The sequence below is a fragment of the Entelurus aequoreus genome, linkage group LG19 (genome assembly GCF_033978785.1).
Source record: "Entelurus aequoreus isolate RoL-2023_Sb linkage group LG19, RoL_Eaeq_v1.1, whole genome shotgun sequence".
Taxonomy (NCBI): Eukaryota; Metazoa; Chordata; class Actinopteri; order Syngnathiformes; family Syngnathidae; genus Entelurus; species Entelurus aequoreus.
This window is the reverse complement of record NC_084749.1, coordinates 47109730-47181818: the sequence shown is the minus strand read 5'-3', so window position 1 is coordinate 47181818 and position 72089 is coordinate 47109730. Positions and strand designations below refer to the sequence as shown.

Genomic DNA, 72089 nt, shown 5'->3' with positions numbered 1-72089 from the left:
ATAACTCAGATATGGTAACACTAGCGAGCAGTAGAGAGTCTGGTGTGAATTTTTTGTCCAAAACATCCATCAATCCATCCATTTTCTACCGTTTGTCCCTTTCGGGATCACGGTGGGGTACACCCTGGACAAGTCGCCACCTCATCACAGTGCCAACACAGATAGACAGACAACATTCACACTCACATTCACACACTAGGGACCATTTTAGTGTTGCCAATCAACCTATTTTTGCTCTATTCATTGTTGAAGTCTTTCTTGTCACCTCGTGTTATACACTTTGATATGAGACATCGAGTTCATTGTATCAGCTATCGTACGAAGAAATTTGATTTTTTTTTTTTACCCTGTCAATGTTTAAGTCAGGGGTGTGGAACTCATTTTAGATGGTTGGGGCCAACATGGAGAAAAATCTACTCCCAAATGGGCCGGACTGGTAAAATCACGGCACGATAACTTAAGAATAAAGACGACTTCAGATTGTTTTATTTGCTTAAAAATAGAACAAGCATATTCTGAAAATGTACAAATCATAATGTTGTTGTTTTGTTTTTTTTACACTTACATGTTGCGGTTAATAGTATTCTATCTTTGATTGTCGTTATTTATACTTTCTGAATAAATGATGTGATAATGTTCATCATTAATTTTCAATCTATCAAGATACAAAAAATAATATAAAAATCAAATTACAGGATGTTACTAACATCATGTGGTTTATTTTTTTGTTATTTTTACATATGTAGCATTATCTACAAAGATACAAATAATTGCTATTGCGACATCTAGTGGACACATTTAGAACAGCCGTTTCTTTCAGTCAAAAACTTCGGCTCATTTTTATACTTAGCAAACTAATCCCGCCTGATCCGGCCCGCGGGTCTTACGTTTGACAAGCCTGTTTCGCAGGTTTCCCTGCGAAACAGGCTTGTAGGGATGATATAGCCTCTGTGTTTTTTTCCTGACCTAATGTATATATGCATATATATATATATATATATATATATATATATATATATATATATATATATATATATATATATATATATATATATATATATACATATATATATATACACTACCGTTCAAAAGTTTGGGGTCACCCAAACAATTTTGTAGAATAGCCTTCATTTCTAAGAACAGGAATAGACTGTCGAGTTTCAGATGAAAGTTCTCTTTTTCTGGCCGTTTTGAGCGTTTAATTGACCCCACAAATGTGATGCTCCAGAAACTCAATCGGCTCAAAGGAAGGTCAGTTTTGTAGCTTCTGTAACGAGCTAAACTGTTTTCAGATGTGTGAACATGATTGCATCAATTAGCCTTCTGAGCCAATGAGCAAACACATTGCACCATTAGAACACTGGAGTGATAGTTGCTGGAAATGGGCCTCTATACACCTATGTAGATATTGCACCAAAAACCAGACATTTGCAGCTAGAATAGTCATTTACCACATTAGCAATGTATAGAGTGTACTTCTTTAAAGTTACGACTAGTTTAAAGTTATCTTTATTGAAAAGTACAGTGCTTTTCCTTCAAAAATAAGGACATTTCAATGTGACCCCAAACTTTTGAACGGTAGTGTGTGTATACATATATATATATATATATATATATATATATATATATATATATATATATATACACATTTATAAAATGTTCTGGTTCATTATTCTGATATGTAAAGTAGTTCTAGCATAAACACACCATAGAGCAGTATAATTTTGTATTCACATGTCCTCATTTTTATTTGAGTTTTATGTATACTTTTTAGATTTATAAATAATTGGTATTAATACTCATTATGTGTGTATTTTTTTCTGTTTGTTGAAATGCTCGTTTTTGAGGTGAGGGGAAATTCTAAATAATGTCAGTCAAAGCATGGAGAGACGGCACAAGCCAATGGAAAATACAAATATTGTCAGTATTTCTGAATAATTTTTACCAATAGTATAGAGTGAATTAGTCTAAATGGTAATAATTCTGATCCACATCTTTATTGTATACCTATAATTAGAGGTGTCCGATAATATCGGCCTGCCGATATTATCGGCCGATATATGCGTTAAAATGTAATATCGGAAATTATCGGTATGGTTTTTTTTATTATCGGTATCGGTTTTTTTTAATTTTTATTTTTTATTAAATCAACATAAAAAACACAAGATACACTTACAATTAGTGCACCAACCCAAAAAACCTCCCTCCCTCATTTACACTCATTCACACAAAAGGGTTGTTTCTTTCTGTTATTAATATTCTGGTTCCTACATTATATATCAATATATATATCAATACAGTCTGCAAGGGATACAGTCCGTAAGCCCACATGATTGTGCGTGCTGCTGCTCCACTAATAGTACTAACCTTTAACAGTTAATTTGACTAATTTTCATTCATTATTAGTTTCTATGTAACTGTTTTTATATTGTTGTACTTTCTTTTTTATTCAAGAAAATGTTTTTAATTTATTTATCTTATTTTACTAATTTTTTTTAAAAAGTACCTTATCTTCACCATACCTGGTTGTCCAAATTAGGCATAATAATGTGTTAATTCCACGACTGCATATATCGGTTGATATCGGTATCGGTAATTAAAGAGTTGGACAATATCGGAATATCGGATATCGGCAAAAAGCCATTATCGGACATCCCTACCTATAATTGCTTCCTTGATAATAATAAAAAAAATACAAATTTCAGTAAAACCACCCAGGCTCATGAAGATTTGGCTCCCTTCAAATAGCTACACATCCCATCTCTAATAGGCTCCAGCAATGAGGAAGCGGTATAGAAAATGAATTCATTTTTGTATCATGAATTGACTAATTTATAGTCATCATATTATTGATTTCATGATATTTTGTTATGTGCAACTATAATAGATCAGAGCAAAAACGGCTCTGCATTGAAATATGGTATAAATAATATTGAATACAAATATGCATATTTAAAAAAAAATCCCAGAGAGCTTGTTTTACATCTTTGAGTATGTTTTTTTTTATCATTACAATTCATTTTTCACACATAAGTTTGGAGAGTGGACCCCGACTTAAACAAGTTGAAAAACTTATTGGGGTGTTACCATTTAGTGGTCAATTGTACGGAATATGTACTTTACTGTGCAACCTACTAATAAAAGTCTCAAGAGTGAGAGACAACGCTGAAGTCCTGCAATGGTATCAGGTAGTGTTGCACTGCCCTCCAGTGGACAATTGTAGAAATACATACTGCTGTGTACTGTGCAGTATATTAAGTGTTATTAGCTCTATAATTGCTTTTTGTTGTGTTCATTTTCCATGACTTATCCTGTTGCTGCATCTTGTGCTGGAGCCTATCCTAGCTGAGTTTGGCAAAGGGTGCCGTATATCTAAATCAGTGGTGTCCAAAGTATGGCCATTTGCGGCCCGCAGCTAATGTCTTACCGGCCCGCAGCACATCATTCTAAAAATACTAAAACATTTTTTAAATAAAAGAGCAAATAGGTTAAATGCAATCAGAAAAAGTTGCATTGTTGAATCTAATAACACTTTTTTTTAAAAATAATTTATCAAAAAATAATAATGAATCAAAATCAATATTGCTATGAATTATTGACTGATTTTAGGACAAAAAGGACATAAATACAAATAAAAAAACATGAAAAATATGAAAATTATTTCAAAAAAATACATACTAATTATATACTAATACTAATTATTATATTGATTGTTATTATGAATATACTGAACTAATTACATTATATTTGATCTGAAGCTGATATAGAGATTTAAGTGTTGATTGTAAAAAAAAAAAAAAAAAAAAAGCAAAAAAAAAAAAAGCATGACCTTTTTGAGTGGGGCACTTTTGGATCCCCAAGAATTTTATTGGAATTAAAAAATACATTTTGCTATTAATTATTGACCTATTTAGGGATCCAATTACTTCACATCAAATATTCCACTTTGAAAATATTTTTGGGAAAAATACTGTATATTTTATATTTTTTACACAAAAAATAGGATTTTGACAAAAAGCTCATAAAATGTAATTAAAAAAAATAAAAATAAATAAATAAATAAATATATATATATATATATATATGAAGTCGATCGAACTTCAAATATGAAGTTGAATTAGAGATTCAAGTGTTTAATAAAAAATAAATAATATATGACTTATTTTTAACCTTTTTTAAGACTGAAACCCTTCTGGGTCCCTAGGACCTAACTTGAGGGAGGCCCAAGGGTTAAAAAAAAAAAAGTGTATATTGTATAGGTTTTGAAAATGAAATTATATCAAAATGGCCCCCGCGTGCTTTGATTTTTCAGTGTGCGGCCCTCAGTGGTAAAAGTTTGGACACCCCTTATCTAAATGAATAAAATAAACACCTGTGTATGTTTTCTTTCTACAAAATAAGTTGACCAGTATTAACCAGAGTCACAGTCTAACCCAACAGTGACTTCAGGATCTGTAAACTTATATAGAAAGAAAGTTACAGAAGTAACCATATAATTAGACATGATGTTTAGTATGTGTTAGTTTATTAGTACATACAAGATGGATTAGAACAGACGAAGAATGGAGCAAAGAAGAAATAACTAAGCCTGACTTTAAAACAGGCACAAATAGGCATACATACAGTCGTGGTCAAAAGTTTACATACACTTGTAAAGAACATCATGTCATGGCTGTCTTGAGTTTCCAATCATTTCTACAACTCTTATTTTTTTGTGATAGAGTGATTGGAGCACATACTTGTTGGTCACGAAAAACATTCATGAAGTTTGCTTCTTTTATGAATTTATTATGGGTCTACTGAAAATGTGAGCAAATGTGCTGGGTCAAAAGTATACATACAGCAATGTTAATATTTGCTTACATGTCCCTTGGCAAGTTTACCTGCAATAAGGCACTTTTGGTAGCCATCTACAAGCTTCTGCTTGAATTTTTGACCACTCCTCTTGACACAATTGGTGCAGTTCAGCTAAATGTGTTGTTTTTCTGACATGGACTTGTTTCTTCAGCATTGTCCACATGTTTTAAGTCAGGACTTTGGAAAGTCCATTCTAAAACTTTAATTCTATCCTGATTTAGCCATTCCTTTACCACTTTTTGTCATGTTTTGTTTTTGGACTTTTTGTGCACTTTTGTTTGTCACCATAGCAACCATTAGTTTCACCTGGTTCACATCGTCATGTCACACAACTGTTTCACGTTTTGAGTCACGCACCTGTTTTCACTAATCATGTCACTATTATTTAAACCGATTGTTGCCAGGAAGTCTCCCAGGCGACATCACACTCCTGCCACTCTGTTTCATGCTCAGTTCACGCTGCTTGTTTCATAGCTTCCATGCCAAGTAAGTTTTTGTTTATTAATGCCACAGTTAATGTTTTTGTTTCATTGTTCATAGTTTCTGCCTTTGTGCAAGTTTTGTGTTCATAGCCAAGTTTTGTACTTCCGCCCTTGTGCGCGCCTTTTGTTTATTCCTTTTTATTGTCATTATATTAAATCATGTACCCACCTCCAAGCCATGTCCGGTCCAAATCATTTGCACCTCGGGAGAACAAACCACGCCATAGTCCGAGTCTTGACACTTTTGACATGTGTTTGAGGTCATTGTCCTGTTGGAACACCCAACTGCGCCCAAGACCCAACCTCCGGGCTGATGATTTTAGCTTGTCCTGAAGAATTTGGAGGTAATCCTCCTTTTTCATTGTCCCATTTACTCTCTGTGCCTTATTTGTAGTTTGTTAGTGTTTTTTTTATGTTTAATGTTGAGTTCCTGTACTCCGCACTTATTTTGTAGTTCCACTTCTTTTTTGAGTGTCCTGCAGCAGCTTTATTTTGTCTCAGAGCGCACACCAGCTTTGGAGTTTAGTTTTCACTATTTCAGTCCAGCTGGTGCTGCGGTCCTTGTCGGGAGATTGTTATGCGTAAGTATGCTGTTCCCTTGTTTGAGGCTTCCAAGGAAGTTTCTTTCCATGTAGTTCTAGGTGTTTTTGTGCATTCCCAAATGCATTAGTGTTTGTTTGGCGTGCACCTCGCTGCACATGGGCCGTAGTGTTTTTGTCTTTGTTTGCATTAAATACGTCATACCTGCACGGTGTCTCCTGCTACCTTCTGAATCACAATACTAATATATATATATATATATATATATATATATATATATATATATATATATATATATATATATATATATATATATATATATATATATATATATATATATACACTTTTATTGCTCATTATATGATAACAACCGACCAATTAAAGTTAGAAATAGCGTCGGAGTGTGTGTGACTTACTTCTTCTGGAGGCTAACATACAATATATTACCTCAATTTGTTTGCACATCCATCCATCCATCTTCTTCCGCTTATCCGAGGTTGGGTCGCGGGGGCAGCAGCCTAAGCAGGGAAGCCCAGATTTTCCTCTCCCCAGCCACTTCGTCCAGCTCTTCCCGGGGGATCCCGAGGCATTCCCAGGCCAGCCAACGTGTCCTGGGGTTTCCCAGTGGCCTCCTACCGGTCAGGCGTGCCCTAAACACCTCCCTAGGGAGGCGTTCAGGTGGCATCCTGACCAGATGTCCGAACCACCTCATCTGGCTCCTCCCGATGTGGAGGAGCAGCGGCTTTACTTTGAGTTCCTCCTGGATGACAGAGCTTCTCACCCTATCTCTGAGGGAGAGACCCGCCACCCGGCAGAAGACACTCATTTCGGCCGCTTGTACCCATGATCTTGTCCTTTCGGTCATAACCCAAAGCTCATGACCATAGGTGAGGATGGGATCGACCGGTAAATTGAGAGCTTTGCCTTCCGGCTCAGCTCCTTCTTCACCACAACGGATCGATACAGAGCCCGCATTACTGAAGACGCCGCACCGATCCGCCTGTCGATCTCACGGTCCACTCTTCCCTCACTCGTGAACGAGACTCCGAAGTACTTCAACTCCTCCACTTGGGGCAAGATCTCCTCCCCAACCCGGAGATGGCACTCCACCCTTTTCCGGGCGAGAACCATGGACTCGGACTTGGAGGTGCTGATTCCCATTCCAGTCGCTTCACACTCGGCTGCGAACCGATCCAGTGAGAGCTGAAGATCTTGGCCAGATGAAGCCATCAGGACCACATCTTCTGCAAAAAGCAGAGACCTAATCCTGCAGCCACCAAACCAGATCCCCTCAACGCCTTGACTGCGCCTAGAAATTCTGTCCATAAAAGTTATGAACCGAATCGGTGACAAAGGGCAGCCTTGGCGGAGTCTAACCCTCACTGGAAACGTGTCCGACTTACTGCCAGCAATGCGGACCAAGCTCTGACACTGATCATACAGGGAGCGGACCGCCACAATCAGACAGTCCGATACCCCATACTCTCTGAGCACTCCCCACAGGACTTCCCGAGGGACACGGTCGAATGCCTTCTCCAAGTCCACAAAGCACATGTAGACCGGTTGGGCAAACTCCCATGCACCCTCAAGGACTCTGTCGAGAGTATAGAGCTGGTCCACAGTTCCACGACCAGGACGAAAACCACACTGTTCCTCCTGAATCCGAGGTTCGACTATCCGGCGTAGCCTCCTCTCCAGTACACCTGAATAGACCTTACCGGGAAGGCTGAGGAGTGTGATCCCATGATAGTTGGAACCCACCTTCCGGAGAGGAACCACCACCCCGGTCTGCCAATCCAGAGGTACCGCCCCCGATGTCCACGCGATGCTGCAGAGTCTTGTCAACCAAGACAGCCCCACAGCATCCAGAGCCTTGAGGAACTCCGGGCAAATCTCATCCACCCCTGGGGCCTTGCCACAGAGGAGCTTTTTAACTACCTCAGCAACCTCAGCCCCAGAAATAGGAGAGCCCACCACAGATTCCCCAGGCCCTGCTTCCTCATAGGAAGACGTGTTGGTAGGATTGAGGAGGTCTTCGAAGTATTCCCTCCACCGGTCCACAACATCCGCAGTCAATGCCAGCAGAACACCATCATCACCATACACGGTGTTGACAGTGTACTGCTTACCCTTCCTGAGGCGGCGGATGGTGGTCCAGAATTGCTTCGAAGCTGTCCGGAAGTCGTTTTCCATGGCTTCCCCGAACTCCCCCCATGTCCGAGTTTTTGCCTCGGAGACCACTGAAGCCGCACACCGCTTGGCCTGTCGGTACCTGTCCGCTGCCTCCGGAGTCCTATGAGCCAAAAGAACTCGATAGGACTCTTTCTTCAGCTTGACGGCATCCCTCACCGCCGGTGGCCACCAACGGGTTCTAGGATTACCGCCACGACAGGCACCAACTACCTTGCGGCCACAGCTCCAATTAGCCACTTCGACAATAGAGGTGCGGAACATGGTCCACTCGGACTCAATGTCCAGTTGTTTGCACATAAAAACCCTTATTTCAAGGTTCTGTACATGATTTTGCATGTACAGAATATGCACGTATATATGCAAATCTGGTCAATGAGCTAAATAGTAAACAATAAACAAGAAAACAACATTTCTCTACTTGGTGTGTAAGATCAGAATGATCCAACAATTTTCTTAGTTCCATTTAGGTTGATGATGGCAACAAATACAGATGTCAAACGCGGCACGCCATTTCTCCGATAGAGCTGAAAGAAACGCTTTCCGACTAACACAGTTTGAAGCTTCACAGTTCAATGACAAAGCTGTATCGATCACAATTTTTTTTTCTTAAAAGTTATACATACAGTACATTGAGGCATCAAAGGACGCTGTATCACTCCTTGTGTTTATCGATTGGCTCGTTTGTTTGGTTGCGTCTAACTTTGGGAACACATCATTTTGTACACCTCATCAGGACAAATTATGACCCATCAACATATGCATGAATTGAACATTGCGCCATAATTTAAGTGTAACAACCAGGCATTACAACATCCCTTGCAGTGAGGGGTCATTTAACAGTGTCTACCTCCATAACTGCTCTAATTAAAAGGGTCGTAACTAAAATGCTTGCACATCTGCAGGTTTATTAATCCACATTATTAGAATAGGCACAGTGATTGAAAGTGAGAAAAGGAATTTCCCCATCACACCTCCCCGTAAGTGCTCCTCATTTCTCACAACACACCTCTTATTGTCATCTAATAGCTGTAATTATGTCCACGGACGATAACGAGGGAAGGTGTGTGAGAATGCAGTTGTCCTACATTTCATCCGAGGTACAATCAGGTAAAACTAATCCTACAGTACGTTCATCCTCAAAATTCTACACACAATACCTCCATAATGACAATGTGAAAATGAATAAAATATAAGTACATACGTATTCACAGCCTTTGCCATAAAGCTCAAAAGTAAGCTCGGGGGTCATCCTGTTTTAACTGATCGTCTTTGAGATGTTCCTATTGAAGTCCAACTTTGGTAAATACAGTTGGTTGGAGATAATTTGGAAAGGCACACACCTGCCGTCTAAGGAATTGTCTGTCGAGATCCAGGACAGGATTGTCTCAAGGCACAAATTTGGAAAAGGGCACAGAGTAGGCCTGGGCGATATATCGATTTAAAAGTAAGGTTAAGTACCAATGACGAAATTATTCTCTGCATTTGAACCATCACCCTTGATCACCCCCTGGGAGTTGAGGGGAGCAGTGAGCAGCAGCGGTGGCTACGCCCGGGAATCATTTTTGGTGATTTAACTCCCAATTCCAACCCTTGATGCTGAGTGCCAATCAGGGAGGTAATGGGTCCCATTTTTACAGTGTTTGGTATGACTCGGCCGGGGTTTGAACTCACAACATACCGATCTCAGGGCGGACACTCTAACAACTAGGCCACTGATAATGGTCTATATATATATATATATATATTGGAGTTTTTTGTTGCAGACGATTTAAAAAGTAAAAAAATCCTTAGCGCCTCACATGGCTAATGCTAACGCTAACGAGAGCAAGACCTTTGTTTCAAAGAAAAGTGTTGTCAGTACTTTAACGGTTTAATGGCAACAAGTAACTGCATGGTGCAAAGTTTGCTTCAAAACGTCAACAGCCCAACAAAATTGTTCCAGCATCTGAAACCAAAGCCTCCAGCCGAGAGCGGGAAATACAATTCTTTCCGAGGTGAACAAGACGCAACAACAAGCAAACTACGGGCTAAAAATCATTCACACAAGGTATGGATGAAAAAGTATGATGAGAAAGAAGCACAATGAGTAGAGTGATCACCAAAGCAGATTCTCTGCACACCACTAAGATGTGTGATTGAAAAAGGCTGAGTTTACTTATCTACTTACTGAAAAAAACTTTTGTCTCTCAATGTTTTACTTTATTTATTTGGATACAATGTATAATGCTACATTTTTATTCACATAATGTTTTATTAAAGACAGAAGTTTGCAATTTATTGATCTCAATGTTGACGATTGTTTATTTGCATGCAATGTGCAATGCTACATTGTTAACAAAAGTATTCCATTCCAGCAGAAGTATTGGTTCCAAAGGGAAGCTCTTAATTTAATTATTTGAAAATCATTCCATAAAAAGTAGAATGTATATCTAAAAAGAACATTATACAAATTAGAATGAACTAAGAGTACGATGCAGTGTCATTTCAAACGGCTAGTTTTTGATTAAATAAAATACAAACTTGTTTGGAATTATCTGTCGTTTGTATTCAATAGTTTCTTTAAAAAGTAAGGAAAAATATTAGTAAAATTAAGAATTTTTTGAGAAAAAGTCTGGGATTTTATTTTTAGACCATAGTACAGAAATATATCTGCTGCCATGAAGGCCCCAATGTGCACAGTGTGTTATGATCCGCTGCCTGGGTCATAGTCTGTTTACGTTTTTCGAGTCACCTGTGTTTTCAGTTGCCATGACGGCAGATTACATTCACCTGCCTCTGGTTAGTGTTCGGGACGCTCACCTGTTGCCCGGGCACTAATCAGAGAGCTATTTAGTCTAGGCCCTGGCCTCACTCGGTCTGGCTTCCTAATTTGCTACACGCAACAGTTGACGACTTTTGATTCCTGCTACCTGTATACTAGCTTCCACGCTAGGCTTTGTTTGTTGCTAGCTTCCACACTAGCCCCTTTGGTTTTTGCCTTCCGTGCTTTGAGCACGTTTTTGTTTGTTCCCTTCAAATGTATTTCTTAAATAAATAATTTCCTACCTGCACGCTGTGTCTGAAGTCCGTCTGCATCCTGGGAGAACAAACCCCGCATTACCATGCGACCTGGTTGTCACACAGTGGCCTCCATCATCCTTGATTGGAAAAAGTTTGAAACCACCTTCCTAGAGCTGGCCGGCCGTCTAAACTGAGCAATCGGAGAGAAGGGCTCTAGTCAAGGAGGTGACCAACAACCCTAATGGTTCCTCTGTGGAGAGAGGAGAACCTTCCAAAAGGACAACCATCTCTGCAGCAATCGACCAATCAGGCCTATTTGGCAGAGCGGTCGAATGGAAGCAAAATTCTCAGGGTCTGATGAGACAAAGATTGAACTCTTTGGCGTGAATGCCAGGCGTCATGTTCGGAGAAAACCAGGCACCGCTCGACACCAGGCCAATATCGTCCCTACACTAAAGCATGGTGGTGGCTGCATCCTGCTGTGTTTTTCAGCAGCAGGAACTGGGAGATTTGTCAGGATAGAGGGAAAGATGAATGCAGCAACGTACAGAGACATCCAGGATGAAACTCTGCTCCAGAGTGCTCTTGAACTCAGACTGGGGCGATAAGTTCATCACAACCATAAGCACACAGCGAAGATATCAAAGGAATGGCTTCAGGACAACTCAGAGCCCAGACTTGAAACCGATTATACATCCCTGGAGAGATCTATCCGACCTGATGGAACTACCACAGGTGCTGCAAAGAAGAATGGGCGTAACTGCCCAAAGATAGTTGTGCCAAGTTTGAGGCATCGTATTCAAAAGGACTTGAGGCTGCAATTACTACCAAAGGTGCATCAACAACATATTGAGAAAAGGCTGTGAATACATTTGTACATGTGATTTCTTAGTTTATTTTCAAGATATTTCAAAACGTTCTAAAAAAAAAAACGTTTTCACGTTGTCATTATGGGTATTGTGTGGAGAATTTTGAAGACAAAAAATAATTGTAATCCATTTTGGATTAAGGCTGCTACATAACGTGGAAAAAGTGATGCACTGTATATGCATGGTCTGGTAACAGGATAAATAAAGCTGGTGGCTGCTGTCTAAGACCATGTCTACACTAAGCCGGTAACCTCAAACTCTAGGCCCGGGGGCCAGATCTGGCCCGCAAACACCTGCAAATGACATGTGACAATAAAGTACTTAATATGTTCTCACTAAATGTAATAGATGTTTTCCATTTTGACAGAAAAAATATATGTACTGATTGAAATTGCATGCCTTTTTAAACTTTAAGAGTATCCAATATTGCAACAAATATTACAGTATAATATCACACTTTCCAAACATGTTTTTGTCTAAATAAAAATAAAAAATACTTAATTTTACAGCAAAATACCCATCAAACTAATAAAAATGACAATACATTTTACAGTGTTCCTTACAGTATATTAAATAATTGAAAAAAACGACTGCTGTTTTTTGCCTTAAAATCCTGTTGACTGTAAAATCTACAGTTGTTTTTAACGGTGTATTACTGTAAATGGAAAGACGGTACATTTGTTTTTACGGTAGAAAAACTGGCAGCGAAGTTGCCAGAATAAAAAAAAGAACTGGTACTGTTTTTCAATTAACAATATAATGTTGTAAAAACCAATGTCAATTTAAAATAGTAAAATTCTGGCAACTAAGCTGGCAGCTTTTTCCGTAAAAACCCACCCCTAAACATCTCAGACGGCAAGAGAACTTTCGAATGTGATTCTACTTAAAACCAAAAAACTTTGTCCCTTACTCCCGTGGATGTGATAAAAAAGGTAGTGTGCGCTTTGTATTACCTGGCCGTCGAGTGAAGACTACAGAAAACATCCAATGCATTTGGACTGGCAAAGCAGACTGTATCAGTTATTGTCCGCCACGTATGTCGCGGACTCAACGTCTAAGTCCAGAGTATATAAAGTCACCAAAAAGGAATGGACAATGAAGTTGAAGGCAAAAGAATGAGTGCCCTCACCAGATATCTAGATCCCTAGATTGATTGTTGTCAAATGTTCTTTGTCACATTGTATACTTTTACATATCCATTAAAGATTTGATTAATTTATGATGTCTCAGGTGTGATTCACTACAATAGGGCCCCACAGCACACTGGATTCCAGTTCATTGAAATACCACAACACTGGATATTGTTCAGATAAGTTCAATTTAATTTAACAACTTGTACACAAAGCCACACTGGAGGTGACTATGACGTGCACATTTTCTGCGCATGCGTACTAGGTCGCGTTGCGCGGGTGGACGGAGGGGGGGGGGGGGGGGGGGGTCTTAAACGACCATTGTGTGTGTGGACAAGGATAAGGTTAGGTGGGATTTACCCTGGATAACCTTAGTGTAGAAGGGGCCTAAAGCAGTCTCTGCATCACACCTATCAAGAGAGACATTTCCCTGGCTTTTTTCGCCTCCAAAAACCGAACTGTTACCGGTACTTGATGTTTGGGTCTGATGGCATTGAGAGGAAGGCCACACTTGCAAAGTGGACTTCAAACAGTCTGACTCACAGTGGCTTCCATGCTCTTTTAGAACCTAGAAGCTGCTTAAAAAGCAATCTTCCACACATGCTGGGCCAGAAGGGAGAACACATCTTCTAAATTCAAGAGAAATGTTGAAACTCTCCCAGGTGAACAAGAAATATCATCACCTTTGACTTAAGGTTTCAGCACACTTGCACCTTGGAGGGACTCACTGCAAGTTGTAATAATATGACATACTGTCAGTTACCATGGGGTGAGGGGGCTTAAATGGGACTGAATTAAATACATCTTTAAACAAATACTTGTACATACATAAAGTAAAACTATAATTGGCATGTTAATGCATAAATGTGTTGTTTCAATGTTATTTTATTAATCAATCCAACAAAATAATATACAATAATACCATAATAATACAATTCCAATTCCAAAACCAAACCCCTTCTAGCAACATTCAGAATAGCAATCAACAGAGCAATTGAGCGGACACACACACATGACACAAAACAATCCAAAAGTAGTTCAACAAAAATGAATAATATCAACAACAGTATCCATATTGATAAGAATTCTGCTAAGAAATCCCTCATTGATTTGTCTAACGTCTAATTATTTGATTAAATATTGATTTCATGATTTACTAATTTCATGACCCTGTGTGCCAGCGCTTCATGGCGGCTAAGGTAAACATACTCCTACTTTTTCGGGAGTTGGTGTTAGATATTTTAAATCTTGCTAAGTAGTTGGAAACAAGACATACTGACACAGAGTAAAGTAGAGGAATTTATTGAAGTTGTCGGAGTTATTTCCGCACTATCAGACCAAGATATTGACCAGTACTCCTCCGCTTTTCTGGTCGACAAGTGGAAGTAACCAATCAGGTGTTAGAATCTGCCCACTGATTTTAGAAGCTGAGCCTGGCAGATAAAAGTCATGAAGCACATGTTCATGAAATAATTAAATCAAGAAACAAGTTGAGAAAAAATTGGTGAAGCCATTAAAACATTTAAATAATTAACTGATTAAATAATGAGTGACCCATTAAATAAAAGCTGTGTACCATATTTCATTCCATATTCTAACTATGGAAGTATGGTGGCAAAATGATTTGCACATGTTTATCCTAAAATGTGCGTCTGTGATCTAATCTGTGTGTCGGTATCTCATTTAGTGTTGGTCCGGATGATTTGTCTGTGGGTAAAACTAAATCGGTCTGTCCGTATTTCCTCAATTGGCTGTCTTTAAACTCTTGACTTTTTGTTAGTTTCTGACATTTTAAGAGTTGTGTGTCAGTATTCAGAGGTATGTATGTGGTAACTGTACAGCAGTGGTTAACCTGGGTTCGATCGAACCCTAGGGGTTCGGCAGAGCCTCCGCCGCGGAGGTCACACACCTGACTCATGTAAATAAAAACGTTTCCCTATCGGCGTATTATGGATACGTCCTGGGCATGACGTTAAAGTGCATCCGGCAGTGGAGGATCCTCTATGGGGTCTTGGGGCACTAGGAGGTTAACCCCTTTACTACTGTTACCCCAGGTGGCCCTTGGCAAACGCCTAGTACCTGACTGCCCCCTAGCCAGGGATACAGTGAAGACCTCAACGTCTTGGGACTCCATGCCACTGGACCCTGACCCGATTCTGTCAAGGATCGTGTGGTGACTGTCTGTGCACCAGTCTCCCCACGTAAAACAAAGTCACGCACAGGCATCCTCCATAAAGGGATACACCCCTACCAGGATTGTCATACTCGTTCGAGTGACCGCCGATGATGATGATTATGGATATGGCAACAGCCAAAGTCACACTGATTTGCAGGTGTGTAATTTGTTGTGAGTTCATGCACTGTGTTGGTTTTGTTCTTTGAACGAGGTGATGTTCATGCACGGTTCATTTTGTGCGCCAGTAAAAAAAACATATAGCTTTGTCTTGAATTTGAAAAAAAACAAAACATTTTATTTCTCACTAAAGAAGGGTTCGGTGAATGCGCATTTGAAACTGGTGGGGTTCGGTACCTCCAACAAGGTTAAGAACCACTGCTGTACAGCAATCTGCCACAATCACCCTATCACAAGAACCCATGCCCCCTGACGGAAGAAACATGACCATTTTGGCCCCTGTATGTCATGACATAACTGATAACTCATTTGAGTACAAAATACTTCGGACAACTACCACTAAAACCTGAACTTTTATTTACATAAAGTAAAAGAAAGTCAATTGTACTTGTTTTTGGCTTCAACAGCAACACAAGTGAGAGTGGATGCAAGGCGCTGACGAGTGGCGAGTATGGGGAAAGGCAAGGTGAACTTACAGACAGGCAACTCTTCGAATCGCTGCACGGACATTGAACTCTGACATGGCGGGAGTGTCGCAAAAGTCAGGTGTAAAAATCGGGCACAATCGATCACACAAATCTGATTACAGACGGACACATTTTTTATATGCACATACTCATACAACTCTGAGCACAAATTGCTTTACACACCTCATAATACAGACAACTGACGGCAGAAACGAGCAAAAAGTCACATGTAAAAAAGACAGCCAATCGAGGAAATGTTTTGTTTTTTTAACACGGACAAATCATACAGGCACACGCTGATGTTCACACACACCCACACTCTTGCATTTGTTACCTTCTTTAGAGCTCTGAAAAATGCCTACCTCAGGGATAAAAGTTGATATAACCAAGGGCCCGCTTTTATTTTATTTCATTAAAGATCGGTAAGTTCCATTTCTCCATCAGTTTGGGGGTAATGGCAGCGCTACAAGAAAGCAGATGCACAAACTTCAAATACCATACGATGTGGATGAAGTATGTAAAAACACTGGCACCTTTGGACCAACATTTTTATTGTCTCGTTTTTTTTGTTGCGTATTGTTTGTTAATCTGTTTTTTACTGTAGCACGGGCCAAGTATGTGACAGAAATAAAGTGTGATGACCATAAAGATTTTTCAAAAAAACATTTAGATAAGACTTTTACATACATTTTTTTAAGTACAGTCGCTCTAAAAAAATAAGACACAAAATGTTTAAAAAACATTAACAGTTGAGTTGTATTAAATCGATGCACAATGGTGAGTCTGATGTCCCTTTCCAAAACTGTCCTGAATATGTTTTACACCCCTTGTGAAAAGCACATCCAATAATTTCTTTTGTACTTTGATAAGTCAAAATGTCAGTTCGTGTGGCATTCAGCATATTTTTTCAGGCACATCCCTGCTTTTGGGACCTGGCTTCTAAATGTTTATTTACTGTTTCCGCAGCAGTTTATCTGTAAAACAATTACAGCCCTCTCTTCCAGGGTGTAAGCAACACATGAACAAAGGCATATTTAAAAGAAGAAAAAAAAAAGAAGACTTATTTCCATTTCAAATGTACACAACATTTAAACTTTCCAAATGGAACTCATGATCTGTCGTTTACTTTTTTGGTCTAACGCCTTTATCCTTCTCAAACTTGGCAATTTGGTTGAAGATGTCCAGCAAATTTGCAGGAAGGTCTTTTTTGGCCTTTCCCCCTGGTACCAAGATCTCTCCACCCTGCTCAGCTGTACCTGACCTGCTTTCATCTACCTTCTCCTCCTTGGCTTTTTCATTACTACGACACTTATCTTTCCAAGTTTCCTCTTTTTCCCAGCCTCGGGTTTCATACGTTTCGCTTCCCAAGGAGCTCCTCCGAGAAAAATCTTTACTTTGACCGAAGTGTCCTGAATGTTCTGCATCCGTAGGTTTCCTCGAGTACGAGGACTCCGATGACGAGCAAGATATTTTGCGCTTCCTCTCATCTAAGCTTCTCCTCCTTTTATCCTCATTTCCTCTCTCCATGCTCCTATGACTACTATCTCTACTCTTAGATCTTTCTGGACTTCCACTGCTACTCTTCCTCGTCCTGGAGCTGCTTTCTACTTTAACCTTATTGTTACTTCCTGAATGAGATGGACACTCAGACTCTTCATCTTCTGAGGTTCCTGACAAAGAGTATAAACAGATCCTTGGGCCATTATCAGCTTTGCCCTTCCTACTTGCCTCTCCCTCCTCCTCTTCTTCCATTACTCCAAAACCTTGGCCTCCCTTCTGGTTGAGAAAGGTGGCAGAGGTGTTAGGAGGTTCCGGGTACCACTCCAACTCCTCATCCTCCTCTTTCTCCTGCCTCTTTTTCACACATTTACCCTCTTCACTCCTCCTGTTGCTCTCTCTTGAAGAGAGCCTGCGATGGCGCTTGCCTTCCCGCTGCGACCTCCTTTTCTTCTTTTTCTTCTTTTTGGACCTCCTGTGATCGGACGAGGACGATGAAGTGGAGGAGTCCCTAGAGGAAGGGGATGTTGACGAGGAAGAGGTCGATCTCTTCCGTTTTCGTTTCATCCTAGCAAAAACAAACATGCTGAGAATTTTATCTGTTCAAACTACTTTTCACTGAATCGTGCAATGATCACCGTTTTTTTTTTTGAAGATTGACAGAAATAACTCACCTCTTGTCCTCTTTTAAGATCTTACGCAATTTCTCAGCACTGCTTTGACTGCTCTTAGCTTTGTCTGCCGCCTCTTTAGTGAGCGCCTCTTCCCGAAGGCGAATCGAATTCTTTACAGCCACGAGGCGAAATAATTTCATCACACCAAGGGTGCGCCAGAGTCCAGAAATATGCAAAATTCCCATGACCCATCACATGCAACAATGACCGCAGAGATGGCATTCAGTCAAATGATCATTCAGTTGTTATGTAGAGGGGATGGAATTGTAAAGAAGAGGGTTTGAAAAGGAGTGATCGCAAATCAAACACGATTGTGACGATGTTAGTTGCAATTATGTATTCACCAAAGAAAAAGTGGGAGGATACCAAAAAGTTGGCATACATGTAGAGACAGAGGTTAAACATAAGCAGAGAAAAACGTGTTCCGAGGTAATACAGACGGGTTACCGTATGCCGGTCATGGACGAGGGATGCAAGAGTGTGCAGTAGAAGGAGTCGTCAATTTCCAGCGTTATTATCCCACCGCGAGGCAGGTGACAAAAGGCCGTGTCAGTCAGAAGGTCAAGTCCCAGGGTCACACATGTGCACACACCATAAAAAATAAATACAAAAAAACACTCATCAGTATTACTGTACAAACCACTTGAGCACATAGAGAAGAACAATGATTTTGTAGAAGTGACATATTCACTCATATCACTATTCCCCATGGGAAAGGCGTAATTACACGGACACAGCGGCACCTCCACGTACAAGTACCTAAAATTACGAGTACGGTGCATTTGGAAAGTAGTCACAGAGCTTCACTTTTTCCACATTTTGTTATGTTACAGCTAAGGGTGTAACGGTACGTGGATTTGTATTGAACCGTTTCGGTACGGGGGGTTCGGTTCGGAACGGAGGTGCACCGAACAGGTTTCTACACTGTGACGTCACATTATCAGGTAATGAGAAGGGGCCTTTATTTTGAAGGCGAGTTGCTCCCTCTTCTAGTTTCCGGTAGTCTCCGCGCGACATTCAGACGCTCACTTGTTTACACACGAGGCGGATTTATGTGTTTCAGCGTTTCAAGTTTGTTGTTTCTTCCCACAAAGTGCCTTGGAAACGTTGTCTGTAAGTCCTGTGTCTGTTTTATGAGTAACATGAAGACGTTGTGTGCGCATGTAAATGTAGAAATAGTACTATGCGACGATAGCTTGTTCTCCTCTTTTAACTTGTTGCTACTTAGCTTCTTTGCTGCTAGCTCACTCCTCTAAGGCAGTGGTTCTCAAATGCGGGTACGCGTACCCCTTGGGGTACTTGAAGGTATGCCAAGGGGTACCTGAGATTTTTTTTAAATATTCTAAAAATAGCAACAATTCAAAAATCCTTTATAAATATATTTATTGAATAATACTTCAACAAAATATGAATGTAAGTTCATAAACTGAACATCAAATCAAGTAGGCTATTCCATTCATTACCATAAACCCAGAGTTTCCCCCATGCCATGATGGTTTGACCCTCACTAAAATGTCTGTCAAAAAGAACTGTGAAAAGAAATGCAACAATGCAATATTCAATGTTGACAGCTAGAATTTTTGTGGACATGTTCCATAAATATTGATGTTAAAGATTTATTTTTTATTTTAGTTCATCAATCCAGATGGATCTCTATTACAATCCCCAAAGAGGGCACTTTAAGTTGATGATTACTTCTGTGTAAAAATCTTTATTTATAATTGAATCACTTGTTTATTTTTCAACAAGTTTTTAGTTTCTTTTATATCTTTTTTTCCAAATAGTTCAAGAAAGACCACTACAAATGAGCAATAATTTGCACTCTTATACAATTTAATAAATCAGAAACTGATGACATAGTGCTGTATTTTACTTCTTTATCTCTTTTTTTCAACCAAAAATGCTTTGCTCTGATTAGGGGGTACTTGAATTAAAAAAATGTTCACAGGGGGTACATCACTGAAAAAAGGTTGAGAACCACTGCTCTAAGGGAGGGTGCAATGTTTGTGTCTCTCCTCTTCAGTATATAATGTATATTATCCTTTGTTGTTTGCAACCATTCCATATATAAATCTTATTTATGTGTGGCTTTGAGTGTTTCATGGGCTATGTACGGCTATTTACATACCTTTATGAGCACTGTTTACATGCTATTGTATGGGCTGTGTGTGTGTATGTGTGAAAACATGTTATGCAGCAAACATTTATAGAAATGTACACTGCAAAAAGTCAGTGTTCAAAAACAAGAAAAAAAAATACTAAAATGAGGGGTATTTTATTTGCCAATAGAACAAGAAAATTTGGCTTGTCAAGACTTTCCAAAACAAGTAAAATTAGCTAACCTCAATGAACCCAAAATACAAAAATACACAAAATATACATTTTTCTCGGTATAAAAAAAATTGATTTTCTTAAATTAAGTAAGTGCTAGTGCCATTATCTTGACATGATGATATGCATACATAATGATTTTTTTTCATGCTTGAAGTAACGAATTATTACTTTAAAAAAGTAGTTTTATACTTGTGAGTGCTGATGACACAGCTTTGTATCAGTTGATATTCTAGTTTCGAGCAATATAGGTCATAAAATCTCAGCTACAAGCTGTAATATCTTACTGAGAACATTTAGGACCAAAACCCTTAAAACAAGTAAAACACTCTAACATAAAATCTGCTTAGTGAGAAGAATTATCTTATCAGATAGAAAATAAGCAAATATCACCCTTATTTGAGATATTTAATCTTACTTAGATTTCAGTTTTTGCAGTGTCGTTACTTAGTAGTGTTTATTTGACATATATTTTGTGTCTCTTTATACAGTTTTACAAATAAATAAAGAAGACAAGGTAACAAAAACAATCACACACAGAGCTATTTTAAAGCAATGTTAAAAGGATAAAGCCATTGTTTACAAATTTTGGTAAATAAATAACCAGAAAATGTATATTTTGTTGTTTTCTTACTGTACCGAAAATGAACCGAACTGTGACCTCTAAACCGAAGTACGTACCGAACCGACATTTTTGTGTACCGTTACACCCTTAGTTACAGCCTTGTTCCAAAATTGAATAAACTATTTTTTGTTCTCAAAATTCTACAGACAATACACCTTAATGAAAGTGTTAATTACATTTTAGCAAATTTATTAAAAATAGAATACTAAAAAAAATCACACAGGCTTTTTTCTCTAAATACTATGTGGATGCACCTCTGGCAGCCACAGCCTCAAGTGAGCTAGGCACACCTACAGTGGGTACGGAAAGTATTCAGACGCCTTTAAATTGTTCACTCTTTGTTTCATTGCAGCCATTTGCTAAAATCCAAAAAGGTATTTTTATTTCTCATTAATGGACACTCAGCAACCCATTTTGACAGAATAAAAACAGAAATGTAATTTTTTTTTACACATTTATTAAAAATTTACAAAAGTATTCACAGCCTTTTTTCTCAATATGTTGTTAATGCACCTTCGGCAGCCATTACAGCCTCAAGTTTTTTTTTTAATACAATGCCATAAACTTGGCACACCTATCTTTGGGCAGTTTCGCCAATTCCTCTTTGCACCTCTGCGGTGGTGATGTACAGAACTGAGGCGCGTATGATGTTGAGTGTGTCAAAAAGCACACACTAAGTGCATACAATCAGAAACAGCATGGGGAAGGAAAATTACAAAAACCGTCAATTCTACTGGTTCATAAAGAGGGTGCATGAAGCGTAACATGGAGGTATTTGGGCTTGAAAATTATCGATAAAAGGGACGCTTTAAACACCAAAGTGCCGCGCAGCAAGGCGGTGCTTTAAAACATGCCTCGCCAAAGGTAGCAACTGACAAAGTGCCGCCTTTTCAAAATACCTTTGCTTCAAACTTAGCCAAACTATTAAATAACAAGCAGTCAGATCTGTACAAGGAGTTTAAAGGCCTACTGAAATGAAATGTTCTTATTTAAACGGGGATAGCGGATCCATTCTGTGTCATACTTGATCATTGCGCGATATTGCCATATTTTTGCTGAAAGGATTTAGTAGAGAACATAGACGATAAAGTTCGCAACTTTTGGTCGCTGATAAAAAAAAGCCTTGCCTGTACCGGAAGTAGCGTGACGTCGCAGGTTGAAGGGCTCCTCACATTTCCCCATTGTTTACACCAGCAGCGAGAGCGATTCGGACAGAGAAAGCGACGATTACCCCATTCATTTGAGCCAGGATGAAACATTTGTGGATGAGGAACGTCAGAGTGAAGGACTAGAGTGCAGTGCAGGACTTTCTTTTTTCACTCTGACCGTAACTTAGGTACAAGCTGGCTCATTGGATTCCCCACTTTCTCCTTTTTCTATTGTGGATCACGCATTTGTATTTTAAACCACCTCGGATACTATATCCTCTTGAAAATGAGAGTCGAGAACGCGAAATGGACATTCACAGTGACTTTTATCTCCACGACAATACATTGGTGAAGCACTTTAGCTACGGAGCTAACGTGATAGCATCGGGTTTAACTGCAGATAGAAACAAAATAAATAAGCCCCTGACTGGAAGGATGGACAGACGATCAACTATACTATTAAACCCTGGACCTGTAACTACACGGTTAATGCTTTCCAGCCTGGCGGATCTTAACAATGCTGTTGCTAACGACGCCATTGAAGCTAACTTAGCTACGGGAACTCACAGAGTTATGCTAAAAACATTAGCGATCCACCTACGCCAGCCCTCATCTGCTCATCAACACCCGTGCTCACCTGCATTCCAGCGATCGACGGCGCGACGAAGGACTTCACCCAATCATCGATGCGGTCGGCAGCTAGCGTCGGATAGTACGTCTGCTATCCAACTCAATATCCAACTCAAAGTCCTCCTGGTTGTGTTGCTGCAGCCAGCCGCTAATAAACCGATCCCACCTACAGCTTTCTTCTTTGCAGTCTCCATTGTTCATTAAACAAATTGCAAAAGATTCACAAACACAGGTATCCAGAATACTGTGGAATTTTGCGATGAAAACAGAGCTGTTTGTATTGGGATACAATGTGTCCCAATACTTCCGCTTCAACCATTGACGTCACGCGCAAACGTCATCATATCTAGACGTTTTCAACCGGAAGTTTCCCGGGAAATTTAAAATTGCACTTTATAAGTTAACCCGGCCGTATTGGCATGTGTTGCAATGTTAAGATTTCATCATTGATATATAAACTATCAGACTGCGTGGTCGGTAGTAGTGGGTTTCAGTAGGCCTTTAAAGAGTGACAGGTAATGTAGTTAACTAGCTCCCCTGCTGTGCACATACACACACTGTACGTAGACAAACACACACCTGGATGGCTTGGTGCCAATTATTAGCGCAGTCCAAACCGCCTAACGTAAACTATGCAAGTGAAATGACTGAAGTTTGTTACAAATTCCTACAATTTGTGTTTTAGCTTTAACAATGTGTGTTTTACCTGCTACATGGCTTATCTGTGTACTTTTAGCCATAGTATTATTAGAATTTACTAATGATTGTATTTGTCTTAAAGCACAGACAAGAGTGGCGACCATAAATCATGAAGCATTTATTACAATTTCAATAAAGCTTTTTATTCTAGTCCAACCTAAATCTAGAATATAGAAGGCTATATATAATATATACACTTGTAAATTGTTCGAGTGCAATACATCTTAAAAAACACATATAACCACATGTTACACATAAAGCACTCAATATATTGAGGCTCACACACCTGTATGGTCTCTGTGATCTTGTTCAAGGCTTCCTGGGCCTCAGGGTTTGCATCATCCAGTGAAAGTGCTCTTCGGTACACCCCTTCTGCTGTTACTAGTTTCTCCTGTTCCTCCAGTCTAAAATGGAAGACTTCAAAGTTATAAAAGTAATTGGAAACTACCAACAAATTGGTAATTAACAGGGAACTCTGACTGATTTGGCAGCACAAACAATCGTTTTGGTAGTTGGCCAATTAAAATGCATTTCAAAGAGACTAAAAACATTGTTAGCAATCTGGTGACAAGACTTGGCAAGTAACCAAGTTACACAATTAGAAAAGTTCACAATGTTTTTAAAGTTCCGCTCATGAACCGTAGAGGAGACTAGTTCACAGGAGGTGATGAGGGCATGTATGATGAGTTCTGCAGTATGGAAGGAAATGGACGACTTTCTTAAGGTAAAAGAAGTACGGTATTAAGCATGTTGGACATGAGAGCCAGGCAATGCAACTGTCTAAATTATTTGGTGGTCCCTTTTTCAGAAAGCTGAGAGGACTGTGGGGTCCGGACTTTTTATTTTTACTCTTATTTGTATTGCGGAGAACCAGCATCCTCTACAGTAGACATTTGATTTTGGTCCATTTATTTTGTCAGTTACAGGAGTGGTCTGCTGTTTGAAGGACCTTCTACAAAAAAGCTACCGTATTTTTCGGAGTATAAGTCGCACAGGCCGAAAATGCATAATAAAGAAGGAAATAAAACATATATAAGTCGCACTGGAGTATAAGTCGCATTTTTTGAGAAATTTGATAAAAAATTTGAAAGGCAATTTAAAATAAATAAAGAATAGTGAACAACAGGCTGAATAAGTGTACGTTATATGAGGCATAAATAACCAACTGAGAACGTGCCTGGTATGTTAACGTAACATATTACGGTAAGAGTCATTCAAATAACTATAACATATAGAACATGCTATACATTTACCAAACAATCTGTCACTCCTAATCGCTAAATTCCATGAACTATTATACGTCTAGTCTCTTACATGAATGAGCTAAATAATATTATTTGATATTTTACGGTAATGTGTTAATAATTTCACACATAAGTCGCTCCTGAGTATAAGTCGCACCCCCGGCCAAACTATGAAAAAAACTGTGATTTATAGTCCGAAAAATACGGTAGTCAAAGATTATTTCTACGAAAGCACTTTAGTGTTTTTAAGAATATACTGCAAAAATGTGAGTCTCTCACAAGTTCTTTGAACTGAACTCGCAGGCTATCAGCTAAATAGTTCAAATTATGAAAAAGAGAGGAACCTATTTCGAAACTTGGCACACCTATTAGAATAATTAAATAAGTTGAGCACTGAGATAGGCTCCAGCGCCCCCCGCGACCCTGAAGGGAATAAGCGGTAGAAAATGGATGGATGGAACAAATGCCTAATGACTGCATCTGAAGTTAACAAGTTACAGAAACACCTTAGTTACATAAATCAAATTATACTAAGAAAAATGTTTTGCTTCTAATAAGGTCAGGACTTAACAGAGTGCCTTGAGGAACAGCCTCAGTTATGTAAATCAAAAGTCTGGACCACAGTGTCAATGAAAGGATCTGCAAAAGTGTTTACAGTGGCTCAAATTCCTCTATTCAACAGGAGCACTCATGTGTGTTTTAGGAATTTGCTCCAAAAATGTGGTAGGACTGGACGATTATGGCAAAAAATAATATGAACGATTATTTTGATCGATATTGTAGAGGCACATTGCTGATTGAACATTAATTAAGTCGTGAGTACACAGACTTTTGCGATGGTGGAACGAGATGGTCGCGCATACGGACAGACTTTCACACAAATAGGATTACAGTCAATAAAGGTGGATTGTTCCGTGGGGGATTTTACCAAGCATTGTTGCTTCTCTACGGTTTGCTACATACTAACAGACTATTCTGCCACATTTGATCGAGGAAATAATGCTAAGAGCTGATCACCGCGATGAAACTCAAATGAATCGCGATCAGCGATCATATCACCCAGCCCTACTTTCACCAAAATATTTCATTGTCTGGTAGTCTCATCTCAGTAGAAGTGCCATTTTAAATGGTGAAAAGTAATACTTTTTGACTACGCATTTTCCCTTTTCATTTACCAAATGATTATCACCAGTGAAAAGTTCAATACTACATATAAAATAAGATTTCTGGATTATATAGAGTGGTTTATAGTTATAAAATGTAAATAAATATTTGGTCAACTGTCACTGCCATCCCCAAAATGCAGCATGGCTTACTGTTTTCCTCTCTCAACCAGTGTCTGGCAGAGGTACTTCTTGGCATTGCGGTGATCTGGACAGGTCTTCAGGGCCAGTTCGAAGTCTGATATAGCCTTCAAAATGCTGCCTTTATTAGCATACCTGAAAACATAATTCAAAAAAAGCAACATAAGAATAAAATTAGCGCTGTCGAATAATACAATTTGTAATTAGGTTAATCACAGGGTTGCTATAGGTAAATTTTGATTAATTTCAACTAAATACCATTTACTTTTGAACTAGTGTATATTAATGGTGTTTCATTTTGCATGAACAAAGAGACTCAAGAAAAAAAAAGTGGTAAATGTGCACTTAATGTGTTTATTAAACACCTTTGACATTATGTTCACGTTAACAAAAAACATATCTACAATAATGTGGACCTGTTACTCCTTTTGTGTTATCAATTCTATTCATTTTAAGATGGAAGTGGTTTGAAAAAGAAAACTTATTCTTGCACATAACAAGACTTTCTGGTGATCAACTGTTCCATCGTGGTTTTTAGTATTCCCGTTACCTATCAAAAGGGCTAATGTGCTGTTTAGCGTCTTCCATATTGCTAGTTAGCTGTTGAAGATTCTCACTGCATATTTGCGCATGAGCGATGGCAACACTAATAGGATAAACCAAAAATGTTTAATCATATTTATATCGATAATGGATTAATTTGCATTAAAGCATACATTTTGACAGCCTAAATAAAATACAAAATACAAACAATCGTTTCCCCGTCAAACAGAAATTTTGCAAAGATTAAACAGCCCACAAATACACAAAGCTGATGAAAGATGATTTCAAATTTGACTCCCAATAAGAAATACAATATAAACATATGCTGTGTGTGTTTCACATTTATATAGAGCTTGGTAATGTTGTGATTTTATGTACAGTCAAGCCCAAAAAATGTACATACATACCCATTGCAAATTTTGACTTCCGAATTTTTTCTTCAAATGTAAATAAATGCTGAAAAATATTTAAACATGCTGGTTTAATAGTAGTAACTTTAAAGTGGTCATAATTTGATTTTTTCCTACATTTAAAACACTTCCTTGTGGTCTACATAATGTTTAATGGTGGTTCTTTGGTCAAAATGTTGCAGAGATTTTGATTTATTGACCATTTTCAAGCCGCTTTTTGACCGTCTCTTCAGGATTCGCCCTTTTGTTGGCGATTTTATTTACGTGCCTCCACTTCAACGGTTTTCTCCTCGTCAGCCATTGTGTAGTTGTTAGCGATTTCATATGGCAAGAGCGGAGGATGCATGCACATCTACAAGCCAGTGTAGTGTGTGCCCCACAACAAGACGGTAGAGGAAAAAAAACAACTTACTCACTACAGCATTGGACAACAATGGCGGAAAAAGGTCTTCATGTAAACAACTACCATATATAGACGTATCCGCTGACGTCAAAAGTCCTGGCAAATTTAAAACGGCTAGTTTGGAACAAGACCATTTTTTAAAAATAAATATCTCAATGCTGCTATGGTTTGAATTGACATTTTCGGCTTTTATAGTGATCCCAAATACACAAAAGCAATTGCCAACCGGCAAGAAAAGTGGGTATTTCAAAATTTTCCAGGGGTATCAATAATTTTAGGTTTGAATGTGGCTCAATGCAAGGCCTCTGTCTTGTATTCATGTCAAAAAGAGACAATATTTTAGATCTGGTATATTTCTAGGGAAGACAAACCCACAACAACACAAAGCGTCATTCCTTACTTCCTTAATGGCCAATAAAAGAGTGAACAAAAGTTTCTTGTAGTTACTAGGTTTGCCCACATTCCAGAAGGTTTTGGTCGATGTTACAATGTCAGACTGTTCAAATACTGATGGTTTTGAGACTATTACTTAACCCCAAAATGTCAGGTCCCTACACAGGTTTTTGTGGGATTGGGATTAAGATCTGGACACTGGCTAGGTACATGGCCTCATTCGTTGTACGATGGCCCCTAAATGCAGTGTACCCTTTGCAAAGAAGCAGTATCAAAGCAGAATGTTTCCATCTCCATGTTTGACAGCAGTAATGGTTTTGGGTTCATAATTAGCATTTCTCTGCCTCCATGTTCAACTGATGCCAAATAACTAAATGTTGGTTTTATCTGACCACATCACAATCTCCAGATCATTCCCAATGCTCTCTGGCAAACTTCACACGTGCCTGTTGTAGTGTCTTTTTCAGCATGGGAGAATCTCAATCCACTACAGATGTAAAAAGGTAACACACTCAGGGCCTGATCCACTAAGATCCAAATGATACATTCTACAAAACCAGTGAAGTTGGCAGGTTGTGTATATCATAAATAAAAACAGAATACAATGATTTGCAAATCCTTTTTTAGCCTATATTCAATTAAAAAGACTGCAAAGACATGATACTTAACATTCGAACATTCACAAACAAGGATGGGGCGAGGGTCACCAATTTGTGAACAAATGCGTGAGCAAATTGTCGAACAGTTTAAGAACAACATTTTTCAACGAGCTATTGCAAGGAATTTAGGGATTTCACCATCTACGGTCCGTAATATCAAAAGGTTCAGAGAATCTGGAAAAAAATCACTGCACATAAGCGGCAAGGCCGAAAACCAACATTGCAAGCCCGTGACCTTTGATCCCTCAGGCGGTACTGCATCAAAAACCGACATCAGTGTGTAAAGGATATCACCACATGGGCTCAGGAACACTTTAGAAAACCACTCTCAGTCAGTAACTGCAGTTCGTCGCTACATCTGTAAGTAAAAGTTAAAACTCTACTTTGCAGAGTGAAAGCCATTTATCAACAACACCCAGAAACGCTGCCGGGTTTGCTGTGCCTGAGCTCATCTAAAATAGACTGATGCAAAGTGGAAAAGTGCTCTGTGGTCTGACGAGTCCACAATTCAAATTGTTTTTGGAAACTGTGGACGTTGTGTCCTCCGGATCTAAGAGGAAAAGAACCATCCGGATTGTTATAGGCGCAAACTTCCAAAGCCAGCATCTGTGATGGTATGGGGGTGTATTAGTGCCCAAGACATGGGTAACTTACACATCTGTGAAGTCACCATTAATGGTGAAAGGTACATACAGGTTTTGGAGCAACATATGTTGCCATCCAAGTAACATCTTGTTCATGGACGCCCCTGCTTATTTCAGCAAGACAATGCTAAGCCACATTCTGCATGTTACAACAGCGTGGCTTCGTAGTAAAAGAGTGCGGGTACTCGACTGTAGTCCAGACCTGTCTCCCATTGAAAATGTGTGGCGCATTATGAAGCCTAAAATACCACAACGGAGACCCCGGACTGTTGAACAACTTAAGCTGTACATCAAGCAAGAATGGGAAAGAATTCCACCTGAAAAGCTTCCAAAATTAGTCTCCTCAGTTCCCAAACGTTTACGGAGTGTTGTTAAAAGGAAAGGCCATGTAACACAGTGGTAAAAATGCCCCTGTGGCAACTTTTTTGCAATGTGTTGCTGCCATTAAATTCTCAGTTAATGATTATTTGAAAAGAAAAAATAAGTTTCTCAGTTGGAACATTAAATAGCTTGTCTTTGCAGTGTATTCAATTGAATATAAGTTGAAAAGGATTTGCAACTCATTGTATTCTGTTTTCATTTACCATTTACACAATGAGCCAACTTCACTGGTTTTGGGTTTTGTAAATAGTGTGTGCAAACTAAAACAGTGCATATTATTAATGGGCGTGTGATCTACTAAGACTGGGTCTAATTAATAACAAGTACAAAAGTGGTGCAACCGGTGGTGTTTCGTCATGTTGTTGACATGGAGCACACATATAATACGCACCACCTTCTCTGGGCTATACTGAAGCACGATCTTGACAACTGAACCCACTTCTAGCACACACAAAGTGCATTCTGGGAGGTGCTGCGGTGTTCAATGATCCAGACACAAGAATGTGCTTATTGCAATAAGTTTTTTTTAACTACTGTAGTATATTATAAGGATCAGAATATAATATAAAACAAGTGCTTGTTGAATTTAATGAAATTTCCGTCCTTACGAGAAAATCTGGTTTGGTAAACATTATAATTTCACAAAAACTCACAGAGCTCCTCGTGCTACCAGCGCTTCCACATTGTTTGTGTCGATGTCCAAAGCTTTGTTGTACTCATTCATGGCTTCCACATGGCGACTGTGTTTAAAGTGGTCCACACCTGCCTTGACACTGAAAAAAAAAAAAAAAAAAACACTTTCTGAGACACAATGGAGGACAAAACTACTACACTGCCGTGTTGAGTGTGTTTCTACCATTTCAAAGCCCAGGATGCAGATTGCTTTTCCCGGATTGCACACGCAAAATCTTCTTTTTCAAAGAGTTTACTGTAGAGAAGTGGCAGGTGAAAACAATCGATAAGTTGTATTAATTAATATATTGACTATCACAACAGTCCCATTTTGGTATTGTAAGATAGTGTGTGAATGTTGTCTCTCTGTGTTGGCCCTGCAATGAGGTGGCGACTTGTCCAGGGTGTACTCCGCCTTCCGCCCAAGTGCAGCCGGGATAGGTTGAAGCACCCTTTGACCCCGAGAGGGATGGATCTTACCTTTGTAGCCCCCTCATCATCGAGGGTGGGTGAATGTCAGTAACACCAATGTTCTCCAGCAAGTAGTCCACGACAGAAGGGTTGTGGTAGCCGTGGCAACCACACAGTATACGCTCGTATGTCTCCCTTGAGTCACTAGCTGCCCGAACACTACGACTGAAAGAAGGTTGCACTGATTAACAAAAGTGTTAACATGACACTAGTGTTGACCCAATAATAAACTTGTTACAAATTAGTAGATTATTTCAGTGTTTTTCAACCACTTAGCCTAGTGTGCCGTGAGATATTGTCTGGTGTGCCGTGGGAAATTATGCAACTTCACTTAATTGGTCCAAAAAATATTTTTTGCAAATCAATAATTATAATAATGTGCCCTTGTCTAGTGTATGTGCTGTGTAGAGCTTGGCAGGGTAACCATGTAATACTCCATATCAGTTGGTGGCAGCAGGTAGTTAATTGCTTTGTAGAAGTCGGAACGCGTCAAGGATGGTTTGTCGTGATCCCAATATGCAGAGCACAGCGGGAGACAGCGTGCAGGTAAAAAGGTAGGTAACGCTTAAACGAAAAATGAACAAAAGGCAAGCCCCGCTAGGAAAAGGCACTGAAGCATAGGGATGGCTATGCAAAACAAAAGTAAAACTGAACTGGCTACAAGGTAAACAAAAACAGAATACTGGACGACAGCAAAAACTTACGTGTGGAGCGGAGACGGCGTCCACAAAGTACATCCGTACATGACATGACAATAAACACTGTCCCCAAAAAGAAGGATAGCGTACGCAAAACTTAAATAGTCTTGATTGCGAAAACAAAGCAGGTGCGGGCAATAGCACTCAAAGGAAGGCGCGAAGCTGCTACAGGAGAACACCAACAAAACAGGAAGGGTCACCAAAATAACAGCGCAAGACAGGAACTAGAGCACTACACACAGGAACAACAACAAACTCAAAATAAGGCACGACAACTTGGTGGACTTTCATTTTTTAACCTTTTCTGCTGGTGGTGTGCCTCCGTATTTTTTGTTTTAATGAAAAAAATGTGCCTTGGCTCAAAAAAGGTTGAAAAACACTGGATTATTTTACACTGAACTTGTTTTACTTTGTATTTCAGACATTGGATTTAAGCTTTGATTTGAGTCTTGTAGTGAATTTGTCATTTGATGTTCTTACTTATAGTGTAGAGGCAGCTCGTCCTTGTTTATGACTCCTAGCTGGACGCTCTCCGATCTGGGTGAAAGCGACGTTTGAAGCAGTGACACTGTGATTTTTTCTTGGTAGCGGTCAATGTCTTTCACACCAGCTGTAATATAAAACATAATAATAACTGATGGGGCTTTTAATTGGTTAACAGTGAATAGAATTAACATATTAATAGTTCTGAATAGACAGCCTTGGAATGCAGACACAACTTGACAGATATAACAACAAACTATAAATCCCGTCTATGGCTTCATTTCAAGGAGAACCAAATAAAGAGGAGGCTATTTCCTGATGCCAAGCAATCATTTCAACCATTGTGTCACGTGCCAAACATTCTTTGGGTAGAAAGCTCAAAGCATAATGGCATGTGGTTTCTTCAAAGTAAGGAGCTGCGAGAGACCTTAAGTCACCTGGGACTTACATCTTGTTCTGTCAGTCTTGTGAGAATTTAGTGTTTTCTTCACAATTATATTAGAGGGCAGAGTTAATTTTTATTTACCGTATTTTCCGCACCATAAGCCGCACCTAAAAAACAAAATTTTTCTCAAAAGCTGACAGTGCAGCTAATAACCCGGTGCGCCTTATATATGGATTAATATTAATATTTATTTTCATAAAGTTTAGGTCTCGCAACTACGGTGAACAGCCGCCATCTTTTTTCCCCGTAGAAGAGGAAGCGCTTCTTCTTCTACGGTAAGCAACCGCCCCCATAGAAGAGGAAGCGCGTCTTCTTCTACTGTAAGCAACCGCCAAGGTGAGCACCCGCCCCCGTAGAAGAAGAAGCGTGCGGATATTACGTTTCATTTTATTTGTGTGTTTCTGTAAAGACCACAAAATGTCTCCTACCAAGAGACACGCGTACAAGGTTCCACTGACTTTTGATATTCCTGTGAACCGCACTGTGGATACAACGGGAACATATACGGTGAATATTCGCACCACAGGGAATGAGAAGTCGTCCTTCACCGTGGTTCTAGCTTGCCATGCTAACGGCCAGAAACTTCCACCCACTGTGATATTCAAAAGGAAGACCTTGCCAAAAGAGAACTTTCCAGCCGGCGTCATCATAAAAGCTAACTCGAAGGGATGGATGGATGAAGAAAAAATGAGCGAAGAGACCGGGTGACTTTTTTCACGCAGCTCCCGTCCCTGTTGATCTATGACTGCATGCGCGTCCACATCACAGATGGTGTCAAAAAACAAGTGAAGCACACCAAAGAAGAATAATTCGAGGGATTTGTGGATGAGTAATAACTTCAGAAAGTGAGCTTTAAATGTTTATTTTGTGTGTTGTGTGACACTAACGTATGAGCAACGTTGAGTTATTGATGTTGCTATTGCTCTGCACTATTTTGAGTGTTACTATTTTTGTGATTGCACATTTGCACATTACATTTTGGGAGTGAACAGAGTTGTTAGAACGCTGGTTTGTAATATATTATTAAAGTTTGACTGACCTATCTGACTGTTTTTTTGACATTCCCTTTAGCGTAGCGTAGGTGCGGCTAATAACACGGGGCAGCTAATAGGTAAACAAAGTTTTGAAATATGCCATTCATTGAAGGTGCGGCTTACAACACGGGGCGGCTTATGGTGCGGAAAATACGGTATTCCAATTTTATTTTTTATGCTCACAACAGCAGTAATTTGTGGAAGCCTTTCATAATGACATGTCTTTTATCAAACAAACAAACAAAAGATCTAGATTATTAACCATACTGTATTTATCTGTCATTTCACTTCTGTCTTTGTATGTTTACATGCACCTTTTCACCTGCTTTCTGTATCGCGTGCAAAGAAGCCCTCACTTTATTTAATCGTTATTTTGACTTTGTAGATTATTTGAGTCTTTAAATTGCATCTCTTCTAAAAAACGCGAGTAATCAAATGTAACTATAGAAGCAATAGCAATATAGTTAAAGTATAAACTGAGCTGTCAAAAATAACATGTTAACTCAAGTGATTAATTACAACAAATGATGGCATTAATCATGTATATACTTTTATTATTCAGGCAATTTATTTTGACTACATTGTCCTTCACCTTGACCGTAGATGGTTACCTCGCGGGTTGTTATATGGTCAATGCATACGTCAGATATGTCAAACATGAGTGTGGAAACTGACTGGTAGCAAATTTTTCTTCAAAATACACCAACTGGACTTCAGATAAAATTGTTACCAAGTTTTGAGCAAATACATGACGTGCATTCAAGTAAAATATTTTAAAAATGTTAATTTAGACATTCTGACAAAATTGCATTTGTGTCCAAATACTGGGCTCTTTTTTTAAGATAATTTAAATCAAACGAGAGAATACTGGGCTCTTTTTTTAAGATAATTTAAATCAAACAAGAGAGTAATAACTAGGGGTGTGGGAAAAAATCGATTTGAATTCGAATTGCGATTCACACGTTGTGCGATTCAGAATCGATTCTCATTTTTAAAAAATTGATTTTTTTTTTAATTCATTTTTTTTGTTTTGTTTTTTTAGATTAATCAATCCAACAAAACAATACACAGCAATACCATAACAATGCAATCCAATTCCAAAACCAAACCCGACCCAGCAACACTCAGAACTGCAATAAACAGAGCAATTGAGAGGAGACACAAACACGACACAGAACAAATGAATATTATCAACAACAGTATCAATATTAGTTACAATTTCAACATAGCAGTGATTAAAAATCCCTCATTGACATTATCATTAGACATTTAGAAAACATTTTTAAAAAAATAACAATAGTGTCACAGTGGCTTACACTTGCATCGCATCTCATAAGCTTGACAACACACTGTGTCCAATATTTTCACAAAGATAAAATAAGTCATATTTTTGGTTCATTTAATAGTTAAAACAAATTGACATTATTGCAATCAGTTGATAAAACATTGTCCTTTACAATTATAAAATCTTTTTACAAAAATCTACTACTCTGCTTGCATGTCAGCAGACTGGGGTAGATCCTGCTGAAATCCTATGTATTGAATGAATAGAGAATCGTTTTGAATCGGGAAAATGTCGTTTTTGAATCGAGAATCGCGTTGAATCGAAAAAAAAATCGATTTTGAATCGAATCATGACCCAAAGAATCGATATTGAATCAAATGGTGGGACACCCAAAGATTCGCAGCCCTAGTAATAACCTGTCAAATTCAAATTTATGATTAATCCGATTTAATACAGGTATGCTTGCACATGTCTGCACTACGGCAATCCGGATATGACAAAAATAACAAAAAACATCTGATCTGGTGAATATTGGAAGCGAAATGAGTAGGCCTGGTAAAGCTCATTAGTAGGTTATCATATCTGAGCATTTGGTTTTGTGAATGAATGAAAAATAGGCAAAATAAAACCTTGAGAGTTACTAAAATAACAGTTGAAGTAGAATGTAAACTTGATGTGTCAGAGCACCAGTTGAAACTGGTTGCCATAACTAACCTCTGATTATGTCTCCAATCTGGTAGTAAGACAAAGGATCATCATGGCTGCCAGCAGAGGGAATTTCCCTGATGTGACAAAGAGCCTAAAAGTAAAAAGTAAAAAAAAAAGTTTTAACAATACTTTGCCAAATAATCACACCAATTAATGAATCACGCCCGACTTTCCACTCACAGATAACTCCAGGTCTTCTATGTCTCGATTCATTCCTCCCGCCATGCAAATCAGAGTGAGAAAAAAGCCATATTCTCTGATATTGTTGATCCTCCCCACCACAATGTCCCCTCGTTCCAAATCTCGATACAGCATAGCCCTTCTCTCATCATAAGGCACTTCCATGAATAACTCCAGGGGTGGCATGACAGCGTAAGGCTCTGGAGAGAAGAGCACAATGGTTAGGGCACACTTTTTGTTATGCTTTAAGTTGCGAGCAGAATTTGAGTTACAAGCCCTTGAAGTAATATTTAGCACACAGTTGTGCTGCTTGAGCAATGAAAAGAAAACACACATTACTGTCCCTGCTTCGTCTACATGCAAAATTTTTGCGCCGCTTACGGATTGACACAATCCTGCCCTTCGACTACCGTAACTAAGAATGTTAGTGCAAAAGAGAGGAAGCGGACGACCAAATGAGAGAAACAAACCATTAAAAAAAACATCTCCTACAAGTTAGCAGCCCACCTGGTGAGGCTATGAAAGTACAAACCCCGTTTCCATATGAGTATGGAAATTGTGTTAGATGTAAATATAAACGGAATACAATGATTTGCAAATCATTTTCAACCCATATTCAGTTGAATATGCTACAAAGACAACATATTTGATGTTCAAACTGATAAACATTTTTTTTTTGCAAATAATCATTAACTTTAGAATTTGATGCCGGCAACACGTGACGAAGAAGTTGGGAAAGGTGGCAATAAATACTGATAAAGTTGAGGAATGCTCATCAAACACTTATTTGGAACATCCCACAGGTGAACAGGCAAATTGGGAACAGGTGGGTGCCATGATTGGGTATAAAAGTAGATTCCATGAAATGCTCAGTCATTCACAAACAAGGATGGGGCGAGGGTCACCACTTTGTCAACAAATGCGTGAGCAAATTGTTGAACAGTTTAAGAAAAACCTTTCTCAACCAGCTATTGCAAGGAATTTAGGGATTTCACCATCTAAAGTCCGTAATATCATCAAAGGGTTCAGAGAATCTGGAGAAATCACTGCACGTAAGCAGCTAAGCCTGTGACCTTCGATCCCTCAGGCTGTACTGCATCAACAAGCGACATCAGTGTGTAAAGGATATCACCACATGAGCTCAGGAACACTTCAGAAACCCACTGTCAGTAACTACAGTTGGTCGCTACATCTGTAAGTGCAAGTTAAAACTCTCCTATGCAAGGCGAAAACCGTTTATCAACAACACCCAGAAACGCCGTCGGCTTCGCTGGGCCTGAGCTCATCTAAGATGGACTGATACAAAGTGGAAAAGTGTTCTGTGGTCTGACGAGTCCACATTTCAAATTGTTTTTGGAAACTGAGGAAAAGAACCATCCGGATTGTTCAAGGCGCAAAGTTGAAAAGCCAGCATGTGTGATGGTATGGGGGTGTATTAGTGCTCAAGGCATGGGTAACTTACACATCTGTGAAGGCGCCATTAATGGTGAAAGGTACATACAGGTTTTGGAGCAACATATGTTGCCATCCAAGCAACGTTACCATGGACGCCCCTGCTTATTTTAGCAAGACAATGCCAAGCCACGTGTTACATCAACGTGGCTTCATAGTAAAAGAGTGCGGGTACTAGACTGGCCTGCCTGTAGTCCAGACATGTCTCCCATTGAATATGTGTGGCGCATTATGAAGCCTAAAATACCACAACGGAGACCCCCGGACTGTTGAACAACTTAAGCTGTACATCAAGCAAGAATGGGAAAGAATTCCACCTGAGAAGCTTCAAAAACGTGTTTCCTCAGTTCCCAAACGTTTACTGAGTGTTGTTAAAAGGAAAGGCCATGTAACACAGTAGTGAACATGCCCTTTCCCAACTACTTTGGCACGTGTTGCAGCCATGAAATTATAAGGTAATTATTATTTGCAAAAAAAAAATAAAGTTTATGAGTTTGAACATCAAATATGTTGTCTTTGTAGTGCATTCAACTGAATATGGGTTGAAAAGGATTTGCAAATCATTGTATTCCGTTTATATTTACATCCAACACAATTTCCCAACTCATATGGAAACGGGGTTTGTATTATTGTAGCAAAATCATTTGCAAACACCTATCACATTCTGTGCGTGTGTTATCCAATTCATGTGCATATGTACTAATGTGTGTCTGTATCTCAATCTGTGTGTGTGTGTTTTAAGTTGTCTGTCCGTATTATGATTTGTCTGTGTAAAAAATTTCAGTTTTTTGATCGCCGTGTGTGTAAAATAAAATAAAGTTGTGTGCCTGTATTTAGAATTGTGTGAAGCATGAACTCTTTTTTTTTTTACATGTGACTTTTGCGAAACTTCTGCCGTGTACGAGTTGTCTGTCTGTACAGCAATTTGTACGTGTAAAGAGAGTCGTCTGTCTGTAACTTCCCCTTCCCTTTCCTTATAATTAAAATAGTTGGCACCTTGCAGCCACTCACACTCCTGTTGCCGTAGAAGCCAAGTACAATGGACTTTTCAACACTTGCTGCAAATTAAAGTCCATGTTTTAGCAGCCTCTTTTATTTAAATAAGTGATCATGTAATTAGATATAGATCGAAAGTGTTGCTTTTTCTACGCCACGGGGTGGGGCTTTTCTCCATATATTGGGGACGGCGTGGCGAAGTTGGTAGAGTGGAAAGGCCAGCAATCGGAGGGTTGCTGGTTACTGGGGTTCAATCCCCACCTTCTACCATCCTAGTCACGTCCGTTGTGTCCTTGGGCAAGACACTTCACCCTTGCTCCTGATGGGTGCTGGTAGCGCCTTGCATGGCAGCTCCCTCCATCAGTGTGTGAATGTGTGTGTGAATGGGTGAATGTGGAAATACTGTCAAAGCGCTTTGAGTACCTTGAAGGTAGAAAAGCGCTATACAAGTATAACCCATTTATCATTTATATATGAGTGAAGATTAATCACATCCAGCGGAGTAGATCATTCTAAACGCTGTCATTTCTTAATCACTTCACATTTGAATACAAAAATACTTCTGACCACTAAGTTACTGCTTAAACATGAACTTTTATTTACAGCAAGTGATGAAAAGTCCCATGTTCCTGGCTTCAATGGCAACACGAGTGTGAGTGGCTACAAGGCGCAGACTAGTGAGTAAAAAAGAAAGGCAAGGGGGAGTTAGACAGACAACTCTTTACACGTTCAAATCGCTGCACTGACAAGTCATACACATACAGAAGTTTTGCAAAAGTCACATGTAAAAAGACAGCCAACAGAGAGTTCCTGCTTTACACATTTCTAAATACGTATTTTTTTTAAAAAAAATTTTACACGCACGGTGGAAGAGGGGTTAGTGCATCTGCCTCACAATACAAAGGTCCCGGGTTCGATCCTGCCCTCGGGATCTTTCTGTGTGGAGTTTGCATGTTCTCCCCGTGACTGTGGGTTCCCTCCGGGTACTCCGGCTTCCTCCCAACTCCAAAAACATGCACCTGGGGATAGGTTGATTGGCAACACTAAATTGGCCCTAGTGTGTGAATGTGAGTGTGAATGTTGTCTGTCTATCTGTGTTGGCCCTGTGATGAGGTGGCGACTTGTCCAGGGTGTACCCCGCCTTACCTATTATATTAAAAAGTGAAGGGCGTCACCCCCGACGAAAACATCGACCCTGGAGGCAACGTCTGCCCTGTGCTCCAAGAACTACGGTCTGAATGGGAGCCAAACAGCTGGAAAGGTTTACGAACTAAATTATTACCTGTCACTCTTTATAACTCGTTGTGCAGATCTGAATGCTTATTATTTAAATGTTTACCTAAGATTGAAGCACAGGTGGTAATACTAATCTCCACGTTTGGCTAGGCGTGTTTTAAAGCAGCACTCCTGTTTAAATCGTCACATTTATTGTTAGTTTTGAAGCCCAAATACCTCCATATTGCGCTTCCCGCACCCTCTTTCTTAACCAGTAGAAATTACGTTTATTTGCCATTTTTCCTCTCCACGACATTATTGCTTGTATGCACTTTCTGTGTGCGTTTTGACACACTCAACATCATGCCCCTCGGCTCTAGTCACCGCCGCACAGCAGCATAAACGGCACCGGTACATTTTTCCAAAGGTGCGTTGGCGACTTGTCCAGGGTGTACCCCACCTTCCGCCCGAATGCAACTGGGATAGGCTCCAGCACCCCCGCAACCCAGAGAGGGATAAGCAGTAGAAAATGGATGGATAGATGGAGTTTAGTCCCGTTTCCAGTTGATTAGTATTGCGGTACTTTATTAGTACTGGTATACCGTACAACCCTAGACTGTGCATTAAAAAAAATAATTAAAAAAAACATTTAGCTGTTCAACGTCCACACACAACCAATTTCATATGCGCTCTATCACAGCGACCGGGCAAAAACATTTTTTGCTGGGCTTTCCCCTACATGTAATTGATCCTGGTGCACCACCAGGGGAAAATAATTTCCGCCACACCTTAAAAATAAGTGTTTTGTTTTTTTACATGAAATCATTTTTCTTACATCCAGTAGAAAATACACACTATTGTCTGTTAGCATCATACCAAAAGCCAAATGCAAATTAAAAAACTATAAAGCACCTTTTGGAAGAATTCTACGAACCCTTCAAAGTGATCGCCGTATCAGAGACATGGATGGATGCTAAGAAAGGAATATTTCTCGAACTGGAAGGATATGAAATAAACTACATAAACAAGAATGGAGGCAGAGTTGCAGTTCATGTGATGAAGGAAGGACTTGCACTATAAAGTGATGAAAATACATGTCATATTTGCCATTGAAAATATTTTAGATAGTATAACCATTGAAATATGTCACGAAAAGAGCAAATATGTGTTGTCAACAGTACCGGTATATACAGAGCACCTCAGTCAAGCATTGAAAGGTTTGAGGACTGGATTAAGGCAACCTTCACTGATATCAGTCAAAAAGTAATTTTCAAATGTAGTGACTTCAACATAGACCTTGTGAACCCTAACAAGCAAAAGACCATTGATGATTTCATGGAAAAAAAAGTATAGTATGATCTCAGATATCCTAAAATCACAAGGCCAAGCAGAATCACAAGTCACTCTGCTGTGCTTATTGATATCTTTACCAATAATTTTGATAACGCTGTAAGTGGTCTGCTAATAACCAATATCAGTGATCATCTATCGATTTTCAGAATCTATGATGGAAACAAAGGGAAGAGAAAAATGCAAAAAGACACTGCAAAAACTACACACAGAGAAAAAGATGATCGGATTTAAGAATGATCTAAGAAAACAAAGCTGGGACAATGCGCAAAGAGAAAATTATGTAAATGAGGCGTATGGCAATTTTTTTTTTTATACTTTCCTGATGCTTTTTGTCCGTTGAAACAATTAAGCAAGAAGCAAAAGGACAATCAAACATGGATAACAAACGTTAGTTAACAATGCTTACAACAACAAAAAATACATTATACAGAATATAACACAAAGATCTACAGAGGCAGAAAAAAAGTACATAAAAATATAAGAACAAGCTAACTAGCACACTACACACAAGTAGAAAGTAGATAAAAACAGTTATTATAGAAATTTCAGAACCTCTTACGTATATCAGCAATCTCTCAATTCAAACTGGAAAAAAAAAAAAAAGAATTGTACCAATTTATAAGACTGGATACAAACATCAATCACAAACTGGTTCCTTACTTCCGCAGTTTTCTAAAATCATTGAAAAGCTATTCGACAACTGATTGGACCAATTCATAAATAAAAGTGAAACACTTGAAAATACAACCAATGCGGACCCAATACAGATTCCGAGCTGACTTTTCAACATCGATGGCATAAATCAAAATAACAGAGAAAATTACCAATGCAATGGATAGTAAACAGTGTGAAGCTACAATATTTATGGATCTAACAAAAGCATTTGAAAATTGACACAATCATACTGTAATAATAAACTAGAAAAGTATGACATCAGAGGCCTGGTTTTGAACTCGATAAGAAGCTACTTAACCCAAAGGAATATGTGAAGTTATGCGAACATACATCAACATAACTAAATACAGTATATCCTGTGGCGTACCCCAGGGATCAACACTGGGACCAAAATTATTTAATGTCTGTATAAACAACATTTGTATGGTTTCAAAGGAGACACAGGTGACAATTGTGTTTTGTTCAGGAGAGAATACACAGAAGCTAATACAAATTATAACAAACAATTAACAAATTAAAAAGACGGTTTGATAAAAACAGACTGTTTGAATCTCAGTAAAACTAAAATATTATTATTCAGAGAAAGTCAAACAAATACAAATAGATTGAGTATGTATTGAAAAGGTAAAATAAATCAAATTTTGGGGAGTAATAATAGATGAGAAATGAACTGGAAATCCCATGTAAAAAAATATACAACATTAAGTAGCAGGAAATATATCAAGAGTGAACAAAACAAAATATGTACTGAACCAAAAATCACTTCATATTCTTTACTGCTCGCTAGTGTTACCATATCTGCGTTATTGTGTAGAAATATAGGGGAAATAATTACATAAGTACACTTCATTCACTAACCATGTTACAAAAAAAAAATCAGTTAGAATACCATCATTTCCGGACTATAAGCCGCACCTGACTATAAGCCGCACCAGCTAAATTTAGGGGAAAATACAGATTGCTCCATATATAAGCCGCACCCGACTATAAGCCGTAGGGTTTTGATGTGTAATTACCGTAGTATATAGGGGTTCCTGCTACCACGGAGGGGATTGTCGGGACAGAGATGACTGTTTGGGAACGCAAAGCGTCCCATTTATTAACAATAAATCTTTCAATCATTCAATCAAACTTTCACATCTTTGACATGGCGAACAGCATTCGTGCAGAGTACAAATAATACAACGGTGCAAAGTAATACAAAGTGCTCGCCTGTACGTTATCAAAATAACCAGCCTACTACCGGTATATGAAAAGTCAGTCTTTAATCATTGTGTCATCGTCTTCCTCCTGCGTACTAAAAACACTGAAATCCTCTTCGTCTGCGTCGGAGAAGAACAGGCCGTAAATAAGCCGCACCCTTGTATAAGCTGCAAGGACCAGAACGAGGGGAAAAAGTAGCGGCTTATAGTCCGGAAATTACGGTAATATTAACGATATAGAGAACATACAAACACTTTATTGATCAAATCTAAAATATTGAAATTCAAGGACTTGGTGCATTTGCAAACACGTAAAATGATGCACAAAGCAAACAATAACCTCCTACCCAAGAACGTGCAACACATACTCATCTAAAGAGGAAAATATAGCTTAAGAGAAAAATCTAATTTAAAACACTTGTATGCACGTACAATCTTTATTGTATCAGTATGTGGATTTACATTATGGAATGGATTAAGCAAAGAAGTCAATGTACTAATATAAAGCAGTTTGAGAGGCTGTTCAAACCCAAGTGTTTACAGAGTACAAGGAAGAAGAATTATGGCAAACATCTTGATCTCTATTGAAAATGAGTTTTTTAATCTCACATGTGAATCATTGTACTTAGAATTAATTGAGTTAAACTGTTTTGCAATTTGATAACAATGAATGAATACATCTATTGAAAGTTGGTATGAAGTGGAAATGGGTAGGATTAAATAGGCTTTGCTTCTTCCTACATGTTGTAATGAGAAATTAAAATGTGTATTATGTAATATTCTGATATTGTATACATTTTTGAAATAAACAGAAACAGAAATATAAGAAAAAATATTTGTTATTAATAATAACACATTTATTTTGAAATATATACGCATCGTTGCAAATCAAAATGACCATGACATCATATGTGATGATGTCATATTAACCACGCCCCCCACATCGCTAGCCACACCTCCACCGCCACATACTGTAGTTGCAATTTCGGGGGAGCGTTCCAGGCACTCCATTCAGTTCAACAACAGAATAAAAAAACAAGCTTTTTCTAATCGATTAATAATTAATCGTTGCAGCCCCCGGCACCGATCTAGAGAAAGACAAATAACACGTTTATTTGCTCTACGGGAAGTTGGCCAGGAGAACTCTTCAATAAGCACTCCTTGCATGGTGCCATTAACCTATTTTAATGTTTGATTTTATGAATTATTTTTAAAGTTATACCTAATTTCAGGTGTGATTGTCACAATCAAATTAGTTTTGGACTAAAGGACATATCTTCAAATCATAGTTCATATGTAATTATTTGTTGGTTATTACAGGGAAAGTTATGTTTCAATAATTTTTTGGATGAAATGTTCAAGTGACTCACTTTTTTTTTTAAGAAATCAGTTATTTAGAAAAAAGGTTGCATCTGGGTAGAGGTTAAAAAAAAAGTTTTGGACAACCTGCAGCCTCTTCATCTCCATGCTTCTCCTCTTTAGGAGTTGCTGTCTTCCATGATGGACAGAATAGAATGTCAGCCTTCCTGGCAATGAACTGCTCCACGAGGGGGTTCCCCGGCCCTTCGCCGTTGCTGTCAAGTTGCACAAAAATATGAAATCAAAAGTTTGTCAGAGTAGAAACTGAATGTCAAAAAATATTGTGACACCCAGAACAATATCATCAATCAAGGGTATGATTCAAACAATATGGAATATGTCAACGTGTATGCATGGTATATCCAAAACCTAAGAATTTGTAGATTAAATGATACTGACTCATTGTGATTTAAAGGCCTACTGAAATGAATTTTTTTTATTTAAACGGGGATAGCAGATCTATTCTATGTGTCATACTTGATCATTTCGCGATATTGCCATATTTTTGCTGAAAGGATTTAGTATAGAACGACGACGATAAAGATTGCAACTTTTGGTATCTGATAAAAAAAAGGCTTGCCCCTACCGGAAGTAGCGTGATGTAGTCAGTTGAACATATACGCAAAGTTCCCTATTGTTTACAATGATGGCCGCATGAAGTGAGAGAGATTCGGACCGAGAAAGCGACAATTTCCCCATTAATTTGAGCGAGGATGAAAGATTTGTGGATGAGTAAAGTGCAAGTGAAGGACTAGTGGGGAGTTGAAGCTATTCAGATAGGGAAGATGCTGTGAGAGCCGGGGGTGACCTGATATTCAGCTGGGAATGACTACAACAGTAAATAAACACAAGACATATATATACTCTATTAGCCACAACACAACCAGGCTTATATTTAACATGCCACAAATTAATCCTGCATAACAACACCTGCGTGTTTGTTATGCTAGCTCCTAGCTCCTCTGCTAGCTCCTAGCTCCATAGAAAACGCCAATACAATTCAAACACCTGATCAACACACAATCACTCAGCCCAAAAGACCGTTCACCTAACCCAAGGTTCATAAAGCTTATATATTTTTAAAAAGTTACGTACGTGACGCGCACGTACGGTACGGTACGTGTTATGCTAGCTCCTAGCTCCTATGCTAGCTCCTAGCTCCATAGAACACGCCAATACAATTCAAACACCTGATCAACACACACAATCACTCAGCCCAAAAGACCGTTCACCTAACCCAAGGTTCATAAAGCTTATATATTTTTAAAAAGTTACGTACGTGACGCGCACGTACGGTACGGTACGTGTTATGCTAGCTCCTATGCTAGCTCCTAGCTCCATAGAACACGCCAATACAATTCAAACACCTGATCAACACACACAATCACTCAGCCCAAAAGACCGTTCACCTAACCCAAGGTTCATAAAGCTTATATATTTTAAAAAAGTTACGTACATACGCAAAAAAAAGTTGCGCACATACGGTCAAGCGATCAAATGTTTAGAAGCCAAAGCTGCATACTCACAGTAGCACGTCTGCGTCTTTGTCATCCAAATCAAAGTAATCCTGGTAAGAGTCTGTGTTGTCCCAGTTCTCTACAGGCGTCTGTGTATCGAAGTCAAAAGTCCTCCTGGTTAGAGTCTCTGTTATCCGAGTTCTTCCATCTTGACTGCATCTTTCGGGAATGTAAACAAAGAAGCGCCGGCTGTGTACTGTTGTGGCTGACTACGTTCGAAAAATACGTCCATTTCGCACCGACAACTTTCTTCTTTGCTTGCTCAGCTTCCTTCTCCATAATGCAATGAACATGATTGAAACAGATTCACGAACACAGATGTCCAGAATACTGTGGAATTATGAAATGAAAACAGAGCTTTTTCGTATTGGCTTCAATGTGGAAGGCATACCCGTGTTCGCCGGTCTACGTCACGCGCATACGTCATCCTCAGAGGCGTTTCGAACCGGAAGTTTAGCGGCAAATTTAAAATGTCACTTTATAAGTTAACCCGGCCGTATTGGCATGTGTTATAATGTTAAGATTTCATCATTGATATATAAACTATCAGACTGCGTGGTCGGTAGTAGTGGGTTTCAGTAGGCCTTTAATTGGCCAGGCCATCATAGGGGTGCTGTAAAAAAAAAGATTCACATCCGAATTGCCATTCTTATTTATTCCGATTCTGCATCGATTTACAATTTTCAAGAATCGATTTTCTTTTTAATTTGTCATCTAAGAATCTGTTTTTAGGCCATCCGCTGCATTTGAGTGTCTACAAAAGCGCTATATAAATCTAATCCATATTTATTATTATAAGCGCAGAGATGGACTATCTTTCGTAACCTTTTTTGAGACGGAATAACTTTGTTACCTCCACACAGAATAAACAGATACACGCAACAAGTCTGAGGTTGATATTAGGTATTGAGTTGAGAGGGCTGTGCGCTTCGCTTTGTCAACAGGAGCATCGGCGCAACTAAATTAAAAAAATGAGTAGCAGAAACATTTTAGCAGAAACATTTTAGTAGCACAAACATTTAGGGGCAATACAAAATGTCTTAAATATCACAAGTTCACGATTAACTCTCTCGTTTGAGTCACACATTAAGAGTGTTACTAAAACAGCCTTCTTTCATCTCCGTACAATCGCTAAAATTTGTTCCATTTTGTCCACCAGTGACGCTGAGATCATTATTCATGCGTTTGTTACGTTACGTCTCGATTACTGTCACGTATTATTTTCGGGTCTCTCTATGTCTAGCATTAAAAGATTACAGTTGGTACAAAATGCGGCTGCTGGACTTTTGACAAGAACAAGTAAGTTTGATCATATTACGCCTATACTGGCTCACCTGCACTGGCTTCCTGTTAGGGCTGGGCGATATATCGATATACTCGATATACCGCGGGTTTGTCTCTGTGCGATATAGAAAATGACTATAATTGTGATATTGGAGTATACGTTCTCATGCAGTTGCTTTTAGCTGCGGGCATTACACTACAGGCGTTTCTCACTCTTTCTTGTCTCTCCTTCTCACAGAGACATAAAACAAGCGCACCTTCTTACATACGTCACATACGGTCGCACGTGCAACGTCATACGCTCTCGCAGCAGAGAGGTAGCAGCATGGGTAAAGTTAGCTATGATGCTAGTGGACCGGTGCGAGTGGTACTACGAGAGAGAGAAGGTGCGAATCTGGTAACAAATGAAGGAAGAATTAATTCCCAAGAAAAACAGCAGGGGGTTCATCGTCTGGCAGTGGTTTGGCATCAAGCGGAAAGATGTCGAACAGACAACCGTAATATGTCAAGTATGCGGCAAAAGCGTTGCTACAAAAAGTAGCAGCTCTACTAATTTGTAGCATCATTTGAAAAGTCACCCGCTAGAGAATGAAGAGTGCTTGAAACTCCGCATGACACACCCACAAAATGCAAAACCAACCATTTCCAGATCAATACCGTATGAAAAAAATAGTCAACAACAGAAGGAGATAACGTCCGCAGGAACCTACCACATAGCGAAGGACATACACTATTTGATTTCCTATTATGCAGCTCATTTTTATTTGACAGTTATTTCATTATTTTGTGTGACATTATGCACAAAAGTGCACTTTATTTGTCTTAAACTATCGTGGTGGTGCGCTGTACAAAAAGTGCACTTTAATTTAGTGTTGTTTTGATATGCCATCTTAGTGACATCATGCACAAAAGTGCATGTTTCAAAATGTCTCTGACAATCTTGCACTTTCTGTTTTGGAAATGACATGAATGTTTGTGCCACCGCTTAATAACTGTTTAATAAATACAGTTTTGGAAAACTGACCTAGTTGTTTAGTTTAGTTTATTAAGGATCCCCAATAGTCAACACCGCAGTGGAGACTATTCTTCCTGGGTGTCCAGGCAAAAAACATCACACAATCACAAAACAAAAAGATTACAATGCAGTACAACATGATCAATAATAACATGTTGTAATACAAAAATAGCAACAACAAAGAACAAAAAAAACAATAACTTCGAGTTTACATAATAATGTTCATACCAAAGATAAAAAGAGCAATATAAAAAGAGTTTAAGAGGTTGCTCAAACTAATAGTGCTTAGAGAAATACTTTCAACCTTATTGAAAATAACATTTTTCATCTCAGTATGTTAATGACTGACTTAATTATATATTACAAAACTGTTTTATTACTCATTCACGGATGTCATTTTACTATAAAAAAGTCAGTAAATGAATGTATATATTTGTAAACGCTCTGAAGTGGGAAAGGGGTAGTATTAAATAACCTTTGCTTCTTCCTACTCCTTTTCGGACACGATGTAAAGTGAAATGATATGAAATCGTATAATGTATTATGCTGTAAGTGTGTTCATGTTCGAAATAAACTAAAGAAAGAAAAGAAAGAAAAATAAAACAAAGAACCAATGGCCTATAATATTAAATATTAAAATTAATATTGTGATTTCCCTCTCTGCATGAAAGTTTAAAATGAGCATATATTAATGCAGTATGAACAAGAATGTTTTAATGTAGACACGTAGAATCATCATACTGCTGTGATTATCCCTTGTGTAATGTTCATATTGTTGTTACTCAGCCAGCGTTTGTGGGTCTGATGGACCCGTTGCATTTTGTGGCTTTTAATGCCTCACAATCAAACACTTTTACGTTAAAATACTGACCCACAAACGCTGGCTGAGTAACAACAATATGAACGTTGCACGGAACATTTCTCTGCCAGTTTCTGCATCCCACAGGGATTCTTCTTTTGTGTTTCTGCACCTGCGGTTCCCACACAAGGTTGCAACATTGTTTGTCAACACTGTCTGCTCTCATTTTCTCGCACATTTGACCCTCTGATGTTCTGTGTACCTACACCATGTCCTCCTCCTGTCTAGGCCTTCTGTGTGGACCCGGACATCTTATATGTAATAGAAATGTGTAGGGGGGGTGTACGGTGTGTGGTCATTACATTTACTACTTATTTTACTACTTACGTATAAAATACTACACGGTCTAGCTCCATCCTATCTTGCTGATTGTATTGTACCATATGTCCCGGCAAGAAATCTGGCTTATTAGTGATTCCCAGAGCCCAAAAAAAGTCTGCGGGCTATAGAGCGTTTTTCTATTAAGGCTCCAGTACTATGGAATTCCCTCCCGGTAACAGTTAGAGATGCTACCTCAGTAGAAGCATTTAAAGGCCTACTGAAACCCACTACTACCGACCACGCAGTCTGATAGTTTATATATCAATGATGAAATCTTAACATTGCAACACATGCCAATACGGCCAGGTTAGATTAGTAAAGTGCAATTTTAAATTTCCCGTGAAATATCCTGCTGAAAACATCTCGGTATGATGACGTTTGCGCGTGACGTCACGGATTGTGCAGACATTTTGAGGCAGCATTGTGGCCAGCTATTAAGTCGTCTGTTTTCATCACAAAATTCCACAGTATTCTGGACATCTGTGTTGGTGAATCTTTTGCAATTTGTTTAATGAACATTGGACATAGCAAAGAAGAAAGCTGTAGGTGGGAAGCGGTGTATTAGCGCCCGGCTGCAGCAACACAAACACGTAGCCGGTGTTTCATTGTTTACATTCCCGAACGATGACAGTCAAGCTTTACCATTGGCCTGTGGAGAACTGGGACTCTTACCAGGAGGACTTTGAGTTGGATATGCATGCTTGTGGAGATGGGACAACAGAGACTCTTACCAGAAGGACTTTGAGTTGGATACGCGGGTACCGTGAGTATGCAGCTGCGGCTTCCAAACATTTGATCGCTTGCCCGTACGTGCGTGCCGCTATGTGCATGTCACGTACGTGCCGCTATGTGCATGTCACGTACGTGCCGCTATGTGCATGTCACGTACGTAACTTTGGGGAAATATATGTGCTGTATGAACTTTGGGGAGGTGAACGGTACTTTGGGCTGTGTGGGATTGAGTGTGTTGTGCGGGTGTTTGATTTGTATTGGTGGGTTATATGGACGGGAGAGGGGAGGTGTTTGTTATGCGGGATTAATTTGTGGCATATTAAATATAAACCTGGTTGTGTTGTGGCTAATAGAGTATATATATGTCTTGTGTTTATTTACTGTTTTGGTCATTCCCAGCTGAATATCAGGTCCCACCCGCCTCTCACAGCATCTTCCCTATCTGAATCGCTTCCACTGCCCTCTAGTCCTTCACTCTCACTTTCCTCATCCACAAATCTTTCATCCTCGCTCAAATTAATGGGGAAATTGTCGCTTTCTCGGTCCGAATCGCTTTCGCTGCTTGTGGCCATGATTGTAAACAATGTGCAGATGTGAGGAGCTCCACAACCTGTGAGGTCACGCTACTTCCGGTACAGGCAAGGCTTTTTTATCAGTGACCAAAAGTTGCAAACTTTATCGTCGATGTTCTCTACTAAATCCTTTCAGCAAAAATACGGCAATATCGCAAAATGATCAAGTATGACACATAGAATGGATCTGCTATCCCCATTTAAATAAGAAAATCTAATTTCAGTAGGCCTTTAAGTCCCATCTTAAAACTCATTTGTATACTCTAGCCTTTAAATAGACCCCCTTTTTAGACCAGTTGATCTGCCGTGTCTTTTATTTTCTCCTCTGCCACCTTTCCCTTGTGGAGAGGGGGGTGTGTGTGTGGGGGGGGGGGGGGGGGGCACAAGTTCGGTGGCCAAAGATGAATTGCTGGCTGTCCAGAGTCGGGACCCGAGGTGGACCGCTCGCCTGTGCATCGGTTGGGGACATCTCTGCGCTGCTGGCCTGTCTCCGCTCGGGATGGTCTTCGGCTGGCCCCACCATGGACTGGACTCTCACTATTATGTTAGATCCACTATGGACTGGACTCTCACTATTATGTTAGATCCACTATGGACTGGACTCTCACTATTATGTTAGATCCACTATGGACTGGACTCCCACCATTATGTTAGATCCACTATGGACTGGACTCTCACTATTATGTTAGATCCACTATGGACTGGACTCTCACTATTATGTTGGATCCACTATGGATTGGACTCTCACTATTATGTTGGATCCACTATGGATTGGACTCCCACTATTATGTTAGATCCACTATGGACTGGACTCCCACTATTATGTTAGATCCACTATGGACTGGACTCCCACCATTATGTTAGATCCACTATGGACTGGACTCTCACTATTATGTTGGATCCACTATGGATTGGACTCCCACTATTATGTTAGATCCACTATGGACTGGACTCTCACTATTATGTTAGATCCACTTTGGACTGGACTCTCACTATTATGTTAGATCCACTATGGACTGGACTCTCACTATTATGTTAGATCCACTATGGACTGGACTTTCACAATATTATACTAGAACCACTCGAAGTCCATTGCATCCGGTCTCCCCTAAGGGGGGGGGGGGTTTCTCATAGTCATTCACATTGACGTCCCACTGGGTTGTGAGTTTTTCCTTGCCCTTATGTGGGCTCTGAACCGAGGATGTTGTTGTGGCTTGTGCAGCCCTTTGAGACACTTGTGATTTAGGGATATATAAATAAACATTGATTGATAGATTGATTAAATATGTATTCTGATATATGTTCTTCACAGAAAATGAGCCGAAGTCAGTGAGTCTCAGTTTGAAAAAATTAATTAATTGTAAGGCTGAAACGACGCGTCGACGTCATCGGTTACGTAAATACGTCAACGCCGTTTTTGTGCGTCGACGCGTCGCATATTTACGTCACACTACAGTCATGGCGAAGCGCAAAGCAGACGATCAAAGCAGACGATGCGAGCGGTGCGAGCGAGGGAGAAAAAGCATGCCAAAAGTCGTCAAAAGTGTGGGAGTATTTCAATAAACGGCCTAATAATGTTGTTGTATGCACACTGTGTCGAGCGGAAATGGCCTATCATAGCAGCACAACGGCTATGAACGAACATTTAAAAAGACAACCATCAACTAGTTAATCGTCCGCGCGAGTATACGTTGTCATCATTACACAAAAACATGAATGTGTCATTTGTATCTGCTAGGGGTGTAACGGTACGTGTTTTGTATTGAACCGTTTCGGTACGGGGCTTTCGGTTCGGTACGGGGGTGTACCGAACGAGTTTCTAAGCTAAAGTGTTAACAAGCTGCTAGCTTGCTCCTTCTGCTTCTGTCTCAGCACTAGGGATGTGCGTATCGATCCTGTGGTATCGATATATCGATACTCACCCGCTACTCATTTGGCATCACTTTTCTGAAAAAAGTATCGATATAAACCAAAAAACGGCGCGTGGGGGGTGCAAGCATCACTTTCAGATGTTTTTGATTACTTACTTAATTTACTATGTGCTGGGACACCCCTGTACCTGGCTGGCCCAGTCACGTGACAGGAGACAGCGAATGAGCGTCGTCAACGTGCAACACACACACAGCCAGCCGACAGCGATGCAGCCAGGCATATCCAGTGTTGTCCAATTGTTGACTTAAAACAGGCATTGTTTTTTGTTTTTTTAGTAATGTTTACTGAATATTTTTGTTTAAATTATTATCCTAAATTCAAATAATTTCCACACAGGGGAATGTACTGTTAGTTGAAAATTGCTTGAGTATTTAAAACAAGATAAGAAAGAGATAACATTTGGAGATTCTTCATCTTTGCATTACAGTTTTATTTTTTTCCAAGAAAATCTTGAAATATATGATTGAATGTGATTTTGGTTTTAATCTGTAACATGATTTCTTACATTTCGAAAACATTAGCCTATTTCATATTTCATTAATTGCTAATTATATCACAAACTTTAAAAAATAACTGCAGCTTCTTGCAATTCGGATTTGACTGTTAATTGGAAAGCCCTAATATCTAATTATTATTATTATATATAATATATAATTATTATTATATATAATATTAAATTTATTTTTCATATTTATGTTATTTATTTTAATTTTACTTTTATTATATATTGACCATAATAAATGTGGTATAAATGGTCTGTATTTGTCTTGTGATTTGTCTTAAATAATAACAATAGTAATAATATTTTTGACTGACAAAAAATTGCCAATAAGAAATTATCGGTATCTGTATCGGTATCAGTATAGATGAAAATGCAAGAAAAGGTATCGGTATCGTATCGAATCCTAAAAGTGTGGTATCGCCCATCCCTACTCAGCACGCAGCATTGTCCCACCCACACAACCATCTGATTGGTACACACAAAGCATTATCAGCCAATCAGCAGTGCGTATTCAGAGCGTTAGCAGCCAATCAGCAGCGCATATTCAGAGCGCATGTAGTCAGCGCTTCAGCGTGGAGCAGATAGGTGTTTAGCAGGTGAGCATCAGGCAGCGGATCTCTCCCCAAATGATATTAAACACCTCCCAGTCAACTACTAGTAATATCACTATGAGCCCGTTGACCTTCTAGGAATATAAACTGGAGCTCAGCTCACTCGCAGTCCTGGCTTGAGGTGAAGGCTAATTACCTCTCAGTTCCAGCCACATCGACCCCTTCTGAGCGCCTATTTTCAGCTGCTGGGAATATTGTAAACAAGAAAAGAAGCAGAGCATGTAGACATGCTAACCTTTAATCATTACAACTGTTAGTCACTCACTGGAATGAGTAGAATTGGTTATTGTGTACTGTGTTGGACTGGATGTTTATTTTGCACATTTTAAAAGCAATACTTAATGTTTACAGTGCTCCAGAATATTTAGATTGGCACTTTTTTGTATTGGATGTTTATCTTTATTTTTGCACATTTTAGCAAATAAGCAATACTTTCACTTTTGTTTAAATGTTTACACTGTTACAGAATATTTCGTTTTGCACTTTTTTGTATTGGATGTTTATTTTTGCACATTTTAAAGCAAAATAAGCAATACTTTTACTTTTGAAATGCTTATACTATTGCAGAATATTACGATTTGCACTGGATGTTTACTTTTATATTTGCACATTAAAAAGCAAATAAGCTACTTTTAATTTTGTTCAATGTTAAAAGTTTTAAATGTTTACATTGTTTCAGAATATTTAGTCATGTTGTTGTCAATGTTGACTGAGTGGCCATACTTCTTTTTTTTGTAAATAAAAGCCATGCCTTTTGAAAAAACTGGCCTACATTTATTTTTTCGTCTTCATTTTGAATAAAAAAATAATCGGTAAAAGGAAAAATCTATAGATTAATCGAAAAAAATCTATAGATTAACCGATTAATCGAAAAAAATAATCTATAGATTAATCGATAGAAAAATAATCGTTAGCTGCAGCCTTCATTAATTGCATCATTTTTATTTTAATACAAAAATGAAAATGGGTCCCACAGACCCAAACACCACACAAGGGTTAGTGTTCATTCAAGGCTAAGGCAAAATATCGAGCTATATATCGTGTATTGTGACTAAAAATATCGCGATATTAATAAAAGGCCATATCGCCCAGATTCTACCTACATAATTGCCCAAATAAGACACACTTGACTTACCTTTCATACGCAACCTTACAAAGGTCAGTCACCACGTCTTGGAAGTCTGGGTTTTCAGTTTGTTCACATTTAAGCGTGCTGAATAGTGACTCTCCGTGATAAGTCAGACACTGTCTCAACAAGTCTCTGTCCATGATGCTCTTATTTCACATGGTCGGAGTTCTCCACATAAAAAGGGAAACTCATAACACGTGTGGCGAAAAAGAACCGAAACAATGAATGTGTAGTTAAGTGTTCGATGGAGTCAATAAAAAGCAGCACTTTTTGGCAGCGCAGACGTCCACGCTAATAGGACAACACGACGTCTTTTCGTCTGTAACCCGTGAAAATCCCAGACTGCTCCGATGACGAATACTTTTTAGAAAACAAGACTATAGTCTACCGTTTAACGCGAATTTGACAAAATGTAAGTTTGTCGTCACCAGAACTGCTAGCATGAGCCCAGCCCGTTTTGGGAGTGAGGACGCTTCTTCTTCTTCTTCGTTGTCTGGCGAGTCGCAAACAACGTTACATGTGCATAGCGCCACCTGCTGTACTGGAGTGTGTATGCTCAGGGTGAGTCCTTAGAACAGGGGTGTCCAAACTTTTTCCACTGAGGGCCGCACACTGAAAAATCAAAGCAAGCGGGGGCCATTTTGATATTTTTTATTTTAAAAACCAATACAATATATGTATAAAAAAGATACATTCAGGCCTCCACTCAGACTTGATCCCGGGGACCCCAAAAGGTTTTGGTCCAAAAAAATATTACAAATGTGTCATTATTTATTATTATTATTATTATTATTATTCATGGTTTAAATCTCTAAATCAACATTAGGTCTATCTGTCAATATAACGCTTTTAAATATTTAAGTTGTATGCCATTTTTGTCAAGGAAAACCGTGTTTTTTAATGGAAAAAAACACAAAATATGCAATATTTTCCCCCAATAAAATTTTAAAGTGGAATATTTGAGATTATATAATAATTGGAGTCTTAAAAAGGTCAATAACTCATAACAACATTGATTTTAATTCACTATTTTTTTGAGCAATGACACTTAAAAAAAAAAAAAGTCCCACTAAAATTATTGGGGATCCAAAAGGGTACTGCTCAGTAAACTTTAAAAAAATAAATCCAACATTTTTTTAAACTTTTACCACAATAGTCTCAAGATCAACTTCAGATCTATCCGTCAATTATAAGTTTTATTGTTTATGTTTTTTGTTTGTTCTTTTTAGGCCCTTCTTTAAAAAACTTAGTTTTTTAAATGGCAACCAAAAAATATGCAACATTTTCCCCCCAATATATCTCAAAGTGGAATATTTAATGTGAAGTAAATGGAGCCTTGAATAGGTCAATAATTCATAATGAAATTGATTTTGATTCATTATTATTTTTTAAATAAAGAAACAGCCTGCATGGCAGCTTTGTGTTATTAGAGTAAATAATGCAACATTTTCTTGTTACATTTCACCTGTTTGCTCTTTTATACCACTTTTTATGTTTTTTATATTTTTTTCATCATATTTTTAGAATGTGCCGTGTGGCCGTTAAAAAATGACCTGCGGCCCGTAAATGGCCCACCGGCCGCACTTTGGACACCCCTGACTTAGAATAACAGCCGATGTTGGTATGTACATATCAAATATGTATGCACACAAAAAAAACACATAACAAAAGGGGAGAGAAAAAAATAGAATTAATAATAATAATAAAAGAAAAGAAAATAAAAAAACAATACTTTTTTTTTTTTTTTAATAAACCTTTATTTATATGTGTACATATTACATAGGGCCCTGACATCTAAAAAGTACAACTCTGTTCATTGTTATGTTCATGTATTTGTCACGTTTTTCATGTGTACACACACATACAGTATGAGATGAGATCAATGATATAAGGTAAGAACAGGATAGAAACCGTGCGGTTGGGAGAGTGGCCGTGCCAGCAACCTGAGGGTTCCTGGTTCAATCCCAACCTTCTACCAACCTTGTCACGTCCGTTGTGTCCCTGAGCAAGACACTTCACCCTTGCTCCTGATGGGTCGTGGTTAGGGCCTTTCATGGCAGCTCCCACCATCAGTGTGTGAATGTGTGTGTGAATGGGTGAATGTGGAAATAGTGTCAAAGTGCTTTGAGTACCTTGAAGGTAGAAAAGCGCTATACAAGTATAACCCATGTACCATAAGCTGCAACATTTACAAACAATCGAGAAATAATAATGATCAAAACAAGCACAAAAACAGTACAAAACAGCGCCAGGGGGTTGTAAACTCAATAAAAGTAACTAAAATAGAATGCAAAATACATATATAAAACAAAATGTACAGCCGTAAGTCAGATGTGGGACCAAGTCATTGGACCAAGTCATTGTTTTGCAAGTCATAAGTAAGTCTCAAGTCTTTGCCCTCAAGTCCAGAGTCAAGTCCCAAGTCAAGACAGGCAAGTCCCGAGTCAAGTCCAAAGTCAAGACTGGAAAGTCTCAAGTCAAGTCCCAACTACCATGAATTGATTAACGTGGACCCCGACTTAAACAATTTGAAAAACTTATTCGGATGTTACCATTTAGTGGTCAATTGAACGGAATATGTACTGTACTGCCTTTTGAGTCCTTTCAAGTCCTTTTAACCACAGACTCAATCAATCAATCAATCAATGTTTATTTATATAGCCCTAAATCACAAGTGTCTCAAAGGGCTGCACAAGCCACAACGACATCCGCGGTACAGAGCCCACATAAGGGCAAGGAAAAACTCACAACTCCAATAGAACGTCGACTAATATATTTACACAGATTGTGTATGTTTTTAAAACGCTGTATTTATTTATTAAAACAAGTGCATTTGAAATTGCAGGAAAATATATAGTGCTGACATTGCACTTCATAATAGCACTATTAACCAGTCATTTTAAACATTTAACTCTGTCAGGACATGGACTATGATGCCGTTTCCTGCGTGTGTTGCTTTCCCGAGATGCAAACGAACTGAAGCCGACATGGCGTGCAGGTGAGGACATGTTTAATATTTGAACTCAAAAAAAGTACAAACAAAAGGCGCTCACAGCGGAGGTACAAACTTGACTATGAAACAAAAGACATGCACATGGGCACAAAAACCAGTGATGGGTCTGGCAACACCGATGCATCGGCGCATGCGTCGAGCTCATAGAGCGATACCCTGTGTCGGTGCGCGTATCGCTTTTAGAAAGTCACGTGACCGAACACGAGCTGTTTTGGTCACGTGACCGCTCATGAGCTGTTCTGGTCACGTGACCGCTCATGAACTGTATCGCACTGACGCCTGCGCGCCATTGATTGATTGATTGAGACTTTTATTAGTAGGTTGCACAGTGAAGTACATATTCCGTACAATTGACCACTAAATGGTAACACCCGAATAAGTTTTTCAACTTGTTTAAGTCGGGGTCCACTTAAATTGATTCATGATACAGATATATACTATCATATATACTATCATCATAATACAGTCATCACACAAGATAATCACATTGAATTATTTACATTATTTACAATCAGGGGTGTGGAGGGAGGGGGTGGGGGGGTGGGGGGGGTATGGACATCAAGTAGTGGACATAGAGAGAGAGAGAGAGAGAGAGAGAGAGAGAGAGAGAGAGAGAGAGAGAGAGAGAGAGAGAGAGATCAGAAGGCATAAGAAAAATAATCTGCATTTGATTGTTTACATTTGATTATTAGCAATCCGGGGAGGGTGTTAGTTTAGGGTTGTAGCTGCCTGGAGGTGAACTTTTATTGCGGTTTTGAAGGAGGATAGAGATGCCCTTTCTTTTATACCTGTTGGGAGCGCATTCCACATTGATGTGGCATAGAAAGAGAATGAGTTAAGACCTTTGTTAGTTCGGAATCTGGGTTTAACGTGGTTAGTGGAGCACCCCCTGGTGTTGTGGTTATGGCGGTCATTTACGTTAAGGAAGTAGTTTGACATGTACTTCGGTATCAGGGAGGTGTAGCGGATTTTATAGACCAGGCTCAGTGCAAGTTGTTTAACTCTGTCCTCCACCTTGAGCCAGCCCACTTTAGAGAAGTGGGTAGGAGTGAGGTGGGATCTGGGGTGGAGGTCTAGAAGTAACCTGACTAGCTTGTTCTGAGATGTTTGGAGTTTAGATTTGAGGGTTTATTAGGAAGCGGCGCAATGCGTGTTGTTGACGAACACCGTTAGGGCCGCTTGTTGTCACTGTCACTCAAAGTTGCATTTCAAAATTACACAGAATAAATGTGTTTATTTTGTTTAGAATTCAGATGGGTTTGATTTGGTGCGCGGCATATATTGGCTGTGCGGCGCACGGTGTGCGCAAAGGAGGACGCTTGAGCACTGCGCAATTGCGCAGGCGCGCACCTTAGAGGGAACGTTGCTCACAGGGCACAGAGGAGGCGTCAGTGCGATACAGTTCGCGTATCGGTCACGTGACCAAAGCAGCTCATGATCGGTCACGTGACTTTCTAAAAGCGGTACAAGCACCGACACAGGGTTTCGCTCTATGAGCTCGACGCATGCGCCGATGCATCTGTGTTGCAGGACCCATCACTACTGTTACTAGAGAAGGTACGGGAATGATGGCGTGGCAAAGTTGGTAGAGTGGCCGTGCCAGCAATCGGAGGGTTTCTGGTTACTGGGGTTCAATCCCCACCTTCTACCTTCCTAGTCACGATACATGTTAACATTATTTGACTGTATCTAAAAAAGATAAAAATATATTTTTATTTAAATGAAGATATGAAATAATCCTAAATGAAATACAATGACTTGGTTTATATTATTGTATATACTAGGTCATAAAATCAGTGTCAGTTGAGTCGGTCCATAGGTTACCTTTAGGGATTTTTAATGTCCAGCAGATGTCAGTATTTAGTGACACAGTATCGACACAGTATCAATACAGTTTTGCAATGTGTCGAAACGCTTCATGAGGCCTCATCAACCCATCACTAACTATGAACAATAAACAAAAACTTACTTGGCATAGAACATGGCATGAAGACGCGTGATCATAAAGAGGGCAGAGTATAAATGTGCGGAGAAGGTGATGTCGCCAGGAAGAACAGAAACAGAAACACAATGGACTTAAATAACACAGGCATGATTAACAACTGGTGCGTGACTCAAAACGTGAAACAGGTGCGTGACATGACAGGTGAAAACTAATGGGTGACCATGGAAACCAAACAAAACAAGGAAGTGAAATAAGGAACTAAAAAAAAAAAGAGTCCAAAAACCAAGCAAAACAAAAACATGATCAACACAGACATGACAAACTATTTCCTTTACAGAACAAACACATTTGAAAAAACAAGTAATAAGATGTCTATGCTTGGAATAACAGACGATGTTGGGATATACATATCAAATATGTATTTACACAAAAACCACACAAAACAAAAGGGGAGAGAAAAAAATCAAATAAATAATAATAAAAAAATAAAATAAAATAAAAAAACCTATACTTTTTTTCATTTATAAACATTTATTTATAATGTGCAACATTTACAAACAATCGAGAAATAATAATAATCAAAACAAGCACAAAAACAGTACAAAACAGTGCCAGGGGGTTGTAAACTCAATAAGGTAACTAAAATAGAATGAAAAATACATATATGTAACAAAATGTAAAGCCATAAGCTCACACAAAGGTGTGCGATTGCTTTTTAATTTTTTTTATTTTATAAACCTTTATTTATAAATTGCAACATTTACAAACAATTGAGAAATGATAACCATCAAAATAAGTACAAAAACAGTACAAGAACAGTACACAACAGCGCCAGGGGGTTGTAAACTCAATAAAGTAACTAAAATAGAATGCAAAATATATGGTATGTATACACTACCGTTCAAAAGTTTGGGGTCACATTGAAATGTCCTTATTTTTGAAGGAAAAGCACTGTACTTTTCAATGTAGATAACTTTAAACTAGTCTTAACTTTAAAGAAATACACTCTATACATTGCTAATGTGGTAAATGACTATTCTAGCTGCAAATGTCTGGTTTTTGGTGCAATATCTACATAGGTGTATAGAGGCCCATTTCCAGCAACTATCACTCCAGTGTTCTAATGGTACAATGTGTTTGCTCATTGGCTCAGAAGGCTAATTGATGATTAGAAAACCCTTGTGCAATCATGTTCACACATCTGAAAACAGTTTAGCTCGTTACAGAAGCTACAAAACTGACCTTCCTTTGAGCAGATTGAGTTTCTGGAGCATCACATTTGTGGGGTCAATTAAACGCTCAAAATGGCCAGAAAAAGAGAACTTTCATCTGAAACTCGACAGTCTATTCTTGTTCTTAGAAATGAAGGCTATTCCACAAAATTGTTTGGGTGACCCCAAACTTTTGAACGGTAGTGTACATTTAAAATCTGCATAAAAACTATGAAATCTTCATTCAGATCAGATCATTCAATTAAACAATTTCACCAAGCAATAAAAAACAAGTTTTGAGGGCATTTTTTGCAGCTTCCGTTACCTTTGTCTCATTGTGTTGACAATAATAGAAGTAATAATAATATGAATAATAAAAGATTATACTTGTAAAGCCAACATTTTGAACTTTGAAAAAAACCCTAAGAAAGCACATATACGTCACATTATAAATATGCACTGTCACTTGCACAGTAATGGCATGAGTTGGTCTGCATTTACACACAGAAGCAGATACTCTGATACTCTGCCAAAACAATACGTCTGCATAGATCAGGGGTCCCCAAACTATATATATATACGTATGTATATATATATATATACGTATGTATATATATATATATATATATATATATATATATATATATATATATATATATATATATATATATATATATATATATATATATATATATATATATATATATATATATATATATAGTATATATATATAGTCCATTTTAAAATTATCTTACTTGTTTTTAAATCCTTACATGGTCTTGCCCCACCTTACCTCTCTGAGCTGCTCCACCTCTATGCCCCCACCCGGTCCCTCAGGTCAGCTGATCAGCTGATCCTGGAGGTACCCAAATCCAAGCGTAAGCTCAGGGGGGACAGAGCCTTCTCTGTTGCGGGCCCCAAACTCTGGAATGATCTTCCACTTCATGTGAGACAGGCCCCTTCTTTGGCTATTTTTAAGACCCTTCTTAAAACCCATTTTTATTCACTGGCTTTTAACCCAGCATGAGACTTTAAACTGTTTTTAACTTTTAACTTTTTTAACTGCTTTTTATCTAACAAAATTGTTCTTAGGGTAATTTTGTATTTGCTTTTTTAATGTGTATTTTACTTCTGTTTTAAATTTTATTTTTTAGTCTGTCCTTTGCCTTTATTTCTTTGTGGTGTACAGCCCTTTGTTTTTCAACTGTGGTTGTTTTTAAAGGGCTTTATAAATAAAGTTGGTATGGTATGGTATGGTATATATATATATATATATATATATATATATATATATATATATATATATATATGGTCAAAAGTTTACATACACTTGTAAAGAACATATATGTCATGGCTGTCTTGCGTTTCCCATAATTTCTACAACTCTTATTTTTTTGTGATAGAGTGATTGGAGCACATACTTGTTGGTCACAAAAAACATTCATGAAGTTTGCTTCTTTTATGAATTTATTATGGGTCTACTGAAAATGTGACCAATTCTGCTGTGTCAAAATTTGAGCTGTTTGGCCACAATACCCAGCAATATGTTTGGAGGAGAAAAGGTGAGGCCTTTAATCCCAGGAACACCATGCCTACCGTCAGCAATGGTGGTGGTAGTATTATGCTCTGGGCCTGTTTTGCTGCCAATGGAACTGGTGCTTTACAGAGAGTAAATGGGACAATGAAAAAGGAGGATTACCTCCAAATTCTTCAGGACAAGCTAAAATCATCAGCCCGGAGGTTGGGTCTTGGGCGCAGTTGGGTGTTCCAACAGGACAATGACCCCAAACACACGTCAAAAGTGGTAAAGGAATGGCTAAATCAGACTAGAATTAAGGTTTTAGAATGGCCTTCCCAAAGTCCTGTCATGTCATGACACTTTCTTAGTTCCTGGTTGTTCACTCCCTTGTTTTGTTTCCATAGCAACTCATTAGTTTTCACCTGTCATGTCACGCACCTGTTGTTAATCATGTCTGTGTTATTTAAGCTTTTCATTTTCTGTTGGTCAGCTTGGCGACATCACACACTCCTGCCACTCTGTTTCATGCTCAGTTCACGCTGCTTGTTTCATAGCTTCCATGCCAAGTAAGTTTTTGTTTATTAATGCCACAGTTAGTGTTTTTGTTTCATTGTTCATAGTTTCTGCCTTTGTGCAAGTTTTGTGTTTATAGCCAAGTTTTGTACTTCCGCTTTTGTGCGCGCCTTTTGTTTTCATAGTCAAGTTTTTACCTCCGCTGTGAGCGCCTTTTGTTTATACCCTTTTGAGCCTTTTTGAGTTTAAATATTAAACATGTCCTCACCTGCACGCAATGTCCGGTCCAATTCATTTGCACCACGGGAGAACAAACCACGCCATAGTCCACATCATGACAGATGTTGCCAGCTACAAAGTTTTCCCGCAAGATTGGACGAAGGAACGTGGGAGGTCCTGCGCGCCATGGAAGCGGAAATGCTGCGCTATTCCCCCATGGAGCGCAGGAAGCTGATATGGGGGCCTGACGGCGAACTGGTGCTGTTCTCCTCCGTGTGTCCCGGGGACGTTGGCACGTCGCCCCAGTCCCGGAAGCGCTGCCCAAGACGATGGACGTCAGGGAAGGCTTCCGCGAGCGGACAGCACGCGTCGCTCCCGCAAGCTCCTCCCCCTCCGGGCGGAAATAAGCTGCTGCCTGCCCGGCCGCCCCAGGACAACGTCAAGCCACCGTCAGTGGATGACCTCACAGACCAGGATTTTTTTTTCTCAACTCTCTTTTCTGTCAGCCGCCCCCAACAAAAGACTCCATGTCAATGATCAAGCATTATCAGGACATGTTTTTAGAAATTGGAGCTTGTCAATCCAAGCCACCCAAATTTCATGCCCCGCCCCCCAAGACTTAATCCCCGCCCCCGTCACAAAATGTTTCTTTTTATCCGCCCACACAACCCCAGGTGGGGGATAAGGAAATACTTTTGGGACAATTTAAAGGGGAAGATTCTGCCCCCCTCCTGACCTCCCTTCACCCACCCCAAAAAACGGTTCCAGACAGCGGGGAGCGTGACTGGTATCCGCTCCTTGAGGGGGGGGGTAGGGCTGGGAACTGTTCAGGTGGGGTCGCTCAGCGTCACGCCAAGCCACAGCCTCCAGCACGGCCACCACAACCAGTCTTTCGGCCTGCTAAGCCGCAACCTCCGGTTCGGCCACCACCACCGGTCTTTCGGCCTGCCAAGCCGCAACCCCCAGCTAGGCCACCTCCACCTGCTCCACGCCCTGCTCCAAGGCTATCAACATGCCTAGCAGCTCCACCACGCCAAGCTCCACCACGCCAAGTGCCACCAGTCGCAGCTCCACGACGCCAAGTGCCGCCCGTCGCAGCTCCACGACGCCAAGTGCCGCCAGTCGCAGCTCCACGACGCCAAGTGCCGCCAGTCGCAGCTCCGGGACGCCAAGTGCCGCCAGTCGCAGCTCCGGGACGCCAAGTGCCGCCAGTCGCAGCTCCACGACGCCAAGCGCCGCCAGTCGCAGCTCCACCGCCAAGCCAAGCACCGCCAAGCACCGCCAAGCACCGCCAAGCCAAGACCAAGCACCGCCAAGCCAAGACCAAGCACCGCCATGCCAAGACCAAGCACCACCATGCCAAGACCAAGCACCGCCATGCCAAGACCAAGCACCGCCAAGCGGCCAAGACCCACCATGCCAAGACCAAGACCCACCATGCCAAGACCAAGACCCGCCATGCCAGGACGCGCCTCGCCAAGCTTCGCCGCCCGACGCGCCACGCCAAGCTTCGCCGCCTGCTTCGTCTGCTGCACCCGCACCTGCGTCATCTGCTGCTTCCATGCCTGCCACGACGACGACGCGCCTGCCTCCTCGTCGGCCACGAATGTGGCCACTACCTGGTCGTCCGCCACGCCAAGTGCGCCCATCTCCTCGTCGACCATGGATGTGGCCATTCCCAGGTCGCCCACCTTGTCAGGTACAGCGGCGGTCTACGCATCACCGCCACCTGATTCTTCCCCGGTGGATACGGGGACACGTGGTCTGGCGACCCACCGCCAAGTCCCCCTCCCGCCCTCACATGACTCTTGATCCTGTTTTTTTTTGTTTCTTGTTTTTGGACATCTGGGATCTGTCCGTAAGGGGGGGGGGGGCGGGTTTTGTCATGTCTGTGTTGATCATGTTTTTGTTTGGCCATGTGCTGTTTGTTTTTGGACACTTTCTTAGTTCCTGGTTGTCCACTCCCTTGTTTTGTTTCCATAGCAACTCATTAGTTTTCACCTGTCATGTCAGGCACCTGTTTCACGTTTTGAGTCACGCACCTGTTGTTAATCATGTCTGTTATTTAAGCTTTTCATTTTCTGTTGGTCAGCCTGGCGACATCACACACTCCTGCCACTCTGTTTCATGCTCAGTTCACGCTGCTTGTTTCATAGCTTCCATGCCAAGTAAGTTTTTGTTTATTAATGCCACAGTTAGTGTTTTTGTTTCATTGTTCATAGTTTCTGCCTTTGTGCAAGTTTTGTGTTTGTAGCCAAGTTTTGTTCTTCCGCCTTTGTGCGCGCCTTTTGTTTTCATAGTCAAGTTTTTACCTCCGCTGTGAGCGTCTTTTGTTTATACCCTTTTGAGCCTTTTTGAGTTTAAATATTAAACATGTCCTCACCTGCACGCCATGTCCGGTCCAATTCATTTGCACCACGGGAGAAAAAACCACGCCATAGTCCACATCATGACAGATGTCGCCAGCTAAAAAGTTTTCCCGCAAGATTGGACGAAGGAACGTGGGAGGTCCTGCGTGCCATGGAAGCGGAAATGCTGCGCTATTCCCCCATGGAGCGCAGGAAGCTGATATGGGGGCCTGACGGCGAACTGGTGCCGTTCTTCTCCGTGTGTCCCGGGGACGTTGGCACGTCGCCCCAGTCCCGGAAGCGCTGCCCAAGACGATGGACGTCAGGGAAGGCTTCCGCCGTCCTCACCACTCTCTGGAGAGACTTCCAGTCTGAGGCATTGCAGGCTCCAGTCCAGACAGAGATGCAGTTGGTCAGCAGGCTCTCTATAGTGCCTCTGTAGAATGTGGTGAGAATGGGGGGAGGCAGCTGTGCTCTTTTCATCCGACGCAAAAAGTGCATGCGCTGCTGAGCTCTTTTTACAAGAGCTCCGGTGTGTAGGGACCAGGTCATATTGTCAGTTATCTGCACCCCCAGGAACTTGGTGCTGCTTACTATCTCCACCGCTGTGCCGTTGATGAAGAGTGGAGCGTGGCTGGACTGGTGCTTTCTGAAATCGACAATGATCTCCTTGGTCTTGTCAACATTCAGGACCAGGTTGTTGGTTCTGCACCAGTCAACCAGATGTTTCACCTCCTCCCTGTAGTCCATGTCGTTGTTGTCACGGATGAGGCCCACTACTGTTGTGTCGTCCGCATACTTCACAATGTGGTTAGTAGTGGACCTGCAGCCATGAGTCATCACCGTGAACAGTGTTGTAACCAGATCAGAACCATATCCATATTTAAGTGTTACTTCTTTCTAAACTCCTATAGTCATATTCTCATCAGCTAATGTCTCGTCTGGTACAAAGTGCTTGCATTCGAGTGTCCTTGATGAGAGTCAGAGTGTTGAATATTCTCTCTGTTGAGACTGCCATAACATTCCTAAGATAAGAAGCACAGCGCGGTGCTGGGCTTGGAGGACAGCAGGTAGGGAGGAGGAAGGAGAGGAGGACAGCACTTCCGGGGGTTTGAGGGGAGACCGATCTGGACCGGGCGAGGGAACGCTTGTGTACTGGGTTGGTCTCACGTTTGTCCTCTAAGCTTTGAGAATAAAACACAAAATACCAACTACTGCCTGGTGATTGAATATAAAAATCAGCTTATGTGCCATAAGAGAATCTGGGAGAGACTAGCAATTTGAATTCCCCATTGGAGGAAGAGCTGGTCAGCGCAACAACAGCAGTGGACTCAGGACGCAGCCCTGGGGGGAGCCGGTGTTCAGGGAGATGGCACTGGAGGTGTTGTTGCCCACTCTCACAGATTGGGGTCTGTCTGTGAGGAAGTCAAGCAGCCAGTTGCATAGGGGGGTACTGAATCCAAGGGGGGCCAGTTTGCTCACCAAGTGCTGCGGGATGATGGTGTTGAATGCCGAGTTGAAGTCCAGAAACAACATCCGCACGTGTGTGTCCTTTCCTTCCAGATGTGCTAAGCTCAGGTGGAGTGCAGAGGAGATGGCGTCCTCTGTGGAGCGGTTAGCGCGATAAGCAAACTGGTATGGGTCGAATGTGGGGGGAAGTCTGGAGACAATGTATTCTTTTACCAGCCTCTCAAAGCACTTCATTACAGATGTTGTTTGGGATAAGTCAGTATTTTAACATAAAAGTGTTTGATTGTGAGGCATTAAAAGCCACAATATGCAACGGGTCCATCAGACCCACAAACACTGGCTGAGTAACAACAATATGAACACCACACAAGGGTTAAACATGTCCTCACCTGCACGCCATGTCCGGTCCAATTCATTTGCACCACGGGAAAACCAACCACGCCATAGTCCACATCATGACAAGTCCAGACTTAAACGTGTGGACAATGCTGAAGAAACAAGTACATGTCAGAAAACCAACACATTTAGCTGAACTGCACCAATTTTGTCAAGAGGAGTGGTCAAAAATTCAAGCAGAAGCTTGTGGATGGCTACCAAAAGCGCCTTATTGCAGTGAAACTTGCCAAGGGACATGTAAGCAAATATTAACATTGCTGTATGTATACTTTTGACCCAGCACATTTGCTCACATTTTCAGTAGACCCATAATAAATTCATAAAAGAACCAAACTTCATGAATGTTTTTTTTTGTGACCAACAAGTATGTGCTCCAATCAATCTATCACAAACAAAGAAGAGTTGTAGAAATGATTGGAAACTCAAGACAGCCATGACATTATGTTCTTTACAAGTGTATGTAAACTTTTGACCACGACTGTATATGGGATAAGCAGGTAGAAAATGGATGGATGGATGTATATATACACACAAACACACACACACAGCCCGGCCGCCAGCCACATTTTTTTTTAACCCAATGAGGCCCCCGAGTCTAAAAGTTTGGGGACCCCTGGCATATATCATCCTGACTAGTGTTTTGCATAATTGTTTTTCAAAATGTGTAGTCCAAAATCAAATGTCCACTGCAGAGGATGCTGGCTCACAGGAGGACAAAGCGTAATCCAAGAGGTGCATTATAGTAGTAATGGTAGGTCTATCCAACCTGTTTGACCACCTTAATGAGAGTGTCGTTCAGTGTATTGTCTTCTTATTAAAAGTCACCTGACACCAACTGGTACAACAGAAAGTCCAAATAAAGGCCATTGTGTGGCAGTCTCTAATTTTGCACGTTCCTGACCATGCATGCAGGAAGCTTTGGACATTTTCTGCACTGTAGAATCTACAGTGTCTGTAATATTTTTAATGTTAGTGTGACATCATTATTCTTGCTAGAGAATAACCATTCTGAGAGGTGCTTTAGTACTCTTAGTAACCATACACACTGAGTATGAATTGGGGAGCTCGAATGATGTCAGCGAGCAAGTGCTTGTTGCTACCATACTATCTTTTTCCACAGAAAAAGCTAGCAGATTTTACTGAGAAAAAAAACTTTAAGTACACAAACTGTCAGGTTCAAACACTGATGACATCTATTAAACAAGACAAGAAGCAAAGAATCAATCAGAGACAGAATTAAATTTGGCTCTGTGAGGAAAAACGTGTACATCTGTACCCTTGTAGAGTGTCATCACGCTCTGGCGAAAGATTGTACGCCGCCTCTTTTATTTGGACTCTCCCTGATTACATGGCAGCGGCTGTTTCTAAAGGGACCGGGGGTCGTAAACAGCCATCGCCTTTGATTACAAAACAGTTCAAAATAAAAGGTCGGTTCAAAGAAAAGGTCGTAAAAGAGCTCAAAAAAGAGGTTTTAAAAGAGTTCAAAGAAGAGGTGTCTGGAACATGGGCAGATTATATTCAATCTATCCTATTCTGTGTTATATGTGTTTTATGTTGCACGATTGCACCAAGAAAAATTCCTACTTTGTGAACCCGTTCCCAAACAATGGCAATAAAAACTATTCTGATTCTGATCCTGCTTTCTCTCCGCTTTGTAGTTCTTGGGTCAAAACAATATATTTCTGTTGATTACAATACATGAAAGAAAGAGAACACCTTCATGTTGCTTCCCATCTTACACAGTGGAGTTTTACAAGCCTTCTGCTTGGTAGGTGCAAAGACAGCTTTTGTCTGCTCGCCGGGAACTCATCGAAACACAAAGTTTTGTGATAACTTAAGATACAATTATTCTAACGCAAACAAAAACCGAGAAATGCATTTTAATGTTCTGCTGAAAGAATAAATAAATATATGAATGAATGCATGGGATGGGAATCAGCACCTCCAAGTCCGAGTCCATGGTTCTCGCCCGTAAAAGGGTGGAGTGCCATCTCCGGGTTGGTGAGGAGATCTCTGCCCCAAGTGGAGGACTTCAAGTACCTCGGAGTCTTGTTCACGAGTGAGGGAAGAGTGGATGGTGAGATCGACAGGCGGATCGGTGCGGCGTCTTCAGTGATGCGGACGCTGTATCGATCCGTTGTGGTGAAGAAGGAGTTGAGCCGGAAGGCAAAGCTCTCAATTTACCGGTCGATCTACGTTCCCATCCTCACCTATGGCCATGAGCTTTGGGTTATGACCGAAAGGACAAGATCACGGGTACAAGTCGCCGAAATGAGTTTCCTTTGCTCTCCCTTAGAGATAGGGTGAGAAGCTCTGTCATCCGGGGGGAGCTCAAAGTAAAGCCGCTGCTCCTCCACGTCGAGAGGAGCCAGATGAGGTGGTTCGGGCATCTGGTCAGGATGCCACCCGAACGCCTCCCTAGGGAGGTGTTTAGGGCATGTCCAACTGGTAGGAGGCCACGGGGAAGACCCAGGACACTTTGGGAAGACTATGTCCCCCGGCTGACCTGGGAACGACTCGGGATCCCCCGGGAGGAGCTGGACGAACTGGCTGGGGAGAGGGAAGTCTGGGCTTCCCTGCTTAGGCTGCTGCCTCCGCGACCCGACCTCGGATAAGCGGAAGAATAGATGGATGGATGGATGGATGGATGGATGTGACTACCAAGACGGGGGATTATATATATGTAAGCACAATGACAATTACCATGTATTGATAGGCTCCAGCACCCCCCGCGACCCCAAAAGGGACAAGCGGTGGGAAATGGATGGATGGATGATTTGGCTGGCCGTTAACCTGAGCTGAGCTCGCCCACTCGGCCACCATTTCTTTATTATTTTTTTTTTTTCCAATTTTGTCGCATTTTTATTATTTCGCTATTTTTTATCTTGCAATTTGACTTTTTATTCGAACCCTTTCACCGTATTGCTTTTGCACTATCTTGTTTAGCTTATGCATTACTTATGTTCTTTGTTTAGTTTTTTTTTTGCTCTATGCTTTTTAAAAGCAAAAACATTTTCATCAGTTGTATATATAGATCACCTAAGTCAAGTATAGAAACATTTGAAGAATGGATCAAGGCAACTTACATGGATAATGGTCAAAGAATAATGTTCTTATGTGGTGACTTTAATATTGACTTATTGAACCCTAACAAGCAAAAGTTTATTGATGACTTCATTGATACAATGTACAGCATCAGTTTATATCCTAAAATCACAAAGCCAAGTAGAATCACAGCACACTGTGCCACGCTTATTGATAATATTTTTACCAATGAGTTTGACAATAACACTACAAGTGGTCTACTTATAAGCGACGTTAGTGATCATCTGCCAGTTTTTACAATATATGATGGACACTACAAGAAGAACATGGAAGACAAAAGGACATTTCGAAGACTGCGCACAGAGAAGAGGATGACTGCTTTCAAAATTGAGCTACAAAAGCAAGATTGGGACAATGTGTACAATGAAAAAGAGGTTGACGAAGCATATGAACATTTCTTAAACAAGTTCATAGTACTTTATGACAAACATTGTCCATGGATACAACTTAGTAATAAACAGAGAAAGAATAACCAACCATGGATGACAAAAGGATTAAAAAATGCTTGTAAGAAGAAGAATACACTATATAGAGAATTTATAGCACAAAGAACTATAGAGGCAGAAATTAAGTACAAAAAGTATAAAAACAAGTTAACAGAAATACTACGATCATGTAGAAAAGAATATTACAGTGAGTTATTGGACAGGAACAAAAATAATATGAGAGCAACATGGGGCATCCTCAATAGCATTATTAAAAATGGCACTAAGAGGGACTACCCTCAATACTTTTTAGACGGAAATAAAAACAATGACAACATAAAGGAAGTAGTTGAAAGCTTCAATAATTATTTTGTAAATATTGGACCAAAATTGGAAGAAAGGATTCCAGACCCAGTTCCAATTGAGGACTATAATGATACCATAGAGCGAAATCCCAACTCCATGTTCCTCAGTAATGTGACACAGGAGGAAATAGTTACAATCGTGAAAAAATGTAAATCTAAGACTTCAACTGATTGTAATGGAATTGATATGGAAACGATAAAAAAGGTTATAGAAGAGATCTCAGGACCATTAATGTATATTAGTAACCTATCATTTCAAACAGGTACATTTCCAAACAAAATGAAAATAGCTAAAGTTGCACCAATTTATAAGACTGGAGATAAACATCAATTTACAAATTATAGACCTGTTTCTCTACTTCCACTATTTTCTAAAATCATTGAAAAACTGTTCAATAACAGATTAGAAAGTTTCATAAATAAAAATAGAATACTCGAAGAGAACCAATATGGATACAGAGCTAATGTCTCAACTTCAATGGCTTTAATTGAAATTACAGAAGAAATTACCAATGCAATAGACAGTAAAAAATGTGCAGCAGCAGTTTTTATGGATCTAACTAAAGCATTTGACACAATTAATCACAATATTTTAATCAAAAAACTAGAACGATATGGCATCAGAGGGTTAGTCTTAAACTGGATAAGAAGTTATCTAACGAACAGGAAACAATACGTGAAGCTAGGCGAACACATGTCTACAACGCTAAATATATCCTGTGGTGTACCTCAGGGATCAATATTAAGACCTAAATTATTCAATCTCTATATAAATGACATTTGTAAAGTTACAAAAGATTTAAAGTTAGTATTATTTGCGGATGATACAACAGCGTTTTGTTCAGGAGAGAACACACAGGAGATAATACAAATAATAACAGAAGAAATTAACAAATTAAAAAGATGGTTTGACAAAAGCAGACTATCGTTGAATCTTAGTAAAACTAAAATAATGCTATTTGGTAATAGTAGAAGAGAAAGTCAAACACAAATAGACGGAATAGAAATTGAAAGAGTAAATGAAACCAAATTTCTAGGTATAATGATTGATGATAAATTGAACTGGAAATCTCACGTAAAAAATATACAACATAAAGTAGCAAGAAACACGTCAATAATGAATAAAGCAAAACATGTTCTAGACAAAAAATCACTTCATAGTCTATACTGCTCACTAGTGTTACATATCTGAGCTACTGTGTAGAAATATGGGGAAATAATTACAAAAGTACACTTCATTCATTAACGGTGTTACCGGAAAGATCAGTTAGAATAATACATCATGTTGGATATAGAGAACATACAAATCCTTTATTTATTGAATCAAAGATACTGAAATTCCACGACATAGTGAATTTGCAAACAGCTAAAATTATGCACAA

At 39.7% G+C, this 72089-nt stretch overlaps 1 protein-coding gene across 3 annotated transcripts; it reads right to left on the bottom strand.

The window, feature by feature from the left end:
* Window positions 1–13925: 13925 nt before the first annotated feature.
* Window positions 13926–54685, bottom strand: ttc14 (tetratricopeptide repeat domain 14). 3 transcript variants are annotated; one of them, XM_062028602.1, is made up of 12 exons: window positions 54185–54685; window positions 43792–43919; window positions 35453–35652; window positions 35279–35363; window positions 31798–31927; window positions 30629–30784; window positions 30333–30404; window positions 30130–30249; window positions 26056–26178; window positions 23782–23899; window positions 18063–18172; window positions 13926–17956 (listed from the first exon to the last, which is right to left on the bottom strand). In XM_062028602.1, the coding sequence occupies exons 1-12, from the start codon at window positions 54316–54318 to the stop codon at window positions 17014–17016; spliced, it is 2319 nt and encodes a 772-aa protein (XP_061884586.1). In that variant the 5' UTR covers window positions 54319–54685; the 3' UTR covers window positions 13926–17013. The 3 variants fall into 3 exon arrangements, 2 of the variants coding, with proteins under 2 accessions (XP_061884586.1, XP_061884587.1); XR_009822066.1 differs by having other exon boundaries at window positions 17915–17956; window positions 18063–18642; XM_062028603.1 differs by having other exon boundaries at window positions 17807–18642.
* Window positions 54686–72089: the final 17404 nt, after the last annotated feature.

Bases quoted from the DNA above. Each gene is read 5' to 3' on its own strand.
- ttc14 (XM_062028602.1), bottom strand. From the start codon at position 54,318: ATGGACAGAGACTTGTTGAGACAGTGTCTGACTTATCACGGAGAGTCA. The intron at 43,920-54,184 runs GTAAGTCAAGTG...GCAACTTGACAG, and splicing joins TGTAAGGTTGCGTATGAAAG to CAACGGCGAAGGGCCGGGGA. The intron at 23,900-26,055 runs GTAAGCCATGCT...CTTCCATTTTAG, and splicing joins CTGGTTGAGAGAGGAAAACA to ACTGGAGGAACAGGAGAAAC.